The sequence below is a fragment of the Balaenoptera musculus genome, chromosome 10 (genome assembly GCF_009873245.2).
Source record: "Balaenoptera musculus isolate JJ_BM4_2016_0621 chromosome 10, mBalMus1.pri.v3, whole genome shotgun sequence".
NCBI classification, from domain to species: Eukaryota; Metazoa; Chordata; class Mammalia; order Artiodactyla; family Balaenopteridae; genus Balaenoptera; species Balaenoptera musculus.
The window spans coordinates 75,171,088-75,243,176 of NC_045794.1; the positions used below are offsets into that span (position 1 = coordinate 75,171,088).

The window sequence follows — 72,089 nt, forward strand, 5'->3', positions numbered from 1 at the left end:
CATTTAAAATGTCACTTCTAGAGAACTGGACTGGGTTGAAAGGGTGGGGCAGGAAATCACTGGTTTTTTTATTGGAAGCTTTTCTTCGCTATTTGATTTTTTTACTAAGCTCATGTATCATTTAGTTATAAATAACTTAAATTGAAAATATTAAACTGATTATATAGCACTGTTTTCAAACTTTATCAGTTTACATCACTGAAAAGATATGCAAAATATGAATGAATTATTAAGGATAGGCTGTAATGCCATAATAACAAATAACCACAAATTCCAACGGCTTAATGCCCCCCCCCAAGTTACTTTCACTCAAATGCTATCTGTCCCTATAGCAGTTAGCAGAGCAACTCTGTCCCATATAATCCACCACAGAGCTACAGAGAGAGCTGACAGAGTGGCAGACAAGACTCACTACCACGGGAACCTGGAGCATGTGTACATTTCTCTCCCTCGCAACAGTGGAATGGAAAAGAGGATTGCACCTCAGCAATGAAATCCTTTGACCTGGAAGTGATACCTATCACTTCCACTCATTGCCCAGTGGCCAGAACTTATCATATGGCTTCTCTTCTTTCTTTCAAGGAGACGGGAAAGTTTAATCCTTCAGTGTGCCAAGAAAGAGAAGAATATAGTGTGGGTGAACACTGGATTTCTCCAATACAATAAAGAAATATGCATTTAAAGATTTTGATAGGTTCAATATTATAATTAGTGTTTTGGAGCCTCTACAAACCATTAGATTATGAGTGAAAAAAGCCTAACACACTTTCAAGTCCTTTTTCTACCTCTAGGTGTTTCTTCTAAAATTTTATGATAAAAATTTTCAAGCAACAGTACTGAAAGAATTTTACAGTGAGCACCTATATTCTAAGCCTCTAGACTTTATCATTATCACTTTGCTATATTTCCTTTACCACGTATTTCTTCCAGATATATTACTGTCTAAAACTTCTTTAGCATAACTTTGCTTAAGAACTTCAAACAATAATAATACCAATAATACTAATGATAATAATATTTATTGAATAATCAACAAGGACCTACTGTATAGCATAGGGAACTATACTCAATATTTTCTAGTAACCTATAAGGGAAGAGAATCTGAAGAATATATATATGTACATATATATATACACACACACATATATATACACATATGTGTGTGTGTGTGTGTGTGTGTGTGTATATATATATAACTGAATTGCTGTGCTGTACACCTGAAACTAACATGATATTGTAAACAACTATACTTCAATTAAAAAGATATTTACCAAGCACCTACTATAGTCTAGGCATCTTAAATACACTATTTCTTATCCTCAGAGGACTATCATGTAAAGTACATATTATTCTCTGCCTACTTTAATTAAAGAACCAATGATCAAAGAGTTTGAGTAACTTGCTCACGTTCCCTTAGCAGATCTAGGATTCAAATCATTTGTATCTGACTCTACATCCTTAATGCTCTTACTACTGTATCTCACCAGCCTTGATTTTAATACATCAGAAACTACTGTCACCTAAATCACTTTCTGTCTCTTTCCTCCTAAACAAACAGTGTATAAAAGCTGTGTGTTTGATCTAAATTTGCTAATCTTGTATAGAAAATATGTTTGCTCCATCTCTCTTTCCATCTCTCTGAAGTCAATGTTTCTACTTCTCAACCTGGATAGTCTATGTTCCCACTAACCAACAGCTTTGTTATGTCACTTTCAATGCAGGCTGGAGGCCAGCAAATGGAATATATGGCAGGGCTCTTGCCCTGTTGGAAACAAACCCTGGCACCATTATATACGCTATAGATAACTTTTCCTGTGAGCGTTGCAAAAGACACTCCCGCTAGTCATTGTACTGTTCTGATCTTTTTTCCAGGATTATTTTAACTTGTCTTAAGAAATCTTTAAGAACTGACAACGAGTCTCTTTTTTACACTTGAATTGTGTTTACTCAGCTGAATGTCACAAAGAAAGTGATATTTTTCCAAAGGTAGAACAATAAATTCAAAATTCAAGATAATAGTCCTGTGATTTTACAAATTACGTGTTATATTTACTTAACAATTTTGAATTCTACAATATGCTTATACTATATCATTTTCCTTCTTTTCCCAGTACAGAAATATTCTGAGCAAAGTATTCCTGAGATCTGTCTCAGATGCATAAAGAACAAAAATTTCCTAGAGTTTTTTGGTAAATATGACATTTTGTTGTTTTGCTAAATTATAAATTGCCTTCAATACATGCAATGCTTCAGATACTGGGCAAAATATAATTTCATAGTACACAAACTTTTAAACTGGTATTTTAATAATCAATTACTGTAAGTATATATGTAATATCTTAGAAGAATTTTGTTACTTTTTTTCAACCATAATGGCATATTTTATCATGAGAGGTGGTATAACATAGTGATTGAAAGCAGGAGCTCTGAAGCCAGACTACCTGGGTTTAAATCCTGTATCTGCCATTCGGCAGCTCCATGACACTGAACAAAGATACTTAAAACTATTTGTATTGTTTGAAAGTTTTCTCATTTTGTGCTGACTCTTCTCTGATTCCAGGATGCTTAAATAAACTGGAAGCACTTGCATCCAAGATTCTTACAAAATTCAAAGTTCCTTGGTCTCTTTGACCCCAGTGACATTCACTTCCTCATTTTAGTGGTTCCTTTCCATAGCCACACCGAGAATCTCATGTCTTAGCATTGGGACTCAAGACATTTTAAGGTATAGTCTCCCAAGCTCAGATCACTCATTTTCTTCCAGGTCTTGTATTCTGTAATTCCCCTCAAACCTGTACTTCAGTCTTATTTCTTCCAATTTTCCTGTCCCCTCCTGATTTCATCTCTTTCACTATCCAACTTCAGTCTCATGGTTCACTGGCCCCATTCCTTAACCCTCAACTCCATTTCATTTTTTACCCTCCCAATGCACTAAAACTTAAAACCTATAACTTGGATCAGTTCAATCATTTTTCTCAGTTCCTTATTTGTAAAATGGTCTGATTTGGATAAAATGTGTGCAATTTTGTGTACTGGAGTCCCTACTAATAATAAAATTTCTACCTATCAGTTATTGGGTACTTCTTATGTGTCAGGTGACGAGAACTGCACATCTGTTCTCTCTCTTATCTCCATAGCAAAAGTGTAAGATCGTAGAGATTGTTCTCTGTTTTGCAGATGAGGATCCAATGCTTAGAAATGTTAAGACATTTTCCAAAGATCAAATAGTTAGTAAATGGCACAGGCAGAATTTGAAACTCAATCTTTTTCCTCTAAAGCACAAGTTCCTAACCACTGTGCCATGTAATTACCAATATATATGGCTTCAAATATACTACTTTTTAAAATGCATTCTATTGTCCTTTTATTACCTTTCTCTTCTTGCCTTCTTTTGGACTCAGTAAATACTCTTTGTCATTCTATTTTTCTGTATATTAGTTTGACAGTTATACATTCTTTACCTATATATTGTAGTTAAATTTATTTAAAAAATTATTCCTTATATATTATATACAATCCTAACTTTAACCGATAAGCTTTATACTCCTCCTTGCCAATGCATGGTTCCTAGAACATTTTAAGTTTTAAGTATCTACATATATTCATCTCTCATCTATCTATCTATCAGTATACACACACACACACATTTGCATTCAACCATTTGGGAGAATTCATCGGATTCTTTGACACCAGTTTTGTCAAAGATGTCATCTGGGAATTTTCTTCCACCATGCCAGTTGTTCTGTCTAGTTTTTGTTTTTTTTTTTAAAGGGAAATCAAATAAAAAATTGTGTTATAAAGTTCTTACTACCAAAAGTCCATCTTTATTTTTTTAAACATTATTGTTTACAAATACATTTCTCATTACCATTGGACACTGCCTTTTCTCTTTCTTTTTTTTGCCTATATGTTCGTGATATTTACACGCAGAGATCATGGATAATGTTGTTTTGTTTTGTTCTGTGTTTTAGTTAGGGCCATCAATGAGGGATTGAGAATTTATTATGATCCCATAATTTTTAAAATGGCTTGGGTTCATCTCCTATTTTTCTTTTTTTTTTCCCTTAAATTTATTTATTTATTTATTTATTTATTTATGGCTGTGTTGGGTCTTCGTTTCTGTGCGAGGGCTTTCTCCAGTTGCGGCGAGCAGGGGGCGCTCTTCATCGCTGTGCGCGGGCCTCTCACTGTCGCGGCCTCTCTTGTTGCGGAGCACAGGCTCCAGACGCGCAGGCTCAGTAGCTGTGGCTCACGGGCCGAACTGCTCCGCGGCATGTGGGATCTTCCCAGACCAGGGCTCGACCCCGCGTCCCCTGCATCGGCAGGCAGATTCTCAACCACTGCGCCACCAGGGAAGCCCCTCCTATTCTTCTTGATTTTCTTAATAGTCACAATGTATATACATCAAGAAAGAGAACAGCAGGTTATTCATAAATTTTAGGGACATTCTAGTAACTTTGTGCATATATTAAAAAAATTAAAAATAAAGGAATTGATTTTAGAAAGCTCATTCTATTCCTCCTAGCTTCATTTGTCAATGCTTAGAGTTATGTGTGCATTCTCCTAATCCATCCTCTGTCCCTGACTCAGTCTTACCTCATGGGAGCATGAATATTTAAATGCAGAATTCTTCCAAAATTATTGGAAATATCAATAAAATTTAGAAAATTTCACCTCCATGTTTATATATCTATTCAGGCCTCTCATAGACCTCATTCAACAACTTACATGACATCTCCTCTTGGCTAAATAAAAATAATTTCAAACTAACCACGTCTAAAATCAGACTCATGATCTTCTCTTCTAAATGTGTTCTCCTTAGGAAATGTACTGCCATCTATTCAATTATGCATGCCAGAAAACGTCTCACCTCCTTGCTCTCTTCCCATCTGTCCAATCAGCCATCACATCCTAATAATTTTACCTCCTGATTTTCTCACAGTGTCCACTTCTCTCTACTTCTACCACCACGATCAGTGAACTTACGCTTTAAGATACCATTTTTTTCTAATTTGTGTTAAAATCCAAACTGCTCTCCTCACGTCTAGTCTTAGTTTCCCCCAAACTGTTTCACTCACTGAGCCAAGAAGAAACTTTTGTGTATGTGCATAAATATATTGTATATATCTATCTAGTACATTATCTATTTATATTGTATATATATGCACCCAATGATAATAAGAAACACTTATTTATCACTTACCATGTGTTATGCACTCTTCAAGGCACTTCACATATTCTGACTCATTTAATTCTCACCATAAGGTAGGTATTATTATTTGTCCTCATTTTATAGATTAGGAGAAACTGAGACACAGAAAATTTAAAGATTCCGCCCAGGATCACAGAACAGTGAAGCTGGCATTTGAACTCAGCAACTTTAGCTTCAGTATTAATATTCTTTACCACTACGTGATATTACCTCAATGAATGTAATCTCTTATGACTTAAAACTCTTCAGTGACTTACAGATTGTTCTTAGGACTATAGACTCTTTAAACGTGGCGTGGAATATTCTTCCCTTTCAGTCTGTGTGGTTAAATACTTCTCATGCTTTATGTGTTTCCTTAACCATTATTTCTTTAGGGAATCCTCCTTTCAAATTCCTTTGCACCATGCAGCTCTCTGTTAATATAACTTATCACAGATGAAATTTTATGTATTTTTCTGATTATGTAGCTAATTTGTGTCTCATCCACTGTAGTATAAATCGTGCACACTGTTATATTCCCTGTGTGTAGTATAGTCTAGTACAGCGGTCCCCAACCTTTCTTGCACCAAGGACCGGTTTCGTGGAAGACAACTTTTCCATGGACCAGGTGGTGAGGGGGGGTGGTTCAGGCGGTAATGTGAGCGATGGTGAGCAGAGAATGAAGCTTCGCTCGCTCACCCGCCGCTCACCTCATGCTGTGCGGTCCAGTTCCTAACAGGCCAAGGACCAGTTGGGGACCCCTGGTCTATTATATATATGACACTCAATATATATTTTATGAAATAAAGAAAAAAGACAGGAAGGAAAGAAAGAAAGAAAAAAAGGAAGGCTGAAAATTCTTAGAGTTGAAAAGGTCTAAAAAGAACATTTTACAATTTTGCTTTCAGATCAGGAATTCTTTTCACATCCTTTCTCTCATTTTTTTTAATTGAAGTTTAGTTGATTTACAATATTGTGTTAGTTTCAGGTGTACAACATAGTGATTCAGTATTTTTGCAGATTATATTCCATTATAGGTTATTACAAGATAATGGGTATAATTCCCTGTGCTATATCCTTTCTCTTGAATCGTCTCTCTGAACACTTTCAGTGGTAGGTAACTGTACCTTAGGAAAAGCTGCTTCCATCGCTGGGTGACTCTGATCAAATATCAGAAAATTCTTCCTTAGCTAGCTATGAAATATGGCTCCTTATAAATTTCACTCATATGTTCTACTTGCTTTCATTTTGGAGCTTCCTGGAATACGTGTCATCCCCCTTTTCATAGAGCAAGTTTTCAAATATTTAAGTTATTATGTTTCTCTTAACATATTCTTTTCCCCCAGCCTAATGATATCTGATTACCTGTATTTTTATGACATAATTTTATATGACATTATTTTCATAATTTCTTTATGTGCTTTGAAGTATTTTAAACTTATTCTTTTTCTTAATGTCTTGCCTTCAGCCAGCATTAAAAAACTGTTCCATATATGTTCACTGTTCTTTCCTCGCACCCCCAAATAAATTTTGGTATGAAAATACATAGGCAGTCCTGCACATTATATTTTCTTCTTGGGAATTCACATAACAAAATAACATATTAGTTTTCTGAGAAGCCTTGGATTAAAGTAACATGTTGGGCTTTCATTAACGTGGTGATTCACAAATGTATATGATCCTTTTTCCAAGGAAATATATTTATAGAATTTTCCAGAATAATGTCTGGAAAAATATATGTAAATAGATGTATTAATCTATATGGAATATTTATTGTTAATAACATATACCTAACAAAATCAGGAATATAAGAAAACTGTACTTTGTTACTTAACAAAATCCTATTTTGTTTTGTTTTTGACTCATGAGAAACAGGTATATTATGTCAAGTGATTAGAATATAAATTTTTTCTTGTGTTCACTGGATAAAAGAGGAAAACGGGTAGGAGAAAATATATTTTAATGTATTCATGCTAGAAAAATGGAACTAATTGTTACTATAACACTTTTTATTAAAAATATATTCTTAATAAGACTTGTGAATAAGCCTCCTGAAATAAATATTTTACTTCTGTTTTGTTAGAAAGCATTCACTCTTTTTATTTAAGGAATCCAATAAGCACTGGCAAATACAAGGACTGAACAATTTGCAATTCAAGTGGATTTCAAGTGTTAAAACACTAAGATTCTGTCAGAAATGTGTCACAATAAATGTAGAACTTTAATTGCTAAAGTACACTGTACTATATCTAAGAACAGCAGGTATAAGAAATAGTAATGAACTAAAAATGACTATTGCTCTGTTATTTGATATTAAATGACTAGAATTTTCTTGTTATAAAGTATTCGATGCATTTCATACCCATTCTTGAGCTAAATACCAAACTTATACTTACAAATGTTACTTAACAATCTGAATTTAATTATTTCTTTATAATTATGATAAAGAAATATCTCATGTTTTCATTTTCTCTAGAAATTCCTACCTCTTGTTAGATGTTGTGTTTATACTGTGAATATAATATCTGCATAAGCAATTTTGAACACTTGCAAACAAATATATCCTTCCTATTGAATCACAATGTATTTGTATTATTTGGTATTAATAAGCTGTGAGAGAGACAAAAAGGAACTATCTTTGAGTTGATAAACTATCTTAACTCTGTGTCTATTAATTAAAGAAAAGCAGGCTGTGCTACATATCATGGAGAAAAGCAACTTTGAATAGAAAAAAAGTAAGCCACACAAATAAAAATGGTGGCCATAAGCCATTAAACAAGTGGTTTTTATCTTAAACCTATGAATGGTAACCAAATTTCAGGTCAGAAATATGAACTCATCAAATCAATTTTAGACTGTTGAAGACATGTTTAAATAATGACAGCCTGAAGGAGCCTGAAGCAGATCATTAAATCCATTGGGACTGGTGGTTTGATTTCATTTCCATCCAGACGGAGGTAGCGAAGATGAGGTCCATAACTGAAGGAATCATGTTCCGCAGGCAATGTGATAGGAGTGGTAGGACATATTACAGAGACATTCACATCTACGGAGACAAAGAAAGCGTGAATAAATGAACTGAAATACAAGAGACTAAGGATGGGAAGACCAAGAGCTATTATCACAGTCCTACGGAGGGTCTAGGAAAGTGGCAGAGAGACAAACCTTTTTTGTGTAAGCTGGAAGTTATGCATATCTGTTTTACAGAAGTAACACCTGAAAAAATGTGCAATGTACACAGAGTCATCTCAGTCCATATTTTGCTACGCTTAATACAGAGCACTAGAAAGGACATATTGTTAAAAGTTGTGATGGAAACAAAGGTGTATATCACTTGTCTTCTTCCTTTAGCAAGCCAGATAAGGCATGATTTGATTACTGTAGAATGAGAAAGGTAGTATTTGGGCATTAGAGGTGGAAACAATGGTTCAGAGCTGGTACTGAAAGAACGGGTAGGTGCATGGTGGAATGGAGTAGATGGATGCAAAGGAAGAAAGCCGGTCTATTATTAGAGAAGGTGCTTGAAAGTTACCTTAAAATAATGCAAACACTCAAACTAGCAGTACATGATGATAAGTTTTTTTTTAAGTGCAATTAATATAACTTTATATATGTGATATTTGCAGAGAACAACCTTGAATCTCCATACTTAAGTGTATTTAATTGGAAAGGAAACATTTGCCAAGAACTGAATTACAAAATTTCAAACCAGGAACTATCCCGTCAGCCTTTTCATATGGTTAAGATGTGAGAAATCGTGCACCTGCCTTGGATCAGAGCCCTTGGCATCAATGTCTATACTGAAGTTTAGGAGCATTCAGGAGAGAAAGCCTCTTAAACCAGCGAAATTCTGACAAGTGTGCATAATAGCTGATCTCAACCATGAATTCATGTACTCCTTTTAAATCCTATTTTGAAACTGTTTTGAGGAAGAGATCTTCCCTTAGAAGATAAGACCCAACTAACTTTGGCAATGACCTTCCTTTTGTGTCCTGTTGGTGCACACTGATTTGTTCTGAAGGATTTTATGCTTACAGCACGGGTGCTTTGCTCTGATCTTATGCCATTTTGTGAATTCAACTTGCTAAAAATAATGACTCTGTATAGCAGATTTGTGTTCATCAAGGTATTTTTTCTTACATATATTATAACTTTATCATGACACAACCTGTATTGGGCAACATTATTATTCTCCCCACCTGGGCATTGCTGAAATAGTGGTTCAGACGGGTAAGGCAATGTGCACCAGGTATTTCAGCAAGTAAGTGGCAGAGCGGAGTCCCAGCCTCGTCCCTTTCCTACTACACAGGGTCCCTTGCCTGCTGGAGAGATTATGTCCTTTCTGATGTGTTATCTCCTATCCTTATCACCCTCATGACCCATAACCCATGCATGTGTGAGTAAACAGAATGTAAAAACAAGCATTCTAAATTTAATTATATTTTCATAAAGTAATTACAATGTTTCTGAGAGTACCAAGAAGTAACTTGTTCAAATAGATAACATTTTTGTCAAATTTAAAGTCCCCTAAGGTGTTCAGAAGAAATAAATATTTCCATTATTTTGGATAAGAAAAGTTCACTGTCCTATAAATTCTGAGAACTCTTCATATAAGAGGTATGTTTCTTGGCAACCACTTCATTAACAACTAGACTAGATTATGAGGTAAGAAGAACTAAGTACTTTAGCAGTTATTATAATGCATTGTGATATAATGGTGAGCCAAGAACTCTTGCCAGGGCAATTCTTCTTTTCCATTTCTTTTCTTGGAATATAGAAAAGACCATGCTTGATATCTACATTAAGCAGCAAGTAAATCAATTTCTCTTTGTTGACATTGTTGCTGTGAAAACGATTTTTACCTCTATTGATAGAAATTTGTCTTAAGTCTCATATTCTAGGCATCGAAGAAAAATGTGCTATGATAATAGTGTTGGAGTGGGGGAAAAAACACCTAATATGGGAAACCTTAGGTTCAGGTCCTGGCTATTATACTTATCCTTTGTCCTTGGAAAAATAGCCTCACTTAGTTGAGCCTCAGTTTTTCTTTCTTCAGAAATTCCTAATAACAGCACACAAGGTTCTTTTGATGATTAATTTGGGGTTCTTAAAGTGTGGTCCCTGGACCAAAAGCATCAATACTACCTGAGAACTGCATGGTTAGACCCCACCCCATACCTATTAGGTCGCAAACCCAGAGGCTGGAGCCCAGCAGCCTGTGTCTTATAAGCCCTCCAGGTGATTCTGATGCACATTAAGGTATGAGAATGATTGGAAAATAGAAATATATGAGTAGACTTTGAAAAAAAAACCCTCTAAAATAAAAGTGGAGGAAGAAGAGAGTCCTCTTCTTTGTGTAACTTTGTAAAACTATGTAAGTACCTAGCATAGGTGCCCAACCATGTGTTGAATTTTGCTACCTCACTCCTGAACACTCTCATTCTCAAGTTCCCACTTCAGGGGAATTCCCAACTCACAAATAGGGCTCTATGTGGAATCCCTTTAAATTAACTTCCTACATCAAATGTCTATGGGACTTTTGTTGTCAGGTAAGGAATGCACCTGTAGAAGCACAGAACTTTCATCAGGAAAAAATTACATTTATTTAGGTTGATATTGGCTGCTGTACTACTTGGTTCAGTGCACAGATTCAGCTATTAACATTTTTTTTTTTCCTGTTGCATCTTTTCCTTTAACTACAAGATTAAACAATGCGTCTCATCACCATGGAAAAAAATCACTGCTGTGGGAGCAGATTGCTCATGGATTTTATGCTCAAGTTTGCTGTTAGAAAATATATATATATTGAAAAACTGAAGAATACCCAGTGCAAAATAGTCTATTCTTATAGGTTGGTTGTTTATGTAATTATTTGCTTAATGAAAAGTTTAGTGAGTAATAAGCAGGCAGCACAACCTTCTGACAATTATCTGTGTCATTTTCCTGCAAACCATCCAATTGATTCTCATTTTAGGAATGTATTTTATAAGGTTGTTCAGAAGCCTCTTCGAGATTAGCTTCCTAAAGGGCTTGTGCTAGGGTGGAGCATGCGTGGATACTTGCCAGGCTGGTATCACCCCCTGTAGTTGGACCAAGATATTGTCTACTTCTACACCTGAGTCAGCCTGGTCTCAGGCATAATTGTGAAGATGCTAAGTTTGCCTTTAACGTCTCCAGCCCCTTCTTTCTATAACCACTTCTTCCCTTCATGGCACCTCTGCCTCCAAGACACTTTGCACTCATCTCTCACACGGGGAAGGGGAAGGGTAAGCTGGGACGAAGTGAGAGAGTGGCATTGACATATATACACTACCAAATGTAAAATAGATAACTAGTGGGAAGCAGCTGCATGGCACAGGGAGATCAGCTCGGTGCTTTGCGACCACCTAGAGGAGTGGGATAAAGAGGGTGGGAGGGAGACGCAAGAGGGAGGGGATATGGGGATATACGTATGCATATAGCTGATTCACTTTGTTATACAGCAGAAACTAACACAACACTGTAAAGCAATTATACTCCAATAAGGATGTTAAAAAAAAAAAAAGCTATTTTCAGGAAAGGAGTGTGTATTCTACCTTGTTGACTGCCATTAGTCCTAAGGAGTTGCCAACTTCCAGGGACATTTGTTTCAATTTCAATTGAGCAAAGCCTTAAAGTACAACATTTCCCATGTATGGTCCCCAGAACATCAATCTCAGCATCCCTAGGAAACTTGCTAGAAATGAAAAGTCTCAGGTCCCACCAGACCTACTCAATCAGAAACTCTGTGATGGGGCCACCCATCTGTGTACTCTAACGTTTGAGAAACCCACTGATCTAAAGCAGAAATTCTAACTAGGGTGATTGTAGGCATCAGCTGTCCTGTAGGTTTTAGGACAGAGGTCCCTTCCTGATACCTCCTAAATCATATTCCTTCTATTACTATTCATGAGGTTGCTTGTGGCTGGTACACTTTCTTCAATAAGTCTGCCCACTGAGGCAGAAATATCATCAGAATCTGCTCAGAGTAAAAGAAGATAGAGACATTTAGTTTCTCCAACAGGTAATAGCCCTCTGTAGATTACTAAAATCCACTTTTCAATTTGCAATTTGAACATTTGAACTTCTTGGTTCATTGACACTGTCTGTGAATAGACAAAACTTGAAAATACACTACAAAAAATCTAAGGGCACGAGAGCTGGAGAGAAAACGAACATTATTGATATTCTTAAAGAAGATTATAGGATAAATTTAATAACCATGAATATCTTAGTCAAAGACACACCCTGATGGTTACTTACTTTTAATTTTGTTATGATCGAGGTGAAGGTGCTGCAGATGAGCACTGATTTTGGGGACCTTTGTGAGTTGATTGTGAGACAGTTGAAGATCTAGAATTGATGATACATTAAAACCACTAGAAGGGAGGCCAGCATCTGATAATTTGTTGTGGTTGAGTCTCAGGAAGGCCACTTTAGGAATCACATTAAAATAATTTTCTGGTATTCCTTCAATGGAATTGTTGTCTAAAAACAGCTGCATAGTATTGGCTGGTAATCTTGGTGGCATATTCCTCAGGGAGTTCTTAGCCATATTTAGCTGCATGAGGTTCTTGAGTCCTTTAAAGGTGTCTCTTTGAAAGGCATTGTCTAATAGTTTATTGTGCTGCAGGTCAAGAAGGGTCAGGTTCTCCAGATTGCTAAAGGTCCCTTGAGGAATTCTGGACACCTTGTTTCTAGCTAATTGTAATTGTTCTAAACTTCTTGGCAATGGAGAAGGTACCTCCTCTAGCTCATTATCTTCCAGAAATAAGAAAAGCAGCTTCTTCAGTTGGCTCAGGGCTCCTTTTTCAATTCCATAGTTGGTTATTTTGTTCTTGTTTAGATTTATCCATCTCAGCTGGGTGGCATTCTCGAATGGCTTCTCAGGAATGGTTTCTATCAGGTTGTTTTCAAGATAAAGATACCAGATCCTTGATGGTACAGCAGGGATTTCTTTGAGACCCCGGTTTTCACAGTACAAAGCGGTAGGGAAACTGGGGGGACAGAAACATTCCCTGGGACAACGGAAGTCATGCACCATCCAGTCTTCTGGATCACTTGCCTCATAAACCTGTCTCACACTTCGAGTCCATACAGTATCTGTTATGAATAACACCCAGATGATGAAACAGATTGTGGTTGCCATTTTAGTACCTAGAGTAAGGGATGCAATTGTTAGATGTTTAAAGATCTTGACCTTTAGATAACTGCATGCACCAAAATGATCGATAAACATTGCTTCTTCAAGGGGGGGGGGGTGGGGAGGTAAAGACATGGCAGCATTTTATACATATTTATCAACGAATACCCATCTATTTAGTGGGCACTATCTGCAAAGCATTTTTGCAAACACTGAAACTGACTCACCAACTTGTAACTTTCTGGTTTTAACCCAATCACAATGAAAACCAAGACAGAAAAAGCAAATTTTAGGAACTCTTAAGTGCTTTTCCATTTCAAGCTATTTAATGCAAGGAAGTTAACTGAAATCCAGAGTTGAACACACGAGTACAAAAAAAGTGACCTTTTAATAATTCAGATTTAGAGTCTATGTTGTTCCTAAGAAGTTGGCATATGCTTTCACTTTTACTCCTAAATGAGCAGAACATCTGGATGAGATTTCCCAGGCTCTTTGGCCCTTCAACCAAAGAAATAGAGAGATCAAAGAACATTTTAGCAATTTTTTGTGAAGGAAAATTTTAGGATTTGAAGAAAAATTTGTGATTAATCTCTTGCTCTGTTGCTCAACTTCTCAGGTAAGTTTTATTTTGGGGGTTTAGGGAAAGACTTCTAAAATTTTAAGTAGAGGATCAAGTTGTTTAGCCAAGAAATTTGGATTATGAAACTCTCTCTCTATAGATACAGCTATAGATGTTGATACAGATATATATCACACTTACATAAGTAAGCGGTGTTACTATGGTTGATAAGAAACAAAACAAAACAAAGAACATACTCAGGATACAGGTGGACCTCCATATTTTCAGTATGGATGCTAACAGAGCAAAGGTTAACACTTACTGATATGTGATACATTTAAAAGACATTAATCCTCCCCGTTGAGTTTCAACAAGGTTATGGGAACAAAGAACTATCCTAACAGGAAAATAATATATATCTATATAACAATAATGTTCTTATCAATGTACATTTAGTGCAAACAAACACTTGGTAATAAAGACTAAATAAATTTCACTGATTCCTTAGGAAGAGATAAAATCAGCATCATTTAGAAATGCTGATCTTTCGATTTTGCCACTAAATCGAGGGAAATGACAAGTGCAGGGCAGCTTCCACAAGCTGTCAAATTTGTTGCAATTGCAGAACACTGCTCTGGTCATCTTCCAACAGAGACACATTAAAACATTATTTTTTTTTCAGAAAAGGGATTTGCTGTAGTTGTTGAAGCTGTAACCCTGCCTCTGATGAATCATAACTTTGAATTCTTAACTTTAAGAGTTTTGAAAAGCGTAAAATAGTTTACCTTGCTGTCCAGGAATGTATCGCTGAGTCCTGTGTCTGGATCTGAAGTTTGCTAAAATCAGTTAAGAAAAAAAAAAAAAAAAAAAAAAAACTTTGACTAGAAGAATTTGTTTTTATTTTATGTTGTCTAGCCTCCTACGAGAAAAAATAAAACCTCCTCTGACCAGTCACCATGAACACCTTTGATCTATTGTTTCCACTTTGACAGAGCTTCAGAACACCGCTTACCTCAGTTTTCTTGGATCTTCCTCGTCCCTTTCTATTGGTCACTGCTCATTCATAGTAATGGACTGACCGAGGCTGCACTGTCGTGTTTTTGTGAATCCTCCCTAATATATATGCATCCATGGCTCCAGCTTTAACCCCTCCAACAACCACAGCACCTCAGTACCTAGGTAGCCCAGCACAGGAAATTCTGACTTTAATCTCAAGAACCTATAACAAAATTCAGTGCAACTTTCACTCTGAGTTCACAGTCCCAAAGATATTGTAATGCACTGATCTGGAGACCTGATCTAACAGCAAGAAACTAAAAGCAGTTTTGATTTCAACTACAACAAAAAGATTTTAAAGCATTTTTCTCTAGATGACCTTTTTTAAAAATTGGATACAAAGACATAAAGACCAATGTTTTCTGTTCATATGGAAATATTTTATTCATTTTTTTGTATAAAACAGATGCTGGGATTCTATTTAGATATATTGTTTTTGGTCAAGGGGAAAAAGATAAAAAATGTATTTGAAAAATTTAAAAGTGAAATCAGGAAAGCTCTACCTGATGTTGGCACTAAATATGGTGTATAGAAATAACTTTTATAGAAATAATTTTTGTCTCTCTATTTCATATTGGGAGCTTTATTCCAAATAATTATTAAAATGAGATTTTTCTTTCCTGCATTATAACAGATGTTTTGCATTTAGGCCATTATAGGACATTCTGCTGCCCTGTTTTGTTTTTCTTTAACATACAAGTTTAGGATAATATGTCTTCCAGTTCTTGTATTTGAGGGAAAAAAATGGTATGCCTCTTAAGGAAAGACAAAAAGTTTTGAAAATCTCATTTTCAGATATTACCCTGCTGATTGATTGTAATCATTTTGTTTTTCAAAATCTATCTTATTCTGGGAAAAGGGAGTTGTATTGATATGACTCATTCAACACTGCCTACATAAATATTATCAAAGATAGAACACAGTGAAGAGGGGAGAGCACTGGACTCAAAAAACTTTTTCTGAACCACCTACTTCCTTTCTCCTAAACACAGTTTTGTCGTCTACAACATACTGCTGGACTACCTCGCAAGGTTGGCCCTAATTTGTTGTAAATGATTAGGAAATGTTAGCCTTTCTGTAGCATTAGCCCTACGCTCTCAACTGAAAAATACCTTTAATTTTCAGGGCCTTGATAGCTTAAGATCAAATTCAGACATGATCTCTTAGTAGCCCAACAGGTACACTCCTATCATATTTTAAGAAAAAAATCAAGTGTTAATTTGCTTTTGTCACAACAATGATCTCCTCTCTCTACTCCATTTTTCCTTTTCTCTTTCTTCTTTTTCTAAACCCTCAGTATAAAACAACAGATGATCTCTGAATCTGCATGACCCCCTTTAGCTACTCTCTTATTTCTTAATTTTCTTTTTTAGCCAAACTTATTTTAGTCATTTCTTAATTCTATTACACAAATTTTGCTACGTGTCCAGTGTAGGAAAATTAGTTGTACATTGGCTGCCTCCAATTTCTGTTTCTTATTCACCATTCCACCCATGATTCACCCATCAAAATAAGGTTTCTAATCCCTCCGCTTCCCTCACATTGCTCTAACAACAACAACAACAAAAAAGCAATAACCTTCATATTTACTAATCTATTGAAGTCTTTTAGTGTTTCACCTACTTGACTTGTGACTTTTGGCAATGCAGACCCACCCCTTTAATAAAATGTGTCTTGGACTACATTCTTTCCTAGTTTTTCCTCCCCTTTCCTTGTGACTTCTCTCTATCTATGTTCTGAAGCTCTCTGTTTCCTCTAACAGTTTTTTAAAAAGCTTTTCTAGCATTTAAGTCTCTTTGAGATTCTAAGATCTCAAAGATTTTTAAACGATTCCAAGGTTTTAACCATTCCCTTTATTATGATGACTCCTGGGGCTCTTTCCTCAATCTAGCCTCCAGAAGAAAACCTGCACTCCAATGTGTGTATCCACTTGCTTTCTAGACGTCTCCTGCTGCAGGTCTCACAGCCATATATCTAAAATGAAATTCACTATCTCCCTTTAACTGCTCTTGTCACTTTATACTTTTGAGTGACACTATCATCTTATTCAGTCTCCTAAACCAGAAATCTGGAAATCATTCTCAACTCTTCCTTCTCATTTTGTGAGCATATGATAGCAATCACATTTTAAGGACCCTGGGAGACATGATATAAATAAAAATGATCATCTACAATGTTTGCCAGGTTTGGTATCATTGTTTCCAGACTAAAATATAGGATGTCTTCCACTGTTAGTATAATCTCTGTTTGTCTATGTCTTAATTTTTCCCATAACAATTCAATCTACCCTTCTTTGATTACGGATTCCTGAAGGATGGGGATTTAACTCTTCATTAGGACTGTTTAAGAGGAGGTTCAATAAATTAAATTAAGACAATGGTGCGAACCTCTGAGTCATGCTAGTTGTTATAAGAATTAATGGAAGACTCTGCCCAGTCTTATCTGACTCTGCTAAGAGGGAAAAATGAAGCCTAATGTGTAACGATGTGGCTTTGAAATTGTCCTTCTAATGACAGACTAATATTTTAGAAGTCCCTGGGGCTTTGGACGTGGTAGGTATCCAATAACCATTTACCAAATGAGCAAATGAACAAATAAACACATAAGGCACATGTATCATTTTGATAATTATGATTTTTTTGATCAGCATAACTACTATGTGAATAGGAATATAGTGAAGAACCTTCAAAATATGGTAAAATAAATGTGAGTTAGAGTTTTCCTGTTGCATCTTACTAGCTGTTTGTGCAGGCACAGGTTATTTAACCATCATAAGCCTAAGTCTACCCATAATTCACCTGTTCTGACTACTATGAAGGGTTGTTTGAAAATCAAAGAAGATAATGAAGGTGAACATGTCAGAAGGCCCAGAAATTTCTTTCAGCAGAGAATGTGATAGTTGGTATCTTGGCCTCCCTGAGAGAAGTCCTAGAAACTTGAGATGGAGTTAAAGTCTTGTTGGCTTAACCTCTTTTCCTTCTGTTAGCACGTTTTGATGTTTCCTATTTGCTTATCTTCTTTCTACTTCTTAGTAAAAGGGAGGATGCTTTGCTAACCTGTCTTAGACTGGGGAATTTGTCTTGTTGCATTCCTAAAGATCGTTGACATTTAAAAAAAGAAGGCGATGCATAAAGGTATAAAAGACATGAAACTCTAGTAGGATTTCAAATTTGTTGGCATATGTATCTGATGATTCTATGTTAGCAATAGTTGGGCTGTTAGGTGCTCCCAGGACATATGTTTATGTCCAACTGACTATATGTTTACTAAGAGAAATAATTTTCTCTTCATAGATCAATTTTAGCCTGTTTAACTAAATTCTGTCAAAATATTTAAAAATATAAAAGGAATCCACTAAAATATATAGCTGACACACATGCATATACATGTGCATTTAAATTTTTTCAAAATAATACATTTAAAATATAGCAATGCCACATTTAAAAGGTCAAAATTACTACAAAACTGATAATGAACCAAGCAATCCCCCACCCCACACTTCGGTGTAAGTCCCGCTCCCAAGAGGCCATTGTTTTCAACTCTGTTGTGGATTTCTTTTAATATTTACTTCAATGTCCTTGCTTGTACTTTTTGTTTAACTTATCAATTTTAAACATCAACTATTTTCTTTTATTTTTTTATTTTTATTTTCTTATTGGAGTATAATTGCTTTACAATGTTGTGCTAGTTTCCGCTGTACAATGAAGTGCATCAGTTATATGTATACATATATCTCCTCCCTCTTGGACCTCCCTTCCACCTCCCCCATTAGATAAAGATTTAGCACATTTGCTCATTCCCACTCTTACCCCACCTGCAACCATTATTCCTTTCAATAACTCCTAATGTATGTATACCACAAACTTTGATTAAATATTTACTGCATGTTATTACATAATATAAATATTGTTTACTGCTGAAGAAAACAGTGCAAAATTATTTTAATTCCTTCATTGTATTGCACTTATTTGCCATATATATATATACACACATACATATATATGTGAAGTTCTCTATACATATATATCTATGTCACTAATATTTTCCAAAACAGAATAATTCCTCAAACAGAATTATAAAACCATTTTGGAAATATTTTGCACCCAGGGGGTAGGGTAACATAGTGTGCTGGTTAAAAGTCAGATCTGCTTGGGCTTGAATAAAGCTCTCTTATTTACTAGCTGTGAAAAATTGAACAATTATTTATCTTTGCCTTAGTCTTCTCATCTGTAAATTAAGGATAATAATAATATAAATAATCATAGTAATAATACCCCCTCATAGGATTGTTATGAAAATTAAATGGGTTAGTATTTTTAAAGCACCTAGAACATGGTAAAAGTGTTCATAAAAAAAAAAAACAGAAATATTAAGTTCACTTTTTTCTCCTGGGAGATATTTCTTCTGGAATTCCATATCCTCCTACTTCAATCTAGTTTGCTTGCTGTTGTAAACCAACCTAAGCAAATTTGGTAAATGACAATTTTTAAGTTCTTTATGGTACATTTCAGTTGACTCATAATTAATGAGGGCTATAGGAATCTTCCCCTACAACCTACAAAGAGGTGTTAAGTTTGATGAAAATAAGTTCAACTGTATGTTACATAACAGGCCTTTATTTTGCACCAAATATTTAAAAAATTCATGAAGTGAGTCTCCATTATAAGATTTCTTCAAATGTTAACTAAGCTTACCTAAGGTGTCAAAACTAATGCAAATTCAATATCTTATAATAACCTATAATGGAAAAGAATAGATATATGTATGTATAACTGAATCACTTCGCTGTACCTCTGAAACTAACACAACATAGTAAATCAACGATATGTCAAAGAAAAAAAACCAAACAACAAAATCAGCTGTCTCTGACAAAGTACTGTCTTTTAAAGTACATTTATGAATAATAGAATCCTTGGTCTCTGGTCCAGTGAGATTGTTGTGGTCCTAGACTTCCTTCACCCATCTCCTGGGTTAGATCCCTTGTTACTTTCTGAATCTTGTGTTCTGTTCTTTCTTGGTTAACTCCACAGCATTGGGGGAACACAGCTTCTGATCACTTCCTGTGCACATGAGTTACTTCTCTTTTTTTGTGTGTGTGTGAAGTCACGTTTATAAAAATGTGTTTACTCAGCCCATACGCTTAACTGATATTTCGACTAGATACAATTCTAATTTAAAATAATGGTCCTTCCAAATTTTGAAGATACTCAAGAAAGTGATTGTCTTGTTGCTTCTTGAGTTGAAATAGAAAAGGTTAATAAAATTATAATTTTCAGTTTTTAGAATGTGACCGTTTTTGCTCTCATTAAACTTTTGAGATTTTCCTTTCATCTTCAGTTTCTGAACTATTACAACAATATGTCTCGAGAGGGTGTATTTCACTCACTCACTGAGTACCCAGGGAGTCCTTTTAATCTGGAAATTCACGTCCATATGGTCCATCCATTTTTTTCTATTTTCTCTTTTTGAAAGTCTTAGATGGTGCACCTCCTTGTTACACTAAATCTTTGATCTCTTCTTTTCTATTTCCATTATCAAAAGATTTTTATGCTTTCCAACAGATTTCCTTAATTTTGTCTTCTTTAAAATTTCTATATCATACTTCATGTATTTACTTTGGAAACATTCTCTGGTTGTTCCCTTCCTAAAGCATTCTTTTCTTTATGTAATTACTACCTTCTCTTTTAATCTCTTCAAAACGAGACTAAAAACTACAAGGTTTCGACAGTATTGTGAGTTTTTTTCTGCTCCCTGCAAGAATTTTATTTCCCTTGATATCTTTTTTTTTCTTGGCTTGATTTGACCTATAGAGGTATTTCACATTGGAAACATTCCTCACATAGCTGATGGTGCTTTGCTGAATTTTGATACTTAAGAAGAAGCGCTAGTAATCTTATTAGAAGATCTATGAGAATCAATAGCACTTGTCAGCTAAGGATCAGGTATTCTGTCTCTCTTTTTTATATATATTACACACATACACACACATATTTGGAATAAATTGAAAAAGTCAACACTTATTCTTCTTAGTGTACTTTTTATAACTTTGATTTTTTTATTAAAACTGCTAACATGAATTTTTTTGGTTGTGACTAAATAGCAAATAACCTTCCATGCATAGTTTAGCCTTTGTATATGAAGCGTCCTGAGGCTATGCTGTCCAAAATTTATCTGAAACTAGTAGCACACCCTGTCACTTATAAGCTATTTATGTTTTGATTCAACTTTGATATTTATGACTCTCTGTGGTGCCGGTTCCTCCAAGACTCTACAAGAAGACTTTCAATACCTAATCAAAAAATAAAAATAAAAATATCTCTGTGATTCTTGGGTGAGCTGTGTTACCAACTACCCAGAACCAATATTCTCTAGGATTGTTCTCCTCCAGCTTCTCAAGCTCTCTCCATTTCTACAATGTTCCACCTTAGCACTACTGGCTTTCAGAGGATACTAAGATAACAGGAAGTGAGCAACTTGAAAGCCAATTAGTTTAAAGCTCACCTCCAAAGCACTTCAGAAGAGGTCTCTTACAAGAAGGCATTTCATCAGAATAGTGAGAATTAGACTCATAATGTCTCCAGTATGTTGAAGAGATCCATTGAGTCAAATAAGTATTCTTGTTCTCCTTGGCTTCTTATCAAACTGCCTTCCAGGGCGTCCCAATCCGTCCTATACTGTTGCAGCATTTCACTCTCAATTTGTTCCGATATATCGTATAATTTTGATTATAATTTATATAACTATAATTGTATTTATACTCTTCTTAGTCAGCTGGTCATAGAGAAAGCCCCCATGAGCCCCCGTGTACTTGATGAATCAGCACTGCCGAGCAATTGAGATTAGGCTAGATAGATCAGGTAATACTAGGTTTATGAGTAGTTAACGTCAAATTGTTGTTTAGCTTCCCCTTGGGTCCAGTTTCTTAAAAGGACAGTAGTTATTTGCTAAATATAAGCATATCCTTGCTTTGGAAAGCTAGGGTTTTAATTCTCTTACTAAGGCTTACCACACACTACATATAGCAACCTGACCTACTATGAACCCTTTAAACATCATTCAATCTGATGAGTGATAAGTAGCAGGATCACTGTGACCTCAGCTGTCTGGAGAGCCTTCTCTGGCCATGGGACAAACTCAAATCTTACAGCTTCTCAGCACCAGACTCACATGCAGTAATATGTGGCCTCCAAAATTCAAAGAGACTATTCATGTTCCTAGTGGTCATAGAGACATGGTTCAGCAAACTGTCTTCACTTTAGAGAGCTAGCCCAACTTTCCTTAGACCTCTTAACCTTTAAAATAAATCAGTAACTTGACAGCCCTATAGTCTTCCATTGTATTTGGCTCCAATGTGCTGGCATTCAAGTGTCTAATTAATGTATCTAGCTAATAAAGTTTACCCTCTAGGTTGTATCACATGATGTTCTGTGAGATGGTACTTCTGCAGACTATAATGTGGTGCAAAGCCAAGCAGTTAACACAATCCAGAAACAGTATGGCAAAATTATATTACTGTTCCTGCCTGGTGAAATAAAACAGACTGCTTCTAGTAATTTTGTTTATTGGAATAGAGGAGAAAGACATTATTCAGATCAGTTGCTTTATACAAAGTACTAAGAGCTATAATGATTTGGACCCCATATGGAACAGCAGTTGCAACAGAAGTTGCCATCTAATTAAACTTCGGAAAATCCGTTTTTATCTTCTCAAACTATCCTTCCACTACTAAACACAAATGAGAATCCGCTGAGGATCATTAGCACTGCACTTTTAAGTCACTAAAGATGGCACTAATATTTCTGATTTTTATTGAAGCATTATTGCTATTAATTTAATATTTTTGTAGGAGTAGAAAGCTCTGCAATTTTCAACTTGGTATTTCCAATCAAAATGTTCCTTTTTCATGGGTTACAGAGCTGATGTAAGAATCCATCATATTTTGAAGTCATCTATTCCAGCTGTACAAGAACTTGGGTAATAAATATGGGAAGGATAAAGGTAGCTTCTCCACTTGTCATTTTAACATCAAAATACCCTCACTAGTGGACTGCAGAAGTGTCCTGTGTCCCCAGGAATTAGTTGTGTTTCAAAACCATGTTTTCTTTCACAGGGCACAGTTAATTTGGTAACGAACTCTTGTTCTTTTAGGCAAAGACTAGGTTAAAAAAAAAAAAAATAGTAGCACACACTTGAGATATCATTGCAAAGTACTTATTTAAGACAAGATGCCCTCTCTTTCATTCTGGTGGCTCGAGGTCCGTGATTTACCTAAGTTTTAAAAATTCAGTGGAGGGCAGAAATTCTGTATCTTATGTCATAATGACACACCCAAGACTCTGATGAGCAGTTCTGGAGGGTTATTAATTTCACAAATCAAATAGCTCTACAGAGGACTTCACACCTCTTTCATTCCCAGAAATCTAATTCTCAACTGGCTGTTAAGTTCTTCTTGGATCAGACTATTCTGACTTTGTACTGATACTGATATCTATTAATGGAAAATGTATCTGTTTTACTCATTGGTAGTTAAATGACACTACATTATCTCTTCCACTCCAGATTTGCCCTTCCTCACTGAAATCAGGGAATCAATTTTCATTGCTATGCCTTCCACCAACAATTCATGGACATCACTAAAGTCTTTTTAAAGATACTGGAATTCCCATCTCCAATATATGTCTCAATTGGTGAAGATGGTTGGGTGGATTATACATGATAAAAACCCATTTTATCATATAGTATAAGAATTCCATTTTGTGAAAATTTTTATTTTGTGCTTCTATACTATGCCGAGGAATCAACTTCATTTAATGTATGCTTCCATTGAGTTCCATTTTGCGGTATTTCAGCAAACTAACAGACTCCCAGCTCCTTAAACTATGTTAATGGATCCACAGTCTCTGAAAGTACACTTATATAACTAATTCAGCTTGATCTAATGTTATCATTCTCTCTCCTTGGTTGAGTACCCTCAGACTCCATCCATCTTTTCTAATATTTAGCCAATATAAGTTAGGCAATTCCTGTAGTTCATTTATAACAGTATTTCCATCTCTAGATTTTACTTTCTCATTGATACCCTGTTGCTCCTTCTTATTATAGGTGGGAATCATTGAAGGTTAAGGGGAATGGGGCATGAAAAGAATAAATTCCCTCCTAAAGTTAATGCCTTGAGTTGAGGAACTAGTTGTATCTCCAAAAAGGAATTGCTTTACAAATCAAGGAGTGTGGGGCTCTTTCAGCAAACAAAGGAGGTTCGGTGGGGCTGGGAATCGTGACCACTCCTTCTCATCTGTATCTTATTGTCTAATCCCTATGCCAATTCTTGGGTGGCCCTCTGTTTCCAGATCAGTGTCTAACTTTGTTGGACTTATGAACAAATTGGACTTACTAATGTGCTCTTGGAAGGGAACTCGTTTGTACGTAGGGGACTCACTGTATGGTTTTTCAAAGCCTTACCCTCAGGAAATGTGTCATTCCCGGTAACTATACAGGGGCCATGTCCCATTTTTGTGGATCACTGTCATCCAGACTCTTACCTCTGAATAATTTCAGGGTTCTGACTGCCTTTTACCTAAGCTATGCAGATAACCAATGTGAATTCCCCCATATTTCCCAACAATCTGATGTCAATAATGGATTTCTCGTATTGATATCTTTTTCTACTAGACTCCTTGGCTATAAATACCAGAGAATAATTCCGGGTGTTTCAACAAAAAGAGGGTTTCTTTGAAAGTGATAGGTGGAATCACATAAATGAGAAGAGGCTGGAAGAGTGAACTTGGAAAACAGGCAGAAGATAAGGAAGCTTTTAAAAACTAGATAGAAATCATCTGGCCAGGAAGCACTGCCATTACTGCTGATTATCACTGGAACCAGAGGGTCTTACCAACAGCCTTCACTGGGGGCCACCGCAGATGAATTCTAAGCCAAGAACACGCCTCTCCTTGGCTAAGCCTGACATAAGCTCCATCCTGGCTTTATGAGGCTGGGAAGAAGAGAGATACTGAGGGTCTACTGAGCCCCACTAAGATTACAATGAAGGGCAGTTTTCTACATATAAGAAAAAGGTCTGGAGCTGGGACAGATGAAAAAGTGACAGACCTTTACTCAGGAATATGTAATTGCCTGATTAAAAGCATGAACTGGACACTTTTCAGCACAGAAGCCTTCATGGTTGTCCCTTGCTTACTCCAGGACTCTGTCTTGATGGGTTCCCCCACCCTGCATCCACAAGCCCTCTGCTGTAGCCTTACCCAGATTTTTGCAGTTTTCTGAATTTACTGTTACATCTTCACTCCAAGCCTTGCTCATGATGCTTGCTCAACAAAAATCCCCTTACCACCCATCCGCCTGTAGAACACAACACTCAAACACAGCATCTCTTCCTCAACGAGGGCATTCAATACTACTCTCCTTTAGAAATAAGTACATGCTCCTGTTAGAACCTACTTACCCAATGTAGACTCAATTCCAGCTAACAATTTGTGATTGTTTCTCTGTCTTCTAGGCTACAAGTTTCTTGATGACAGGCAATTCTTTTTTGTTTGTTTGTTTTTTGGGCCTTGGAACCCGATTGAAATTCCCGACAGATATTTATTGCAAAAACATTTCTCTTTATATAACAATTTAATCAGGCTGAGGTGTGACAAGCAGGAAGGCAGCCATTAAGCAAGGCTGTCAATGCGGCAGAATAGTCTCCTCCTGCTGATGGGTGTGGCGTAGTCATGGCCGTTCATTAGAAATTAAAGCGGAACTGAAATCCATTTACTGCCTGGTGGCGTGCAGCGCTGTTGTTACAGCTTAACCCAGCGTCTCCCGTATGCTGTGAGGCCGGCATATGTCAAGCAGCCTCCAGCTGTAATTCCGAGAAGGATCACTTTCATATGCTTGCCCCATGGCCCTGGACAGTTGAGCTCAGATACACTTGATTTTCCTGGAGCCACAGGTTGGAGGCAGCAGGAAGAAGGAGTGGAGAGGTGACAGGGAGAAGGGCAGGCAATTCTTTTTCTGCCTTTTTTCCCCTATTGACTAACAGCATTGTGCTGCTATATCATAGGGGCTCAACGGATGCTTTTATGATGAGGAAGATAAATTAAATTTGGTCAATAGTTCCCATAGCCCTTTTAGTCCAATTTTAACTCCCTAACAAAATAATTTTAAGCTACCTGTCCCCTTGAATTTTAAGCATTTAATTCTTAACTCTTCTCTCCATTGTGAGACTTGGTTATAAAATATTTAATATTATTAATAATTAGCATATTTATCATTTATCTCAATAGGAATTTTCAGTTCTACTGATTGTAACTACTCTCTGGGATTGAATATTCCAATTAATTTCTTCCCTATGGATAGGTTTTTCCTTTTTTTTCTTTCTTTTTACTAAATACTTTAGGCATTTAGTAAAACTTTTAGGGCAAAAATCACCTATGAATATGGATTTTTTGTATTTTCCTCAAATTTTAAAATATGTTAGAGAAAAATAGGTTTAAATAAAAACATTGCTGTAGTAGTTTCCTCACTGGAAGGTAAATTATTTTTTTAAAGGATAGCTAAAGATAGTATGTAATTAAACGCTAAACACTGACTTCAACTATACACAAGAATTCAGTGAGAATTGGATTATAATGGTTAAGAAAGTCTCCAGAGTCAGGAACCTAACTAGCTGTGACTTTGGGTCACTCACTCAGCCCTTCCCATTAGTAAAATAGAGGCAATGATAACATTACCTCCTTGGCTGTTTTGAAAATTAGGTATAAATCAATATATAAAACAGAACATTGGCAATCATCAAAGTTTAGCTGTTAACATAACTGCTATTTTAAGGAATAAGAGCGTCAGAACGCTAAAGGGAAAGGTCTAACTGGAATTGTAGTGAAAAGCTGGTTCAAGAAATGTCTCTCGGGGCACTTCCCTGGTGGTCCAGTGGGTAAGACTCCGCCCTCCCAATGCAGGGGGCCCAGGTTCGATCCCTGGTCGGGGAGCTAGATCCGGCGTGCATGCTGCAACTAAGAGTTCACATGCCGCAACTAAGAGCTTGCGTGCCGCAACTAAAGATCCTGCAGGTGGCAACTAAGACCTGGTGCAGCCAAATAAATAAGTATAAAAAAAGAAAAAGAAGTGTCTTTTTTTAAAGAAAGAAATGTGCCTCAAACACATCTTAATGAATCAGGAAACTGGCATTCTGTTTGTTTATTTAGCCAGACTTCAAGTGTGGCTTTAATTGTCCATATAGGCCTCTCTTGTGTTTTGTTAATATTTTGCAGTTTTTACCATTCGCTTTTCTTGTGCCCCTCCTTATGAACAATACTTTTAATCTAATATACACCTTTTGGTTTGTATTTGTTCCTTTAAAATATGTACCTTTATATTAACGTATTTTTAATTTATATAATTGTTATTGCTTATATCTCACTGTTTCTTACTTTTTTAAACCAGCAAGTTCTTTTTATGATTCAACCTTACAATGTGTACATCTTGTCCACGACCTGTAACTGAAAGCCTGACTTTTTCTTTAGCAGATCTTTTCAAAACAGCTAGGATGTTGTATAACAATGTTCTTTTCGTGTTCTTGTTGGAATAATTATTCATGTTCCTGGCTAGAAACCACAGCCATATTTCATATTCATAATTTTGGATAAGATGCCTTCTTTTTCTACTAAAAGGATGACATTCCTAATTGAGGCATAAAAAAAAATTAAGAAACTCTAAAGAAAAAAATGTTTGGTGCTATTGTTTGACTACCATAGCTAAACTACTGAAGAAGTGTAATACAAACCTACTTTTCTTGAATAAAACCAAATAAAATGCCTTTGTTATTCTATGCTTCGTGCCAGTGTACAGTAATGGAAATTCCAGAAACCACTGTGAATTTCATTTATCGAATCTGAAGAAATAAACTGCACTGGTGGTAATACAGCCAACCTTTCTTCACTCTCTATCTGCTAAGTTAGGGAAGCAGAAATAAAGTGATTGCAGTTGTGCTGTGAAAACCTCAAACAAATGCCTTTTGTTCTTTGTCCAGTTTTTTTAAAAGATACCTTCTAGTAGTCTGAAGGAAAATTTATCAACTCATTAACTATTTTTGCATTAAAAAATCTCATCACTAATTTTGTACCTCTCAGGACCATACTATTTTTTACAATTTTGTATCCAGTGTAATTTCATTTTTTTCCTGGTGAAAATACAAACAAAGTAGCATTTGAATGAACAAAAGAGAAAACAGGAAAAAGAAGCTGTGTGATTCAAGGTCAATAACAAAAAGAATTTTCATTTATTTAAATTTTATTACCAATTACCTATCAGTGTTCAGTGCTTCAGAAATTTCAAAGAGGATAAAGATTTTGAAATGGTCATTGTCTTTGGTCACTTACTTTGCTTGTAATTAATTTAGAATTTGATGGCAGTAACTGATGGCCATAACATGAGCTGTTTTTTGTGTGTAAAGAAAAACAATGTGAAAGATATAAATAGAAAGTTAAAATTGGGGAAAGTTTTTGATTATGTGGCTACTGGATCAAGTTTTTAAGCCAAGAAATGTCACAATATTTCAGATTTAGATCATATCAAATCAAATTTACAATCATTTACCTTGCTAAATGCTATAAAAGGTGCAAACAATATAGAAGAGATAGTCTACCCCACAGTTCATAAGAACTGAGATGTCAAACTATTTCCCCATCCATTTACCAGTTATTCAGTCTCCCAAAGACTAATTTGTTATAACAAACCCACTCAAAGTCTCTATGCCATAATTTGTGTTTAAGGATATTATGAAATAATCATATGCAATAAGTACAAAATGTGTGCTAGGGTATTAGAGGAGCCTGGAATAAATCCTTTCTGAGACAGTTCTTACGTTTTATAACGGAAATGTCACACAATCAGAACTTTTCTGCAAATCCAATTCAAATAGCTGTGTTTCCTCATATTTGGCTTTTCTACTATGAAGATTCTAGGGAATGCTACCTACCATATCATTTTAACTGTGTCTATTGATTCTGAAGACCTTATTTCTAGAATCCTTAATATTTCAGTCTCTCTGTGCATGTGAGAGAGAGTGTATGTGTGAGATTGCTGTTAGTAAAGATGGGTTTACCTTACCAAACCAGTAAGGAAAGACCAATATCAAATTAAAATTTTATAAAAACTTACACTTTCTAATTCTGCCTGGGGAAACATGATCAGCTGGGCCACCTGAGCTATCACAGGGTCAAATGACTGTCTGAAGCCCTTTGGAATTGTCTTTGCACGGTCTGCACACATAAATCAGACTTAACACCTCAGCAAGAGGACCGATAGACATTGGATTTTCAAAATATCCTTTTCCTTGCCTCCTCAAACTACAAAATAGTTTCTCCACATTTACCTGAAAGTTCGTAGTGAGCTTAAGCATTTTGTTTATAAAGAGATATGTATCCAATAAAATAAATTTTCAAAAAAGTAAAAATTTACACATTATAAATCAACCATACTTTAATACTTTTTTAAAAAGAGATCTGTACCCAAAATGACACGATTGTTATTATTCTCACATTTGTATATTTTCCATTATAATCAAAGTTATTCTTACATCTGCTTGGAATTTAGCTAAAGAGAATTGTTAGAGAAAAAGAAAAATCCAAGGGGAAAATTGAACAAGCATACACATTTTATAGAAAAGAATTCTTGTAAAGTAAAGCAAAGTTATTGGAACCTAAAGTGACTTGGCTGGGAGTACTTGCCACTAAGCATTTTTCCCCTCAGGTAAAATATTGCAGATTGTATTTGAAATATTATAAATCTAAAAAGAACTGGCCCCATAATCCACTATACATTCACAAATTTCTCCCAAGCCAAACATATTCATTTCAAATAACATTTTCAGCCAAAGGACAATAAATATTTTCACTGTTAAATTCATTTTCAATTGCTCAAAAAGCCTCCAAGCTGTTGGCTTCATAAGTTGACAACTCACTCCCTATAATCATTTCTAGGATTTTATCTCAAATCCATAAACTTTATACAAGAATATGTGATTTTTTTTTTTGGCTTTTTAAGTCCTTTAATGGCCACCTAATTGCATTGCTTTTAACTTATTCAATCTATGAATATTAGGGAAAGTACCTCAAAGTAGTTTTAAATACACATCTTACCCTTCTCTAAATTCTTAGAAGAACAATGATCTAAATTCAGATATTAAAAATAATGCCTTCCAGGGGTGGAGACATGGATGTAGAGAACAAACGTATGGACACCAAGGGGGGAAAGCAGGGAGTGGGGGTGTGGGTGTGTGGTGGTGGTGGGATGAACTGGGAGATTGGGATTGACATATATACACTGATATGTATAGAACAGATAACCTGCTATATAAAAAATAAATAAAATTCAAAAAAAATAATCATGTCTTCTATAAATTATCCAAATAGATAAAAAGAAGCACATTTTTAAATGAAGATTCCTTCTAGAAACTTTCAATATTCTTTCCATACCCTTACCTAAGGGATTCTTAAAATTTAGAATCATCCAGAGAGCTTGTCCAATTTTCACGTTCCAAAGCTTTAGTATCAGAGTCTCTGACTTAGTAGATTTGAGATGGAGCCCAGGAATCTGTACTTTTATCATGACTTCATGGTGGTACTGATTCAGATTGTTCAAACAAAACACTCTGAAAATTTTTGCTGTCTATTTTTTATTAAATTGTGATTACTGATCTCAACCATTTTATTTTCGCTTGTGCTTCCTGGAAGACCAGGTCCTACAGCAGAAGTATTCAAAGCTGGGGAATTTTCTTTAGCTACATTATAATCGGTTATTAAAGCGTTACTTAAGCTTGAGGTAGAGAGAACAGCATAGAATTTCACTCTGGCACTTCTGAAATATAGTCTTGTTGTTCTTTAAAATTTAGAACTTTCCATAGCTTATGAGAAGGGAGAGAAAAATAGAGAAACCTTGAAAGCACACTCTGCCAGTTGGCCATTATGCCAATGTGGAGACTGTAATGAAAAACCTGCCTGGTTTTCTTTCCATTTTCACCAGATGGAATCTATCATAACAATCCATTTTAAAAGCCACTCAGGCTGGGAAGAGTGTGCTGTAGACAAACTGTCAGCTCTAGCACTGACAAGATCCCTATTTCTAGGCACTGAATCTATCTCTTGGGAAACTTATAAACATCTTTGCAAAAGATATTAATTAGTCTTTAGCATTAATTCGTTTTGCTGGCTTCTTTGTTATCATGAGCTTATTCCCTGGCTGTAGAGAAAGGAAACTTTCTCTCTTTTCCCACTGGTCCAGCACAAGAGCTGCTTTGGCGCATTTAGCAGACATCAATTACAGGTGGGAAGCCACCTTGTGTCTGTCCCCCAAGCCAAGAACACTTTTTGGTGAAAGTGTTACCCTAGCAATCATTTGAATAAATGGAGATAAACACCTCTTCCATAGAACTCATCTTCCAGACAGGTGGAGAAGAGGTGTGTAAACAAGCTTAACACAAGGTATAAAAGGGTATGCGGCATGAGACAGTGGGGACTGTCATAGAGCTCACCTGAAGAAAAGAAAGAAAGAAAGAAAGAAATAGAGGTGTGGGGAGAGGGACAGACAGGGAGGAAGTTCAGGGAAAGAGACTGTGATTTGATTTCATGATGGGAGGCAATAATGACTTTACAGAAAAAGTGGCATTTAAATCCCCCCTAAAGTGTTTGGACATGGAGGTGGGAAAGTATGATGTATTAGGAGTATTGAGTGGTCAGACTAGGTCTTTAAAGGAGTGTTAGAATTATTGCTGATGACACCTCCCCAGATACTACATTCAGTCAATCAGTATTTAGCCAGGGATGTTCTCTAGGGCATGAAATATGGGTTGAAGGGAGCTAGAGAGAATGAAAACAGTTTGCATTGAGCACCTGAGAACTTCTCTTTCTCCTTTAACATTTCGAGTACGTGATGATAAGGACTTAAACTTCTTAGCCGTGATAGGTTTTTTCATGAGATTATGCTCAAAGTTCATCCTTGTCAATAATGTTGATTTTTATTGAAAATGCGTAATCTTCACAATATCTGAGAACAACTAGACCTGCATCACGTTTTACAACTTAAGTAGATGATTTCATATACTTTTATTTCTATCAGATTTCTTTAAGTGATATTTTGTCCCCTCTAGGAGGATTCTGCAAGGATTCGTTCCTCAGAGACTAGGGGGAGAGCTGGGGGAGAGAACGGAGAGGTGGTGCAAAGAAATCAAAGATTTCAGTTCAGAAGGAGTAAACTAATAAAAAGAAATGCGCTTTAGATAAGAAAGAACTTGTAAGAAACTATGGGCCCTTGGTAACACCTGAATGTATTTCTCATATTTCTCTTACCTAATCAAGACACTAGATCACAAATTTTTCTTTACTCTCTATCGAAAACATAAAGAGCAAGGCCGGTTAATCTCTGAAAAAGAAGGTTTTTAAAAGAGATTTTGCAGGTGTTCCATTTTTCTCCTGTAATCAGTAAAATTGATTTAAATGTCACAATTTGCTGATCCTATTGTGGTTCCTGTCGGAAAGGAAAAAAAGCATTACAGAGGATCTCCCAAAACAAAGGAAAAAAGTTTTGTGTCATCTTCTAGAATTTGTGCATATTTATTTTATACTAAAAATGAACTTATTTATTTCTTTGAATGGAATGTCCTAGCACTTTTTTAAAAATAATGTGAGAAAACCTGATGGATTACATGTGGAATAAGGAATCTGGTCTTCATCAAGTTGTTTCTGTTTATTGTATTTTCTGAGCATTTGTCTTTTCTTTTAACTTTTCAATTTCCCGTATCCAAGGAGAAAAAGATGTTGAATGATGGCCAAGACCAAGGACTCATCATGTCTCCATCCTGTCCTGCATTCCACTCTTCTTCTCCACCCCAGGCATCTGGAGAATAAATGCACAGAAGTCAAGGCCATACAGATGCAAATTTCTTCGACATGATTTTTTACTCCCAATGTTACTCCGTAACACTGTTGGCCCAAATGGAAAACACTCTTTTTCTAGATGAGGGTCAGACGTCAGAGGCCAACGACACTGGAGACCCCAAGCCCACAACTAAATCTTATTTTTCTATTCTATATTATTAGATAGGTGAGAATGGTGAGCCGTATGTATAAGTCTGGTAGGGAAAATTTTATACTGTGTCATCCTACAAATCTGTCAACTAGCAAACAGGCAAACTAACAAGCAATTTGGCCTTGTGGAAAAAAGAGAGAGAAAGACAGAGAAAGAAAGAGAGAGAGAAAGGAGAGAAGGGAAGAGAAGAGAAGGGAGAAGAGTTTATTATTAGGAGACTCAATGTCCTGAGTGAGAGAGATAAACGATACCCCAACACTTTAGTCCCATAAATGTCTATGCATTCAACAAATATTTACTAAGTGACTTATATGTGCCAGGAGCTAATGCTCCAGTAGGCCCTGGAGAGAGAGCATTGGAAGTAAAAGACTAAAATATCTGCCTCCATGGAACTTATATTCTATTAGGGGTAAAACAATTAATAAGAGAATGTAAATAAATAAAATATACATATTAGGTGGTGACAAGTGTGGAGGAATGGGATAGGATGTGTGAAGAGATTTCAAAAATTAGTTAAGGGAATTTGAGCAAGGTGACATTTTATAAGGATCTGAAGGAAGCAAACCATTCTGAATCAATGTAGGTTCTTTGAGTTACTACCAAAAGCAACTCTGGCTAGTTTAAACATAGAGGCAGATTCATTAGAAAGATACCAGGCTTATTTGCATAAGTAAGGAAGAGAAAACAAATAAGTAAATATGTAACAAACAAAGAAACAAAAAACAGAGCAAACAAATAAATACTTTATAGTTTTAGAAGGAAACTAACAAAGAGCTACCCACAGGCTTCTGCCCCAGGAGTTGATGGATTTCATCTTTAGCTACCTTGCGATGACCACATTCTTTTCTGTGTCTCCTTTGGAGTTTTTATATTCTTAAGGGAAAGAACATTACTGACTCATCTCAGGTTGTAGTAAAAGCAGAATGACCATAGAAGGCAGAGGAAGCTTATTACAGGGGTGGGAAAGTTCTGCAGAGGTGAGGTCATGGAAAAGGGTAAGTAGTATGGAGTAGGCCTTTGAATTAATGAAAGAGAGGAACAAATTTGTATCTACCTACAAAACTGAGTAACCTGTTTCTTCTTAAGAGTATAAGAATCGAGAAGAGCCCATGGGTTATTTTCTGCCTGGGGTGTCCTTCTTAGTGTCTCTGAGCAGCCTCCAGGTAGGATAAGGCTACTGGAGATTGAGTGGACAGTCTGGAAACCATAAGCTGTGGAGAGACAGCAAAAGAGGCAACAACCCAGGATGAGCCAAAGCCCAGCTTCACCTCCTTTGTAGGATGGCACATGTCTAGCCCTGCTCCCTGCAATTGCCTGGGTAACCTGTGTCATCAAGGGGACCAACAGGAAGAATACTGAGATAGTCAAGACACATGGTGATCCCAAAGTCTTGCTCTGTGACCTTGAATCAGTTAAAACTCATAGACTCTTACAGCTCAGAAGACTGTGGGCTCATTTATTCCAGTCTTCTTGATTTATGTATGAAGATAACAAAGATCAAAGAAGTAATCACTCAGCCAGATACTTAGTGGCATAACCATGACTATAACCCAGGCCTCTCTATTCCCACTGAGTGTTCTTTCTGCTCTATAAAACCACCTACTTGGCCAGGAAACTTTGCTTCATTTTCTTCTTTTCAAAAATGGGTGTGAATGCCTACAGAATAGTTCATAGTCTTTAGGATGAGACAGATCTCGGTTTAAACCTCAGCTGCAAATCTCACCATCAGTATGAAATTTGGCTAGTTAATATAAATTCCCCGAGCCTCAAATTCCTGGTGTGTAAAATAAGGGCAAGATTTACCTCATGGAACTCTTTTGATTTTTAAAGGAGATAATTATATTAGGGTTTTGAATAAAACTGTTAATGATTTTTAAAAATAGCCTATTTGGGTTGTTTGTACAAACTGAATCGTTTATCAGTGTTGTTTGTTTGTTGCCACAGCTTACATACTTACATTATATTGTCTTTGGTGGAGAAGAAGAAGGAGGAGGGGGAGGGGGAGGAGAGAGGAGAAGGAGGGGGAAGGGATGGAGAAGGGGGAGGGGGAGGGGGAGGAAGGAGAAAGGAGAGGAAGAAGAAGGAGAAGAAAAAGAAGAAAGAAGAAGAGGAGGAGGAAGAGGGAGAGGAGACAGCATAACAGCTTACATTCCAAGTGAATAATCAAACCTTCCAGTTTTGTCCTCACTCTAAACTCAACATGGAAAAGGTACAAGTGAGAGAGAATTCTTTTATCATAAGCTAAATATTCTCATCTTCTCAAGGAGGGAGATCTTGGACTCATGCTATTGGAATTTGTGTATCTAATACTTCAGCTCAGCAGGTGCTAGATGGGTTTACTTGAGAAACAAAGGAAGCATTTTACTTCTACAGTAAAAGAATTATTTGGAACCTGGCTGACTGCTGCCTGATACTTCATCTCTGAAGTGAGAATTAGATACACTTTAGAAAAAAAAGTACATAAATGAAAGTCTTCTGTAGTACTGAGTGTGGTGACATCTATCATGGTTACAAATAGCCCTGAAGTGTGTCTCCAGTTACTTTTTTCAAGGTCTAAGTGAAATCTAATTCCACTTGTTTCTTGTCTGAGGAAGGATAAAGAAAGGCTAGAGATAAGGCAAACTTAGAATGGTTGCCCTGTTTGAAATTGAGAATATTTAAAAATATACCTATTGCAAAAAGATAAGCTAAAATTGCTCTAGAGTTACTTTCTGGCATTCATTAGGCTTACCTTCATTTTTTTTTTTTTTTTTTTACAGTATTACCTTTTCAGCTGTTGCTAAAATAGTGGAATGAGGTAAATAGAAGGAAAGTACAACCCTGGAATAGCTAAAACTATGCTAGCAGTAGTCGAGGAAACTCCAACCTTAGCAATAGCCTAAACAGCAATGAAAATGGTGGTGAACTGGGAGTTAGAAGTAGTTCTCAAGATTATAATAGTCAAGAAACTCTCCCCCAAGGGCTTTTCAAAATACATATCTGGAAAATAATTTAAGTGGGTACATCAACTTCTGAGAGTGTGGTGATTTATTTGCATTGTTGGCAGTGTTTCCTGATAAAATCTGGATGTCTATTTACCAGGCAATGTCTCTTATTGAAATGATCTAAATTGTGATATCTAAGTCATGATTAAAAAGTTTAGCAAATGGCATTAGATTTCGCATTCTTTTAATTTTAAAATAATCCTTTAATAAGCAAGTCTTTGTTAAGAATTTGGACAAAGCCATTTTCAAGGCTAAGACATTTGAACACCTCTTTATACATCCTAATAGCCATGAAGTCATAGTACTTGTAATTTCCATCTTAGACAAATAAAGGTTATTGTTTTCTTAGAACAATAAAATTTTAATAATAAACCTAGAATTAAGATGATTGTACTCAGGACTAAAGGCCATTTAAAAAAATTGAAATGGAACCTTCCTCCCAGAATTTTTCTGGGAAAATGCCAAGGAATAGAAATGAGAAGGCAGATGGAATTTTTTTTTTTTGCCAGTGAGTTGACAAATCGGAAAAGTGATTGCAAAATCTTGGAAAGCTTTAGTCTTTCTAACTAAAGAGAAGAAAAGCCATGCTCCTATCAACAAAATGCTCAGGTCCCATAAAAATGGCCCCGATTTTTAGACTATATATTTGTCTGGGGAATAGAAATACTCAAAGGAATGTCAATCCTTGGCCAGTGTTAACTGGCCAAGTGTAATTAGCAGAACAAATGATCTCTCCAGTCCTCTCCCTCATCTTTTAACAGCAATATTTAAAACTGAATTGATGTAGAATGGGAATCTGCATAACACCTAAGGGAGAATAGAATACCAGACAATCTCTGAATAGGTTATTTCGAGCCAAGGAAATCTACTAGTCTATGAGGCACTTTAGAATGAAAGTTTCTTTGGGTATTACCTAGCCCAAATCTTTCAGTGATGTATGGGCCCTTGAAGCAAAGCAACTTAACTCTGGAAACCTGACAGGAACAGTGCTTGAAGTGGTTAAAAATACAGGCTTTGGCCCCTGTCTTTAAAGAGACCTCCAGATATGGTTATTCTGAGGTACTGGGGGTTAGTACTTCAACATATGACTATTTGGGGGGCTTAAATTCAACCCATAACAGGAAGTAAGAGAGGGAGCAGAAAGATTAGTTAGAAACATTGCAGTTGTTCAGGCCGGATCAACTGAAGCTTGCACTAGGATGGTAGAAGTGGAGATGGGGAGAAATGGATAAATTTGATGTACATTTTGGTGGCCTATTCATTAGAAATTGCTGATAAACTGGATGTGAGGTACAAGAGTAAGAGAAGAAGCAAGGATGCTCTCTAGTTTGCTGTCTTGAGAAATCTCTGGATATCATTTATTATCCTGGAAAGTTACCTTACCTCTCTTTTCCTCAGTTTCTTCATTGTGATTTTATGATATATCAAATGCATAGGAATGCTGAGAGGATAAATTCTAAGATATAAAATACATATGAAGTACTGAAATACATACTATTAGATATTATTTTCTCTTGATTTTGATGTATTTTTGAAATTCATTTTGTAATAACATAATGATACCCATGGGTAAAGCATCCAGTCCAAGAAGTAGTGTTATCTGTCACTTCCGTGAGCCTATTACCTTCGTGCCTATGCTACCCTTCTAATGGCCACTCCCACCATGAAAACCATTGTCCTGAATTTTGTGTTTATCATTTTTTGGTTTTGCTTTCATAATTATAATTGTTTCATATATATTTATACATAAATAGTATATTGTCTTATTTTACTTAATATTGAACTTTATAAAAAATATATTACAGTCTTCTCAGATTTGCTTTTCACTCAATGTTCTATTACCAAGATTCATTCATGTTATTGTGTTTAGCCATAGTTGATTATTTTTACCACTGTATAATATTCCATTTGATACTACATTAATTTTTTTATTGATGCACATTTGGGTTTTGCTACTCTTTTGCTATTTTTTAAAGGACCATTATGGATATTCTATACACATCTCTCTTTGCACATATGCAAAGTTTGTGTTGGGTTTGTCTTGCTACTGAAAGTGTGAGCTGACTGGCAGTGCGGGCATCACCTGGGACCTTGCTAAAAACATGGAATCTTGGCACATTCTTGAAAATTTGCAATTTACCAAGATCTCTATTGTATGTATATGCACATTGAGGTTTGAGAAACACTGTAGAAAAGGAATTGCTGGGTTACAGGATAAATGAATTTTCAACTTTACAAGATGATGCCAAATTGTTTGCCTAAGTAGTTGTACCAATTTACATTCACATCATTAATAAATAAGAAAAGTTATGTCCCCTCCAATGCTTTAAATTGTCATACTTAATTTTTGACAATCGAAGAGGCAAAAATTATGTCTTTTTGTGGTTTTAATTTACATTTCCCTAATTTCTAATGACTTGAACATCCTTTCTTTTTTGGAGGTGGGGAAACTAAAGGGTCAGTGTTTTCTGTCAAATCTCTATTCAGGATTTTTCCCATTTTAAAATAAGAATGTCTGCCTTTTTCTCATTGATTTAGTGAGGTTCTTTACATATTATTGTTATTAATCCTCTACAGGTTATATATGTTGCAATTATCTTCTCTTAGTTTCTGTCTTTTCATTCACTCCCTTTTACAGTATTTCTTGATAAACAGAAAGTCTTAATAATAATATAATCCAATTCAAAAATCTCTTCCTTAATGATTTGTCTTAAGAAATCACTCCTGACTTCACATCAGAAATATATTCATCTGTCTTTTCTTCTAAGCATTTTAAAGTTTGTGCTTGACATTTAAGTTTTTAATCTATTTGGAACTGATTTTTGAGTGTGAGATGAAGAATCCAAGTTCATCATTTTTCCTTGTGGATTACCGATTTTTCCAGTTATTTTTGTTGACTTGTTCCTACTCTCCCTAGTGATATGCAACATTGTCTCTCATATATCAAATTTCCATACAAATGGGAATATGGTTATACATTTTGTAGTCTATCCTATTGGTCAATTTTTCTGTGCTTTGCCAACACAATACTATTTTAGTTATAACTTTATATAGTCTTGTAGTTGGACAAGTCTTCCATCATTTATTTTCAGGTGTGTCTTGCCTATTCTTTTTTTTTTAACATCTTTAATGGAGTATAATTGCTTTACATTGTTGTGCTAACTTTTGCTGTATAACAAAGTGAATAAGCTATACGTATACTTATATCCCCATATCCCCTCCCTCTTGCATCTCCCTTCCACCCTCCCTATCCCACCCCTCTAGGTGGTCACAAAGCACCGAGATGATATCCCTGTGCTATACGGCTGCTTCCCACAAGCTATCTATTTTACATTTGGTAGTGTATATATGTCATTGCCACTCTCTCACTTCATCCCAGCTTACCCTTCCCCCTCCCCGTGTCCTTAAGTCCATCCTCTATGTCTGTGTCTTTATTCCTGTCCTGACCCTAGGTTCATCAGAACCATTTTTTTTTTTTTTAGATTCCATATATATGTGTTAGCATACAGTATTTGTTTGTCTCTTTCTGACTTACTTCACTCTGTATGACAGACTCTAGGTCCATCCACCTCACTACAAATAACCCAATCTTGTTTTTTTATGGCTGAGTAATATTCCATTGTATATATGTGCCCCATCTTCTTTATCCATTTATCTGTCGATGGACACTTAGGTTGCTTCCATGTCCTGGCTATTGTAAATAGTGCTGCAATGAACATTGTGGTACATGACTCTTTTTGAATTATGGTTTTCTCGGGGTATATGCCCAGTAGTGGGATTGCTGGGTCATATGGTAGTTCTATTTTTAGTTTTTTAAGGAACCTCCATACAGTTCTCCATAGTGGCTGCATCAATTTACATTCCCACCAACAGTGCAGGAGGGTTCCCTTTTCTCCACACCCTCTCCAGGTTTTATTGTTTGTAGATTTTTTTTTTTTAATTTATTTTTGGCTGTGTTGGGTCTTCGTTTCTGTGCAAGTGCTTTCTCTAGTTGCGGCAAGTGGGGGCCACTCTTCATCGCGGTGCGTGGGCCTTTCACTGTCGTGGCCTCTCTTGTTACGGGGCACAGGCTCCAGCTGCGCAGGCTCAGTAGTCGTGGCTCATGGGCCCAGTTGCTCCACGGGATGTGGGATCCTCCCAGACCAGGGCTCAAACACTTGTCCCCTGCATTGGCAGGCAGATTCTCAGCCACTGTGCCACCAGGGAAGCCCTTGTTTGTAGATTTTTTGATGATGGCCATTTTGACCAGTGTGATGTGATACCTCATTGTGGTTTTGATTTGCATTTCTCTTATGATTAGTGATGTTGAGCATCCTTTCATGTGTTGGTTGGCAATCTGTATATCTTCTTTGTACAAATGTCCATTTAGGTCTTCCACCCATTTTTGGATTGGGTTGGTTGTTTTTTTTGCTATTGAGCTGCATGAGCTGCTTATATATTTTGGAGATTAATCCTTTGTCCGTTGCTTCATTTGCAAATATTTTCTCCCATTCTAAGGGTTGTCTTTTCATCTTGTTTATGGTTTCCTTTGCTGTGCAAAAGCTTTTAAGTTTCATTAAGTCCCATTTGTTTATTTTTGTTTTTATTTCCACTTCTCTAGGAGGTGGGTCTTTAGGATCTTGCTGTGATTTATGTCATAGAGTGTTCTGCCTCTGTTTTCCTCTAAGAGTTTTATAGTGTCTGGCCTTACATTTAGATCTTTAATCCATTTTGAGTTTATTTTTGTGTATGATGTTAGGGAGTGTTCTAATTTCATTCTTTTACATGTAGCTGTCCAGTTTTCCCAGCACCACTTATTGAAGAGGCTGTCTTTTCTCCACTGTATATTCTTGCCTCCTTTTTGAAACATAAGGTGACCATATGTGTGTGGGTTTATCTCTGGGCTTTCTAACCTGTTCCATTGATCTATATTTCTGTTTTTGTGTCAGTACCATACTGTCTTGATTACTGTAGTTTTGTAGTATAGTCTGAAGTTAGGGAGCCTGATTCTTCCAGCTCCATTTTTCTTTCTCAAGATTGCTTTGGCTATTTGGGGTCTTCTGTGTTTCCATACAAATTGTGAAATTTTTTGTTCTAGTTCTGTGAAAAATGCCATTGGTAGCTTGATGGGGATTGCATTGAATCTGTAGATTGCTTTGGGTAGTATAGTCATTTTCACAATGTTGATTCTTCCAATCCAAGAACATGGTATATCTCTCCATCTGTTTGTATCATCTTTAATTTCTTTCATCAGTGTCTTATAATTTTCTGCATACATGTCTTTTATCTCTCCTTAGGTAGGTTTATTCCTAGGTATTTTATTCTTTTTGTTGCAGTGGTAAATGGGAGTGTTTCCTTAATTTCTCTTTCAGATTTTTCATTATTCGCGTATAGGAATGCAAGAGATTTCTGTGCATTAATTTTGTATCCTGCTACTTCACCAAATTCATTGATTAGCTCTAGTAGTTTTCTGGTAGCATCTTTAGGATTCTCTATGTATAGTATAATGTCATCTGCAAACAGTGACAATTTTACTTCTTCTTTTCCAATTTGGATTCCATTTATTTCTTTTTCTTCCCTGACTGCTGTGGCTAAAAATTCCAAAACTATGCTGAATAATAGTGGTGAGAGTGGGAAACCTTGTCTTGTTCCTGATCATAGTGGAAATAGTTTCAGTTTTTCACCATTGAAAACGATGTTGCTTGTGGGTTTGTCATTTATGGCCTGTATTATGTTGAGATAGGTTCCCTCTATGCCTACTTTCTGGAGACTTTTTGTCATAAGTGGATGTTGAATTTTGTCAAAAGCTTTTTCTGCATTTATTGAGGTGATCATATGGTTTTATTCTTCAATTTGTTAATATGGTGTATCACATTGATTGATTGATGTATAATGAAGAATTCTTGCATTCCTGGGATAAACCCCACTTGATCATGGTGTATGATCCTTTTAATGTGCTATTGGATTCTGTTTGCTAGTATTTTGTTGAGTATTTTTGCATCTATGTCCGTCAGTGATATTGGCCTGTAGTTTTCCTTTTTTGTGACGTCTTTGTCTGGTTTTGGTATCAGGGTGATGGTGGCCTCGTAGAATGAGTTTGGGAGTGTTCCTCCTTCTGCTATATTTTGGAAGAGTTTGAGAAGGATAGGTGTTAGATCTGTGAATGTTTGATAGAATTCGCCTGTGAAGCCATGTGGTCCTGGGCTTTTGTTGGTTGGAACATTTTTAATCACAGTTTCAATTTCGGTGCTGTGATTGGTCTGTCTGTATTTTCCATTTCTTCCTGGTTCACTCTTGGAAGGTTCTACTTCTCTAAGAACTTGTCCATTTCTTCCAGGTTGTCCATTTTATTGACATATAATTGCTTGTAGTAATCTCTCAGGATCCTTTGTATTTCTGTAGTGTCAGTTGTTACTTCTTTTTCATTTCTAATTCTATTGATTTGAGTCTTCTCCCTTTTTTTCTTGATGAGTCTCGCTAATGGTTTATCAATTTTGTTTAGCTTCTCAAAGAACCAGCTTTAGGTTTATTGATCTTTGCTATTGTTTCCTTTATTTCTTTTTCATTTATTTCTGATCTGATCTTTATGATTTCTTTCCTTCTGCTAACTTTGGGGTTTCTTTGTTCTTCTTTCTCTAATCGCTTTAGGTGTAAGGTTAGATTGCTTATTTGAGATTTTTCTTGTTTCTTGAGGTAGGATTGTATTGCTATAAACTTCCCTCTTAGAACTGCTTTTGCTGCATATGATAGGTTTGGGGTCATCGTGTTTTCATTGTCATTTTTTTCCAGATATTTTTTGATTTCCTTTTTGATTTCTTTAATGATCTCTTTTTTATTTAGTAGCATTTTGTTTAGCCTCCATGTGTTTGTATTTTTTACAGTTTTTTTCCTGTAATTTATATTTAGTCTCATAACTTTGTGGTCAGAGAAGATACCTGATATGATTTCAATTTTCTTAAATTTACCAATTATCACAAATTTACTTGATTTGTGGCCCAAGATATGATCTATCCTGGAGAATGTTCTGTGAGCACTTGAGAAGAAAGTGTATTCTGTTGTTTTTGGATTGAATGTCCTATAAATATCATTTAAGTCCATCTTGTTTAATGTATCATTTAAAGCTTGTGTTTCCTTATTTATTTTCATTTTGGATGATCTGTCCATTGGTGAAAGTGGGGTGTTAAAGTCCCCTACTATGATTGTGTTACTGTTGATTTCCCCTTTTATGGCTGTTAGCATTTGCCTTTTGTATTGAGCTGCTCTTATGTTGGGTGCATAAGTATTTACAATTGTTATATCTTCTTCTTGGATTGATCCCTTGATCATTATGTAGCGTCCTTCTTTGTCTCTTGTAATAGTCTTTATTTTAAAGTCTATTTTGTCTGATATGAGAATTGCTCTCCAGCTTTCTTTTGATTTCCATTTGCATGGAATATCCTTTTGCATCCCCTCACTTTCAGTCTGTATGTGTCCCTAGGTGTGATGTGGGTCTCTTTAGACAGCATATATATGGGTATTGTTTTTGTATCCATTCAGCCACACTATGTCTTTTGGTTGGAGCATTTAATCCATTTACATTTAAGGTAATTGTCGATATGTATGTTCCTATTACCATTTACTTAACTGTTTTGGGTTTGTTTTTGTAGGTCTTTTCCTCTTGTGTTTCCTGCCTAGAGAAGTTCATTTAGCATTTGTTGTAAAGCTGGTTTGGTGGTGCTGAATTCTCTTAGCTTTTGCTTGTCTGTTAAGGTTTTAATTTCTCCATCACATCTGAATTAGACCCTTGCTGGATAGAGTAATCTTGGTTGTAGGTTTCTCCTTTTCATCACTTTAAATATGTCCTGCCACTCCCTTCTGGCTTGCAGATTTTCTGCAGAAAGATCAGCTGTTAATCTTATGAGGATTCCCTTGTATGTTATTTGTTGCTTTTCCCTTGCTACTTTCAACATTTTTTCTTTGTATTTAATTTTTGGTAGTTTGATTAATATGTGTCCTGGAGTGTTTCTCCTTGTATTTATCCTGTATGGGACTCTCTGTGCTTCCTGGACTTGATTGACTATTTCCTTTCCCATATTAGGTAATTTTTCAACTATAATCTCTTCAAATAGTTTCTCAGTCCCCTTCTTTTTCTCTTTTTCTTCTGGGGCCCCTATAATTCGAATGTTGGTGAGTTTAGTGTTGTCCAAGAGGTCTCTGAGACTGTCCTCAATTCTTTTCATTTTTTCTTTATTCTGCTCTGCGGTAGTTATTTCCACTATTTTATCTTCCAGGTCACTTATCCATTCTTCTGCCTCAGTTATTTTGCTATTGATTCCTCCTAGAGAATTTTAAATTTCATTTATTGTGTTGTTCATCATTGTCTGCTCTTTAGTTCTTCTACATCCTTATTAAACGTTTCCTGTATTTTCTCCATTCTATTTCTAAGATTTTGGATCATCTTTACTATCATTACTCTGAATTCTTTTTCAGGTAGACTGTCTATTTCCTCTTCAATTGTTTGGTCTGGTGGGTTTTTACCTTGCTCCTTCATCTGCTGCATATTTCTCTGTCTTCTCATTTTGCCTAACTTTCTGTGTTTGGGGTCTCCTTTTCACAGGCTGCAGGTTCGTATTTCCCATTGTTTTTGGTGTCTGCCCCCAGTGAGTGAGGTTGGTTCAGTGGGTTGTCTAGGCTTCCTGGTGGAGGGGACTGGTGCTTGTGTTCTTGTGGGTGAGGCTGGATCTTGTCTTTCTGGTGAGCAGGACCATGTCCAGTGGTGTGTTTTGGGGTGTCTGTGAACTTATTATGATTTTAATCAGCCTCTCTGCTAATGGATGTTGTTGTGTTCCTGTCTTGTTAGTTGTTTGGTATGGCATGTCCAGTACTGTAGCTTGCTGGTCATTGAGTGGAGCTCGGTCTTAGCACTGAGACGGAGATCTCTGGGAGAGCTCTCACTGGTTGATATTACATGGGGCACGGAGGTCTCTGGTGGTCCAATGTCCTAAACTAGGCTCTTCTACCTCAGAGGCTCAGGCCTGACAGCTGGCCGCAGCACCATGACCCTGTCAGCCACACGGCTTTTGGGAAGTCTGAGGTCTTCTGCCAGTGTTCAGTAAGTGTTCTGTAGGAGTTGTTCCATATGTTGATGTATTTGTGGGGAGGATGGTGGTCTCCACTTCTCACTCGTCTGACATCTTGAAGGTCCTTCCTTGCCTATTCTTGATTCATTGCTTTCCCACATAAATTTTAGAATCAGTTGTGAAGTTCACACACACACACAAAACTACACTGGAAGTCCATTTTCTTCTTCCATCTATCAATTTTCCTCTAGTGTCTCCCCTGACAAACCTCTACAGGCAGAGCCATCTAGGAACTAGTTTGCAGAGTCCCATATCCAGCATTACAGAATATAAAGAAATGGCACTGGATCTGACATTCAATAAGCAAATAAATCGTACTTTCTCTTACTATTTCTAACGTATCCATAGGCTCTTTCATGTTTTCTAAGCAGTCATATAATCTGCTAAAATTTAGAGTTTTATAATCTTCCAATTCTTAATGCATTCCATTCTTTTTCTATTATGCTGGCAAGTTCTGCCAAGAAACTGTTGAATAGAAGTAGTGATAGTGAATATCTTTTCTTTATCCCGTATTTTAAAGTAAATCATCCTTATTCAAATTGAATATTTATTACATTAATTTTCAATTCAGTAACATGATTAAAGGCTATAAATTATTCTTAAATTACTAATATCACAGATTCAAACTCATTCTGATATACAATATTTTCACTATTATTTGTATTATATTTTTAGGTCTTTATTCAGATTTCTTCTTTTTGACCCATAAGTGCTTTAGAATTGTTTTCTTAGTTTCCAGGTAAATGTGAATTATCTTCTTCATGGTCAACTTCTGATATATTTTGTGAATTGAGAATGGGACCTGTAGTCTACCTATTCTTTGAAACTTGTTAAAACAAATTTGGCTTTGTGGCCAAATATGAAATCAATTTTTATAAATGCTCTATTTGAACTTGAAAAAGGTATTAATTCTCTAATTGTTGGTTATAGAATGTCATATATGTCCATTAAATCAAGGTTGGAAGTTCTAATCTTCTATATCCTTGCTGATTTTTAAATTTTCTTGAATGTTAATAATTAAAGGAGTGTTCAAATCTACCACAGTGCTATTAAAGTTTTTCTCTACCCTTCTTTAGTTATATTAATTTTCTATGTTTATTTTGATACTATTCATTAGTTGCAAATATATTTTAAATTATTATATATTTTTATATTACATTAAACTTTAGGTTGTGACGTTGTGAACCTTCATTGCTAATGACACATTTTGTCTTCAAGTGTATTTTGTCTGATATGAACAATTTTCACAAATATATGTTATCAGTTATTTACTGTAACTGCTTGAATATATTATGCCATTATCTTCTGGCTTCCATTTTTCTCTTTTTTTGTGGAGAAATCTGCTATAATTCTAACTGATGTTCCTTTGTAAGTAGTTTTTCCTTTCTAGGTAAATGGATTTATATTTTTTGTTAGCTCTGAAAAATTCCCTGTATTATCTTTTAAAATATTTTCTCTCTGCATTTTCTCAATTCTTTCTTTACAGGTCTTCTTTTAGACCTATATTAAAAATAATTATTCTAGCTTCCTTAATTCTAAAACTCACATTGTTTGTTTTCTCTTTATCTCCTTTTGTAGCATTCTATAAACTTTTCCACTTATATATCTTAAAGGTCATTAATTCTCTCTCTAACTGTATTCAATCTGTTCTTTATTCATGGAATCTGTTTTTATCAAGTATATCTTTTATTGCTAAAAATCCTTTTTTTTTCAATGATTATATATTGCATTTCTAAAATGCATGTTTCTACTTTCTGTTTCTATGATTTTGACTACTTTAGATATTTCCTATGAGTACTGCATATACCCTTTTGTGTCTGACTTATTTTACTTAGCATAATATCCTCAAGGTTCATCCATGTTGTAGCATGTGACAGAATAATCTTCCTTTTTAAGGCTGCAAAATAATCCATTGTATGTATACACCACATTTTCATAAACTATTCATCTATTGATGAACATTTGGGTTGCTTCCACCTTTTGGCTATTGTGAACAGTGCTGCAATGAATGTGGGTGTGCAAATATCTCTTCAAAATCCTGCTTTGAGTTCTTCTGGATATATACCCCGAGGTAGGATTACTGGATCACATGGTAATCTTATCTTCAATTGTATGAGGAGCCTCCATCCTTTTTTCCATAGTGGCTGCACCAGTTTACATTTCCATGGACGTTGCACAAGGGTTCCAACTTCGCAGCATCTTCAATGACTTTTTTTTTCTCTTCTTTTGAAAGTGACCATCCTGATGGATATAAAGTAGTATATCATTATGGTTTTGGTTTTCTATTTCTCTAATGATTAGTGATGCTGAGCATCTTTTAATGTGCTTATTGGTTATTTGTATGTCTTCATTGGAGAAATGTCTATTCTTCTGACCATTTTTAATCAGGTTATTTGGAGTTTTGTTGTCATTATTGTTGAGTTGTAGAAGTTCCTTTTGTATTCTGTGTATTAACCCCTTATCAGATATATGATTTACAATTATTTTCTTCCATTCCATAGATTGCCTTTTCACTCTGTTGACTGTTTCTTTAGACATGCAAAAGCTTTTAATTAAATGTAGTCCCATTGTCTATTTTTAAATCTTGTTACCTGCTTTTTTTTCACAATCAAAAATCATTGCCAAATCTAACTGCCTTGAAGTTTTTTCCCTATGATTTTTCCAGGAGTTTAACAGTTTTAGATTTTATATTTAATCTTTAATCCATTTTCAGTTAAATCTTATATGTGGTGTAAGGTAAGAGTACAACTTCATTATTTAGCATGTGGATATTCAGTTTTTTTCAGCACGTTTTGTTGAAGAGACTGTTTTTTTCCCTATTGTGCCATCTTGGGCACCCTTGTCAAAAACTATTTAGCCACTTGTACAAGGGTTTATTTCTGGGCTCTCTATTCTATTCCATTGGGCTGTATATCTATTTTTATGGCAGTACCATATAGTTTTAATTACTGTTGCTTTGTAGTATATTTTAAAATCAGGGAATGTGAGGCCTAAAACTTTGTTCCCCTTCAAAATTGCTTTCATGAGTTGGGTCCCTTGAGGAGTCCATACAAAACTTTCATATATGGTGATTAGTAAAGGCCACTCTAAGCAGATGTCTTTTTTGACAGCGATCAGAGCTAAGTAAGGAAATAAACTGTGTCTATAGCTGTATCACAGATAGAGACAAATGCAAGAAACCTGGACTAAGAATAAATTCGGCATGTTCAATGAACAGGGAGACCAGTGTGTTTGGAGAGGAGTGGGCAAGAAGAGTGATAAGACAACCAGACCTTGAAGGTCATGATAAGGGCTTCAGATTTTAAGTGTGATGAGAAAATATTTCAGCTATCTAAGCTGGGGTAGAACATAATCTGATTAATATTTTTTCAAGACTCATCCTGACTGGTTTGAGAGTAAACTGTAAGATTCCACTCTTGAGTACACTTTGACATGCATTAGGAGGTTATTGTCTTAGTTCAAAAGAGAGATGACAGTGGACTGGACCAGTCTTGGCAAACAGTCAGATTTGTGATATATTTTGAAGATCAAGCCAGAAATTACGTTGACAAATTCACTATGAAGAAATAGATTGATATTCCTATATCCATTATCCCAAGTTTTGAGATAGAGAATGTTCTGTTAAAAATAGACTTTATAGAGAGAACTGGATGAACTCCATGAATTAAAATAAACTGAAATATTTTGCATAAAGTTAAAGAGACCAAAATAGAAGCAATTGTACTGGAGCTTGCCAGAAAAGGGCTGGGTCAAGACTGACCTCCATGACTTATCCCCTTGTCACTGCAGTGTGATTCCAGTAACTCTATCCAACAATCATATCTTCAGAACTTACCACCAGGCACTGTGTTTTGTCAGGGTGGGAAGAGGGAATTTACAGACACACATATAAACATATCTAAGCTCCTTTTAATTCCATGGGCATCTACCAAGTCAGAACATGTACTCTGACAGTAGAAATCTGGTCTCCAATGAGGTTTACAGCACTTAAAATATGTCTGACCTTACATCTTGGCTTTTCTCCCCTGTTAAGTAGGAATGTACCATATAGGTATTATTTGAGCTAAAATAATATATAAAAAGCATTCCCTAAGGTATCTAATACATAATAAAATTTAAATAAATATTATTATTACAATTAAGTCTCTTCCGCAGAAAGGCTTTCCTTATCACCCAATCAAAAATCACCACTTCCTCCCCTCCCTCTTATCCCTTCAGGTAGTTTATTTCTTCATAGCATGTATCACTACCTAACGTCAAGTCACAGAGTAAGAATTTATTTTCTTTATTGTTTGAATTCCTTATGAACGTCAACCTTGTTAGGGGAGTAATTTGTTGGTCTTGTTCACTACTGAATTCCTGACACTGACGCCATTCCTGGAGTATAGTGGAAGCTCAATAAATATTTATTGAATGAATTAACGGAAAAGTTACAGATAGAGGCACAATAGAGGGAGCTGTTAATTCTAGCTCAGAACTTTGATAAAGAATTTTTATTTTTATGATACAGGATTTTCCTATTATGATAAAGGATATTAATTCTGAGGAGGTTAAGAGGGATTTATGGCAAAAGGACAGAGTAGCTTAAGGTGAGTTTGAAAGAGTTTGTGTCAGTGTTTCCAAGTAGAAGGAGCATAAAGAGATCCCAGGAAGAAAAGACAGAGTTTTCATAGACACCAGAGCAAAACCAGCTGCAAAATGGTAAATATGGTTGCAGCATCAAGTGATTTAACATGGTGCCAGTGGGACCTGGCAAGCCTGGTAAGAGATGAGGCTGTAAAGGTAACCAAGGACCAGATCAAACAGGACATTTGATATCCCAGGTGACTAGTATGCTGTCTTGTGGAGCCTGAGTCTCATCCTGAAAATGATGGTGCATCATTGAGTCATTTTAAGCAAGGAAATAATGAAGGACCCAGTTTATATATTAGAAAAACTCACTCTGGTAACATTGTGGATGATGAAGTTAAGCAAAACATGAGAATCTTTAGAAATCTAGATGAAAATTGAGCAAATTATAAAATAAAGCAGTGGTAGTGGGAATAGAGAGAGGTTTATTTGAGACATAATTCATAGATAAGGTGGCTAAAGCTCTTGAATATTTTTAAAACATAGAATGTATTCTCTTTTATAGAACAGCAGTTACACTTTAAGGGGACAAGACAAACATATAGGTGATACTCTTTAGGTCAATCAAAACGTGAAAGAGGAGTTACTACACAGTAGAAGTGCAAACCAGGGGTTAACAAAGTGAGCTAAAAATGCATGAGACCTCACTCTTCTTATGTTGTCTAAATTTCTACTTTTCCCTAAATGTGTTGTAGTTCAATTTTTTATATCTTATTAGGGAACAAAATCTACTGAATGCATGAGTGAATGAATAAAAATACCTAGCTAGATATTTTAAAAATTCATTTCTGTTTATTTCATATACTTATAGCATGTCTACTTTAAATTTTATAACATTGTTATTTTATATACACCTTTAGTTCCTGGTAGTAAAGTTGCTTTAGAGTTCACTTTAACTCAAATGAGCATTTTCTTTTACTTGAGAGTAAAATGTTAAACAAGCTGCAAAATCCAACCAAAGAAAAATCTAAGGTCATCGTTATGATAAAATTACTGCTATAGAAAAAACCAGAACCCAGAACTTAAAAAATCACAAGGAAAAAAATTCACAGTCCTTTGTAAAACCAACCTTTTAAATTCTCCAGTATTTCTGAAAACAGCTATTACCGGTTGGAGAACTTTTAACTAAGAAATCAACATTCCTCTGGCTCATTTAGTGGTCTGTCTTCCATCTGTAGTTTTGTACTTATTAGGGCATGATAATTCCTCACAAACCTCAAAACCCAAGGACATCATAGTTCTCCTTCACCATAAAAGCATAACTTAGCCTTGATTTTCAAATGGAGATGTTGAAGGACTTTCTCATTTTCCATTCCCCCTGCTCCCCACCTCCCTGCGCCAAATCAGGGTCGATAGTTAAGTCTCCAGTGAATCCATCTTAGTAAAAACTAATAATCCACATGCATCATTGCTTTAATCCATTCATGGGGTTGTTTATCCAGAAGGAGACAAAATCAGAATCATTGTTAGTGAGATAGCCAAGAGAAGTTCTTGCTTTAAATTCACCCTGTTTTGACCATTTCCCCTAGGTACCTTCTTGAACATTTAATCAAAGTAAATCCTAAGCCGTCTCCCTTGATGGAGTACCTTTTCTTGGAGAGAAAAGAGCATAGACAGGCAAGAAGTATCTGTGAAGCAACTCTTGAGTTAGTTGGGTGGCAGAAGTGGTACATGTTATCTTCATGAAGTTAGCTTAAATAAATTAGAATACGGGAAAAATAATATTTTTTCTCATGTATATGTACTGCAAATGACATGCTTCTTTCTATTCTGCTTCCCTAAAGAAAAGGACGTTTCTGCTTTTTAACTGTTTGGGATTTCAATGGCTGGATCACACTAAGTTGGAGTTTTTAAAAATGTGTATTGCTGACCACCAGTATAAGAATCACTTATTCTTACATTCTTTAAAAATGTGGAATCCTATGTTGCATAACGTATCGGGTCTGTATATCTGGGGCACTGTGTTTGGTAATCTGCATTTACAAAATCATTTCAACATGCTGATTATACACTTGAAATGTTGGAAAACATTACCATAACTGGGGTGGGAGTGGGAGGAATGAGAGAAGAGCAGATAAGGAATCTTCAATATCCTTTCCTCCCTAAGGCTGTCACAATGAGTGAAAGAGCAAACAGTATCTTCTCTTCTCCAGCTCTGCCCTGGAGAGATGGGGTCTGGCCGCTAGAAAGAGGAACTGTCCCCAAACAGTATCTAACTAGTGTCTTCCTCAGATGCTTCTGCAAGAAGTGCGACTTTGTGCTTAATTTGGTCCTTGTCAACCAAACATTAACTACAAGGGAAATTGCTGTTTTCAGAATTACATAATATACATGTCACACATCAGCCAGTCAGTGCTGTCTTAACTGATAATGGTCCTTTGATGATAGGCCATTTTACCACAAGATAGAGTTCACTAAAAATGTTCTGTTAAAACATATTATACTTGAGAGAGATGATGTCTTTCTTTTAGACACATTTGAGACTATATATATGCTTATACAGGGATGAGTATAGTTGACTGAACAACATTTGGCTCCAAACATATGCTTTATTGTTAACTAGGTAGGTAGAAGTTATAAATTATATGCCTTACTATTTTCCATTGTATAGAATCCTGGATATACTTTTTCTGTATTATAAATTCTAACGTTATGTTACAAATATAGTGGCTTCAATATAAAGTGATATTTTAAATCTCATTTTCTGAAACTTTTATATACATTCAACATTTTCTGTCCTGGGAGTTATCTGCCATTTTTGCTTACAACCAACTAGTGACTGCTGAGATCTTACAGCTGCTTTTTATTTGATATAATATCATTGCGTATAAATCTGTAAAACCAACAGGAATGGAAATAATGACAAATATCCAAGGAAGTTGTGAGATTTAAATACTGTAATATTGTGATTTATAAGAAATATATATTTGGTCATTCAGATGATCAAAATATACTTCTTATATATATATTTGGTCTTTGTCTAAGGTTTCTCGCTCACAACTCCTAAAGCCTTTGAAACTTCCTGAATAAGAGCAATAAGGTGTCTTTTGTTATGTTAATGAGGTGATTTTGGGAAGCTCTTAGGTAACCTAAGGATTGGGGGGGCTTGTTGCCAAGAGATCCAACCCGTGATTACAGTGTCTGAACTTTCAGTTGCTCCCCCTCACCTCCTGGGAGGGCAGAGGTGCTGGAGATTGAGTTCAATTGCCAATGGCCAATGACTGTTTAATCAGTCATGGCTATGAAATGAAGCCTCCATAAATACCCAAAGGACAAGATTCAGAGAGCTTTCTGATCGGTGAACCCGTGGAGATTTGGGGAGGGTGGCGTGCTTGGAGAGGGCACGGAAGCTCAGCACCCTTTCCCCATACCTTGCCTTGCATCTCTTCTATCTGGCTGTTCCTGAGTTGTATCATTTTATTTCATTTATTTATTCTTTTGGGAGTGTTGCATTGAGACTTAGTTGCGGCAAGCAGGATCTTTCATTGTGACACATGGGCTTCTCTCTAGTTGTGGCGTGCAGGTATTTTTTCTCTTCTCTAGCTGTGGCACACAGGCTCCAGGGCACGTGGGCTCTGTAGTTTGCAGCACGCAGGCTCTCTAATTGAGGCGCGTGGGCTCAGCAGTTGTGGCGCGCGGGCTTAGTTGCACAGCCGCATGTGGGAATCTTAGTTCCCCGACCAGGGATCAAACCCGTGTCCCCTGCATTGCAAGGTGGATTCTTCACCACGGGACCACCAAGGAAGTCCCCCCCGAGTTGTAGCATTTTATAATAAATGAATAATCTAGTGAGTAAAGAGTTTTCCTGTTCTGTGAGCTGCTCCAGCAAATTCCTCAAGTCCAGGACAGGGTCTTGGGAACCTCTGATGTGTAGCTTGTTGGTCAGAAGTGGAGGTAACAATCTGGGCTTTCAACTGGCATCTGAAGTGGGGAGGGAGGGCAGTCTTGTAGGACTGAACCCTTAACCTGTACAATCCGACACTATCTCCAGGCACATACCGTCAGAACTGAGTTGAACTGTAGGACACAATTGGGATCTGCACACTTTTAAGTACATGTTGTAAGATGTGTTTTAAAACTCTTTACAGGTGGATGCTAGAAGCAGATAATTTAGTTAATGAAAAATTCTATTTAACATAAGTAAAATATTTCAGGCTAGAGATTTTTTAAAAATTCTAATCTATTATTTTATCTATTTTTTATAGGAGAGATATGAATTTCACAAGAAGTCAAACACAGTGACCCCATTTGCTATGTTTTATTTTGCTATTAGCTTGTTAAACATAACATGCAAATAATCAAAAAGAAACATACATATGACTTAGAGTGAAAAATAATTCTAGAAAAGAAAAGTTTCATTAGGTAAGTATATATTCCTAACACTAAAAATACTGCTTTAATTGTATGTGGTTTCATGAATTTTGTCTAATTTGCAAGATCATTTGTCTCAAAATTTACCATCTATTTTTCAGCTAAACAAATTTGAACACTGAAATTTGAACATTGAGATAATTTGCTTCAAGACAGTAAACATCCATATGCATGTAATCCATGCTTTTTGGCACATTAAGTTAAGGTTTAGAAATTATAAAACTTGGCTGACTTCCACGAAACCAGTAAAAAGCTTTTCACATCATTTGACAGGAGATAGGAAAAAAAACACTAAATTTACAAATAAAGCATTAATTTTATTGTCTATGTGTGTGTGTGTGTGTGTCTGTACTTGTGATGAAACAGGCCTGCCTTTCATCTTTTCTTTTAAAAAAGTAGTAAAATGTTTACAAAACATTTTCCCTCAGAATTTGAAATTTATGGAAGTAATAAACAGCAACAAAAAATGAATACTATAAAAACTGACACACAAATAAACATAACCATAAACTGCTGTTCCAGGATATATTTCAGTATAATTGGAATTAGTAGATATCAATTAACGGTGATCTCATTTGCTACACGTAGACATTCATACATATCAGGTGGCAGACTGGTTTGGGTGATGCGATTGCCATCCAAACGCAAATGTTTGATCTTGGAGTAGGATAATGGTCCCAGGATCTTACAGAAGCTCTTTACTTCAAACTCTGGAAAATTAAAGAATGAAACACTTCAATCTTTTTTTTTTTTTTTAGTACATGGGCTTGAAACCATCATTTTTAAAAACTTTCAAATCTATAATAATATCCAATAAAACTTTTCCCCACTTACTTGATGTATCTTTGAATTTGGAACTACTAAAGGAATATTTCAGACTACCAAATAGCCCAGCAATATTTAGTAAAGAATACTTATGGTAGGTCAGAAGATTTAATGAAATGTTTCAAGGAAGAGAACTTATTTAAGTTCTTGATTTAGAAATACTTGCTTATAGAAGGACACTCAGTGTGTCATATTGTCTAAGCTTTAGTTTGAAATATTAAGTCTAGCCTGAGGAAACCTAAGATTGGTGCTGTTATATGAGCAGTCTCACCAGTGTAAGTATTCTGGATTTTTGCCTCTTAAAATAAAAGGGGTTAAATAGATGAACTCTAAACAGTTTTCCAACAACCGCACTTCATGACAAAGATTCAAAACTCCAAAGCAAAAACCAAATCATGGAATGTCCACCATCTCAGCTCATGCCCTTTTCTTCTGTGGTCAAAAAGCTGCCACAAATGAACAACTGATTTAATTTTTAATGGACACTAAGAAGTTTACTGGATAGCATGGTCTGTGTATGTATATAGAAACTGCCTATGGTTGCCCAAGTCTATTTCAGATCAACGTTATCTGGTCCTGTATCGTATTATTTTCTTTCATTCTTCAACTCTAGCTAACAAAGACTTCAGTGGAAGCCCAAACACACTGCAGTCCTTTCCTCTAAGATGTTGTCTTAAATAACTTATCTGTCAAATTCCAGGGTTCTTGGTTATGGTATCTGCTTCTGAAGCATGGAACAATGGAAAAAACATGGGTTTCGGTCTATATTAGTTTTTTACCTCTGTCGTTTACCATCTGAGACATTTATCAGATCTTCTTTTTAGATATATCTATCACACTGTGTGCCATGAAGATTACATTAATTAAGGTATGTAAAGCACTTCACACAGTGCTAGCACATACTATGTACTAAATAATTATTGGTGTCCTTTTAATTTTTTCTGTTTTCTAAATTGCTTTACACTAGGAAGATCTGTGACTAGCTTAATGCTTAAAGTTGCAAGTTTGAAATATGACAAATTGTTTTTGGCTGGGTATTTCCTAATATTAGAAAAACATTAAGAGGCTCTTTTTATCTTAAGAGAAAGTGGGCAATTGGTATGCATAATTATTATGCGGAAAGATAAACTAAGTTGAAGACACACATGCAAAGTCACACGGCAAGAATTCCTGAAATATGTAAACCTAAATGTCGAGGATAAGGAAGGGAGAAAGGTAAATACTCACTTTCAAATGACTATATGTGCTGGGCATTGGGATTTCAGTCTCAGCTAGGCACTGAGCAGCTGCTGGCATTTCTCCCATAGTCCACCTGTCCCACCTCCTGCATTGGCTCTTCCTTTTTTACTCATACAATGAAAACTGTTTTTTCCACCTTCAAATGCCCCTGCATCTGTATCTCTCCACTTTCTTGTCTCAGAGTAGGAGGTAGTCTTGCTCCTGCAGCTAACCTCCACCCACCAAATCTAATGGATTTCTTCAGCCCTCAAACGTCTTAAATCCCATTAGCATTTTGGCCTGTCTGAGTATCCTTCCTCCTGACCACAAATGTTTATAATGTGGGACCATCTATTGCCACATAGTGAATTTTCCCCTGGAAACAGCTGTAAGGGTTTAGCTCTGATAGCTTGACTGTGTATTATAAGACAAACAAGCTTTGCAGACACAAGAAAGAACACATGGCATTGCAGAGTCGGCAGTCATGGTCTCCTTCATGAGAACACCCCAACCCTACTAGGAGTTACATGAAACTATTGCGGAATTACAGAATTACTATTGCAGAATTATATTAATAAGGCACACTGAAAATTTTTTTTCTGATAAGAGTGTCAATATCCTTACCCAGTATGACAAGGGAACCAACTTTTATAATATAAAGATGTTCAATTTCAATAGATTATTTTGCACATAAAATCATTTACTATGTGAATCAGTGTTTCCCACCTGAGTTTTCATTTTAAAAACTTCATCTGTGAATTATAGGTTTTTTCTTCTTCCAACTTCAATTAAAGAATGAGGTAGGGATTGGTGAATGTCAGTTTCCCATCTGAATCTTTATAGCTTAAATTGAAAAATGTCCCAGGAGACCAGAAGAGTACATAAGCAGCTCAAGTGGAATAGGTCAAACTCCCACCCAGCAGAAATGAAAAATAAACTATGGAAGTAAGAGAAAGGAAGGAGAAACTGTGGGAAAATCAAATGAGGTGAAGGGTTGTGTATAAGAAAAGGGGCTTTGTAATTCTAGTAAAAAATATTCCAAACCCTTTTCATATTCCTCCTTAAACTTTCTCACAGTCCTCATAAGAACACCATGAAGACCATACACACCAACCATAACAGGGATAACAGAGATAGATGATGGTCATGATAGCAGAGTAATATGTTGAGTCTCAAGTAAAGATGTCAGAGGAGACCATGAGTGTACACGGGCTGCTCTGGGGACAAGCAGGAGAGCGATGTAAAAGCCTCTGCTGGTTGTGGACTTGTTGATTTCTCCCTCAGCTACATCTTGTCAAGAAATAAATGTAGACACAAATCGAAGTCATGAAGGAGGCAAATAATAAACAGATAAAAATCAAGAGATAACACAGCAGGATTAATTAGCCCAGAGTATTAAATTTGAAGAAATGAGTGCTTAAATTCTATGACCTTAATGGTTTCTTATCTGGACACTCCAAAGCAAAACCAGATATTGGATAAATAACTCAGCTAGAATTCTATATTCTAGAGAAATATTTTGTTGGCATTTTCATTTTTTTAAACTGGAGCCAGATGCAGTATTTGTGTCGCACAACTTAGGCATTTAAAACCTCGAGGAAACATCAATCAATCATAGGCATAGTTTTCTACTTACTTTCAAGTTCATTGACCTCCAGGTAATAGTTTTCAAGGTTTTCATTGACAGTCGGTATGTTTTTAAGTTTATTATAGGAGAGGTCCAGCTCCAGCAAGGATGATACATTAAAAGAATTTCCAGGTATTCCACTATCAGCAAGTTCATTATGAGACAAACGCAGATACTGCAATCCATTAAAACGCTTGAAATACTCATCAGGGATGTCGCTGATCTTATTGTTGTCTAAGTAGAGAGTTAGAAGAGATACTGGGAGACCAGAAGGCATTTTGGTCATCTGATTGAAGCTCAAGTCAAGGTATTCAAGTGACTTAAGACCTTTAAAAGCAGCTGAAACAGCATCTTCTTTCAGCTGATTGTGTTGAAGGTGGATAAATGTCAGGTTAACCAGTCCGTCAAAGGAGCCAAGCTTCGAGATCTTGTTGTTAGTGAGCTGCAGGTCCACCAGAGATCTGGGAAGTGGGCCCACAGATTCTGTCAGATTGTTGTAATTTATATGCAGCTTCTTCAGTTGTTTCAGTTTAGAGAAAACTTTTCCTTTTATCTTGGAATTTTCTAGAAGGTTATGATCTAGAATGAGCCACTGCAGATCAGTTACGTTTTCAAAGGCCTTATCATCAATATGGTCAATCTGGTTATTCCTAAGGTAAAGGTACTTGATTCCAAGAGGCACCATTGGCACACTTTTCAATTTCAGTTCATCGCAGTACATGGCCGTTGGGTAGCTTTCGGGGCAGTTACATTCTGGTGCACAGTTTGGTGATGATCTCCCATAAATCGATAGGGGAAAATCATAATCCTCATAGTAGCTGCCGCTGGCACAGCCAATTAATGCCAAGAGGAGAGGAAACATACCTAGATTCATTTTGGCAAATGCTTTGAATCCTAAATAAAGTGGAAACATGTATTATTATAAAATAGTATCCTTTCAGGAAAAGTATACTAAGAAGAAAGAAAATGCATTAGCAAATGTGAATTTTATTATTTTATAGTGCTTTTTTTTTTTTCTACTGCACTAATGATGCCTTGTTAATTTGCATTTGAGGAGTAGGTTAAGGATATACGTTTACAACGGGTGGGGAAGTGAACAGATTCCAGGGCAGATTGCATTCACATGCGCCCCCTTCTGGGCGAGCCAGGCGTAACTGTCCCAGTCAACCTCTCTAGGTCCTTCCTTAATTAAATATCTTCCTGCAAGAGGTTTCTGGGAGATGCCCATTAACCACCATGTTAGAACACTGCTTCAGAATACCTTCAAAACCAGAAGGAACGAAAATGAGAAGACAATTGTAAATTGTACCCTCTACCCCACCATTCAACATCATTGAAATGTCTCGTTAAGTAGATCCTTACTGAGAACGTGGGCAATCTGTGATGTTGTCTGGAGGAAAGCTGTTCTTCTGTGTGTGTGGAGGGGGCGTGGTGGCAGTCGTGGCACGTTCCTTTAAAAATGTCTTTATGGTTGTTGATTCTGAGGAAGGGGAACAGAAGTCTTGGTGGGGGTGTGTGCATATTATTTCACCTTTTGTTTAACATTCTATGTTTTTAAGCACATTACAAAACTGTGTTTGAAAATTAATATTTAGTATATTAGTTTTAGTAAAATTAATGTTTATTAATCAAGGAAATGTCACAAACTCTAAACATTTTTTAAACCTAGAAAGAGGTCTAACTGGTAGAGAATGATATTCTTTTCAAAGATTTGAATGAATGTTTTTCTTTCTCTCAATCACTCACAATTTGTCTACATTCTTCATGTCAAAATTTAAGAAGGCAGGGTTTGCTTATCTGGATTTTAGTGCTCTCACTGAATGGAAGTGGGAGAGATGTGGAACTGAGGAAAGTCTGTATTAAACAGTGGCATTAAGAGCCATGTAGGAAAGGATAAATTTGAGAATATAAATTAAAAACAATTTGTAACAGTGATCTTCTCATATGAACCTCTTTCTAAGGTGAGGTTCAAAGAAGTACATTTCAATCACTTGGGGAAGCACCGGGTCAGCAATTTAGGTAAAGGGAAATAGGATATAAGAGTTGGGCTTTTGTAGAATGAGGAGTTACAGCTGAGCAATTGGTAACTCTGGGAGGGAAATTGTTAATGTGAAGCAGTATCCACATTCCAATGGATACCATAAAATAAAATCTCTTCCTGTGAGAAACATGGTACAAGCTTTTGGATCTAGGTAGTTTGGGATAAGCAGGATTTTCTACTATCAGGAATTTTAAACATCTTTGCTTTGCTGTAACTTGGAATTATAAAGCACTTTATTTTAGCAGATGAAACACTCAGAAACGTTAGAATCACTCTTATAACTGACATAATGTAGCCAGATTCTTTGTAAATTATTCTCTAAGATTATGATGGAGTCATTTAATTTAGTTGACAGGACTTGGCCATGAGATCTATTACATAGTGCTAATGTAATTATAGGATTCTTTACGAGTTACAGTTATGTTAATGTTGTAAAGATTTTTCTTACTTCATTAATAAGCTTCCACCTTAGTTTAATTCAGTATACACTAAACTAGACATGGGAACTATAGTGCGAATAGTAATGGAAAATGCTTCCATATTTTTTGGCAGAGTCAAAACAAGGGCTCTGAATTCAAAGAGAATCTGTAACCGTATAATGACTCCATTATGAAGCAAAACCATGCTTTACTGTCCCCCAGTTTTTTCAAATACCTGTGGCTATGAAGAAAATGCTTTTTTTTCAAAAAGTAAATCATATTTACCAGAATTTCTTTAAAACATGTTCCTGTTTCTTAAGACATACATCCACAATCCAAATCTTTAAAGTTAACAAAATAGAAATAAATAATCCTTTAGCTCACATTTTATAACAGCATAAAATGTTTATGGCAAATTATAACAAATTATAACAACATAACTTGTTGCAAAATATTTTGATGACTGATTGAAATGGCCCTTCTTTGCTCCAAAATTAGGTTCTAACAATACTAACATATTTAACTAATTAGCATGAAATAGCAAACATTTTAAATGCCATACTTTTTCACTGTGTCTAATTTTCTCATTCCAACCTTGAAACTTTTTATAACTTCCTTAGCTAAGTAAGGCATTATAGACTGTATAAAATGTATCTCAAATCCATAAATCATGGAAAGTATATTAAGCAAAATGTGAAAGTAAATGCTCAAAACTGTGGATTTGCTGTTGAATAGCAATTGGCAAAGTTGCTCTGGAATTTTTTCTGTTCCTGTTAACAATAAACACCGTCCCAAACAGTCAGCATCCCCAGTGCTATAGTTAAAACAGCACTTACCTTACTGTCTCGACACTGCTTTCGTTAATTCTTAAAGCAGATGCTCTGCTTGGTGGACAAGAATCCACCAATATATGCTGTAAACTCTGTCAGGACGGAACTGGCTGCCAGATTCTTAGTGATACAAGAGCTGAGTGGGGGAAACCCAGCCCAGTCACGCCAGTCTCTGAATGGAGTTATGTCATTGTGGGGATCTTGTGGTGTGGCATGCAGACATTCTGTTCTCTAACGAGGTGCAGGTGGACTTGGGGAGCAAGGACAGCCCAGCTCACTCCCTATGGAATAAGAGAGAGATACATGCTGCACCAGCCCCAATACCATAGCTTTTAATCCCAAATTGAGTACTGCTGCAAATGAGGCATCTCCAGTGAGAACATTTCTCTGACAAAGCCCTTTACTTCTAGAGCTGTGACAACAATTAAATGCAATTCTCTCAGCTAACTATCATGTTCATCTAAAGGTCTCATAAGTCAACAGAGTAAACCATTTCAGGAAAATGCAAATGAGCAGACTCAGAAGAGTTGAATCCTTTTTGCTCATTACTCGTGAAATCTATACTGATTTACTTGGACTAACTTAATTTTTAGCCAAGGGGGAAGCTTACATTAGTTTCTAAAATATTTAAATGCTTCATTTATACTCTGATACAAGTGATAAGCAACAACATTTCCAGTTTACTTATGTTAAACAGACTCGTTTTATGCTCTTCAGGTCTGGAATCAATCAGTAATATTCTGCCTGTTTCTTATTTTGTGGATTTAATTTAGGAATTCATCCAAAACCTTACTTGGGGAGAGTATTCTATGGCTTATGGCCAAAAAACATAAAAGAACATGAAAGAAATAAATGTATCCTAAAAATATCACAAAGTAATTATTTTTCACTCTGTCTTTGCATGCTAGCAATATTTTTTCAAAACTAAAAATTACGCTAAGTTGTAATCTCCTAAAGGCCTGGTTTGGTATATCTTTCCTTATCATTTCCTGATGCATGCTTCTAGAAAATGAGAGATCTACTCAATATCTTGTCTATTTCATTTTGTGATTGTATCAGCTTTATTTATATGATTTTTTCTCTCCAAAATTTTCATTTCCTCATGTTTATAAGGACTCTTAGAATCAGATACTTTAAGTTGCCACACTGTAAGATTTTTCCATTTTAAAATAACTTAAATATGTCACTTTTTAGCTATGAGACCTGTTGAAAGTTATTTAATCTCCATGGCCACTGATGCATTTGTCCAAAAAATTAATATTAGTGTAAATGTCTCATTTTTGTCAGAGAACTGTTAAAAAAACAAAAGATAATCTTATTAAAAGTAATTCATAGAATGGTAAGGTGATTCATAGCATAACATTTTAAGAAAATTTTAGAAAGACCTCAGTTTTACAATAGAGGACATGAATAAACTTAGAAGAAATCAAGAAAAAAAAGACAAATAGACCAATCACATATAATTAGTGGCTCATTGTAAGAGACAGCTAAAACAATTCTAAGCATTAACCTTGTGTGTCAAATTCTATAATCTGAGATTTTGTGTGAAAAATTCCAGCTATATATTCCAAGGATTTTTCTTTATGAGCAATAATTGTGTTGTGGTATCTGTAATAAAGTTTAAATGCATTAAGTGGGATTTAGCTCATTGTGAAACTGATATTGTCCACATATACCTTTTTCTATAAAATTAGTTCTGTGAGACCAATAATTGGGTAATGTTGCACATTTTAAAGCATATTGCTTGGGCCCACTAGAAAGAAATGAAATTAATATTTATGGTGTATCTATTTTATTCTGTGCTTTATTCTCAGAATTTTCACATATTTCTGTTTAAATTTCATGCTTTACAGTTCATATGAGTATTATTTTCACATTTTCAAAGAAGTAAAAATGGAGACTCAGAAAGTCTAAATAATTTACTAAAAGTCACCTAACAAGTAAATGGAAGAACAAAGTCATGAGCATCTTCACCCATTGGGAAGAGGGTGGACGGGACGGAGCTGACACAAGGTAGTTAATCAGTTTAAAATATTTTCTAGGCAATATTATTAGCCGTTTAGAAAAGGCTTAAATATTAACCAGGCAATAGTTTTTAAATGGCAAAAAAGTTAGCTAAGCAATCATTTCTTTCTTTGTATACCACGTGCTCACATCCCCACACATGCCCATGTGCACAGGTTAGAGCTTCTGGGTGAGGTTGGAGCTTTCCATCCTGGTGAATGGAAATCAGGTCCTTTGCGGTAATGGATGTTGGAGAGTTCATCAGAATCCATGTTAAAATGATTAAGTTGCCCCCTCAGCCCATCAACTGGATTCCCTCTGTTACTTGAGACCAGCGAGGATGATGAGGAACATTATGACTGTTTCACCCACCTGGTTCTGAATCCAACCTTGGACTTCTCAAAGCCCCCAGGCTCACTGCAACTTGACTGTTCCCTCTGTCATAAGCATTCTGAAAAGTAGGACAGAAAAGTAGTAGTCGGAAAGTAGTAAACAGTCCAGACTTTGTGGAAAGATAGATATAGATTAGAAACTTTCTCAAGCAACCTATCAGGAGTGAAAATGAAAAAAGTATGTAATCTTGATAGCTTTAGTGTCTTCGTCTTTAAAATGGCTGTGATGATTTCTGTAGGAAAACATATGAGCATCAAAGGACACATGTATAAAGCCATTGGTGTAGGACTTGGCTTAAAATAAATGATTAATACATTTAAATGCATAATATTTTATAGCTATTATTAGTTATTATTCATAGAGTCATAGAACTACAGACTTGGGATGAATCTCAGAGATCATCTAATGATGGGTTCTCTGAAACCAATTCCCCAAGTTATGCTGCTGGTCTTTTTTTCTCATGTGAAGAGCTAAAGATAATGTGGTAAGAGTGCTCCATCCAAATGAACTGCAATATTGTTTTCCCTTTGTGGCGGTTGGATGGCATGCCATGTTCCCCAGAGCTCTGTGTATGCAGTGAGATATAACTGTGCATCTATGAAAGTGAAGTCATCCCAGAGCATAGAATCGGATGAACTATAATGACAATTCCCTGCTAATAGAGGAGAAAGTTCTATTTTTATCATTCTATACATTGAGGTTTCAAACTCAGCTTTCTTCTTATTTTACGTGACATAAAATTTGTGTGTTTTGGCATATTTAGAAAATGCAGAGGAAAATAAGAAAATAAGAATTTTAGCCATTTGGAGAATACTTAGAGGGGAAAAATAAAAATATATATTCTAGCCCAGAGATAACTGTCTTTTGGTGCTTCTCTTAAGGTGTGACTATGTACACACACAAACCAACAGACATAGGTTTTCACAAAAATATTACAACATTACGCTTATAGTTTTATAATCTTTTTCACATAACAGTAAGTTGTGGATACTTTTCTATATATATTATTAAATATTATTCTCTAGTGTCATTTTAATTAACTGCATTAAATTCTATTATATAGAGGTACCATAATGTAGTTGTTATTTTTTAATATTACAATGAACACTTGCTTTCTCTTATAATTTGCAAAACACTGTCACATGCAATGGAATTTTATTCTTCACATTGGTTGTACCTAATCTGTCTGTTCTGCTTATCTCAATAGACACATTTTAAATGAAAATGCCATTTTAGTAGGTGGCTTATGTTTTCAAATTAGACAATAAAGGAGTGGATTTGAAGTTTATTTTCTCCCCTAACATCAATCTTTTTACCATTCTTAATTTTAGCATTTCTTATGAGCCATAGAACTATCTTTCATCTGCAGAGTCCTTACATATGGATGCATATATATATATGTATTTCTTTTTACATTTTTTATCATGTAATGTCTGAAACATTTATATTAACATATTTCCATACAAATAACCCAAAGAAAGTTTAATATTAGTTGTTTTGTTTGTTTGTTTTTTTATATTGCAGGTTCTTATTAGTCATCAATTTTATACACATCAGTGTATACATGTCAATCCCAATCGCCCAATTCAGCACAACACCATCCCCACCCCACCGCGGTTTTCCCCCCTTGGTGTCCATAGGTTTGTTCTCTACATCTGTGTCTCAACTTCTGCCCTGCAAACCGGCTCATCTGTACCATTTTCCTAGGTTCCACATACATGCGTTAATATATGATATTTGTTTTTCTCTTTCTGACTTACTTCACTCTGTATGACAGTCTCTAGATCCATCCGCGTCCCAACAAATGACTCAATTTCGTTCCTTTTTATGGCTGAATAATATTCCATTGTATATATGTACCACATCTTCTTTATCCATTTGTCTGTCGATGGGCATTTAGGTTGCTTCCATGACCTGGCTACTGTAAATAGTGCTGCAATGAACATTGGGGTGCATGTGTCTTTTTGAATTATGGTTTTCTCTGGGTATATGCCCAGTAGTGGGATTGATGGATCATATGGTAATTCTATATTTAGTTTTTTAAGGAACCTCCATACTGTTCTCCATAGTGGCTGTATCAATTTACATTCCTACCAACAGTGCAAGAGGGTTCCCTTTTCTCCACACCCTCTCCAGCATTTGTTGTTTGTAGATTTTCTGATGATGCCCATTCTAACTGGTGTGAGGTGATACTTCATTGTAGTTTTGATTTGCATTTCTCTAATAATTAGTGATGTTGAGCAGCTTTTCATGTGCCTCTTGGCCATCTGTATGTCTTCTTTGGAGAAATGCCTATTTAGGTCTTCTGCCCATTTTTGGATTGGGTTGTTTGTTTCTTTAATATTGAGCTCCATGAACTGTTTATATATTTTGGAGATTAATCCTTTGTCCATTGATTCATTTGCAAATATTTTCTCCCATTCTGAGGGTTATCTTTTTGTCTTGTTTATGGTTTCCTTTGCTGTGCAAAAGCTTTGAAGTTTCATTAGGTCCCATTTGTTTATTTTTGTTTTTATCTCCATTACTCTAGGAGGTGGATCAAAAAAGATCTTGCTGTGATTTATGTCAAAGAGTGTTCTTCCTATGTTTTCCTCTAAGAGTTTTATAGTGTCCACTCTTACATTTAGGTGTCGAATCCATTTTGAGTTTATTTTTGTGTATGGTGTTAGGGAGTGTTCTAATTTCATTTTTTTACATGTATCTGTCCAGTTTTCCCATCGCCACTTATTGAAGAGACTGTCTTTTCTCCATTGTATATCTTTGCCTCCTTTGTCATAGATTAGTTGACCATATGTGTGTGGGTTTATCTCTGAGCTTTCTATCTTGTTCCATTGATCTATGTTTCTGTTTTTGTGCCAGTACCATATTTTCTTGATTACTGTAGCTTTGTAGTAGAGTCTGAAGTCAGGGAGCCTGATTCCTCCAGCTCCGTTTTTTTCCCTCAAGACGGTTTTGGCTATTCGGGGTCTTTTGTGTCTCCATACGAATTTTAAGATGATTTGTTCTAGTTCCGTAAAAAATGCCATTGGTAATTTGATAGGGATTGCATTGAACCTGTAGATTGCTTTGGGTAGTATAGTCATTTTCACAATATTGATTCATCCAATCCAGGAACATGATATATCTCTCCATCTGTTGGTATCATCTTTAATTTCTTTCATCAGTGTCTTATAGTTTTCTGCATACAGGTCTTTTGTCTCCCTAGGTAGGTTTATTCCTAGGTATTTTATTCTTTTTGCTGCAATGGTAAACGGGAGTGTTTCCATAATTTCTCTTTCAGATTTTTCATCATTAGTGTATAGGAATGCAAGAGATTTCTTTGCATTAATTTTGTATCCTGCAACTTTACCAAATTCATTGATTAGCTCTAGTAGTTTTCTGGTGGCATCTTTAGGATTCTCTATGTATAGTATCATGTCATCTGCAAACAGTGACAGTTTTACTTCTTCTTTTCCAATTTGTATTCCTTTTATTTCTTTTTCTTCTCTGATTGCCGTGGCTAGGACTTCCAAAACTATGTTGAATAATAGTGGTGAGAGTGGACATCCTTGTCTCATTCCTGATCTTAGAGGAAATGTTTTCAGTTTTTCACCACTGAGAATGATGTTTGCTGTGGGTTTGTCATATATGGCCTTTATTATGTTCAGGTAGGTTCCCTCTATGCCCACATTCTCAAGAGTTTTTATCATAAATGGGTGTTGAATTTTGTCAAAAGCTTTTTCTGCATCTATTGAGATGATCACATGGTTTTATTCTTCAATTTGTTAATATGGTGTATCACATTGATTGATTTGCATATATTGAAGAATCCTTGCATCCCTGGGATAAATCCCACTTGATCATGGTGTATGATCCTTTTAATGTGTTGTTCGATTCTGTTTGCTAGTATTTTGTTGAGGATTTTGGCATCTATGTTCATCAGTGATATTGACCTTTAGCTTTCTTTTTTTGTGACATCTCTGTCTGGTTTTGGTATCAGGGTGATGGTGGCCTCATAGAATGAGTTTGGGATTGTTCCTCCCTCTGCTGTACTTTGGAAGAGTTTGAGAAGGCTAGTTGTTAGCCCTCCTCTAAATGTCTGATAGAATTCACCTGTGAAGCCATCTGGTCCTGGACTTGTGTTTGTTGGAAGATTTTTAATCGCAGTTTCAATGTCATTACTTGTGATCGGTCTGTTCATATTTTCTGTTTCTTTGTGGTTCAGTCTTGGGAGGTTATACCTTTCTCAGAATTTGTCCATTTTTTCCAGGTTGTCCATTTTATTGGCATAGAGTTTTTTGTAGTAATCTCCTAGGATGCTTTGTATTTCTGCGGTGTCTTTTGTAACTTCTCCTTTTTCATTTCTAATTTTATTGATTTGAGTCCTCTCCTTCTTTTTCTTGATGAGTCTGGTTAATGGTTTATCAATTTTGTTTATCTTCTCAAAGAACCAGCTTTTAGTTTTATTGATCTTTGCTATTGTTTTCTTTGTTTCTATTTCATTTATTTCTGCTCTGATCTTTATGATTTCTTTCCTTCTGCTAACTTTGGGTTTTGTTTGTTCTTCTTTCTCTAGTTTCTTTAGGTGTAAGTTGAGATTGTTTATTGAGATTTTTCTTGTTTCTTGATGTAGGCTTGTATAGCTAAAAAATTCCCTCTTAGAACTGCCTTTGCTGCATCCCATAGGTTTTGGATTGTCGTGTTTTCATTGTCATTTGTCTCTAGGTATTTTTTGATTTCCTCTTTGATTTCTTCAGTGATCTCTTGGTTATTTAGTAATGTATTGTTTAGCCTCCATGTGTTTGTGTTTTTTATGTTTTTTTCCATGTAATTCATTTCTAATCTCATAGCGTTGTGGTCAGAAAAGATGCTTGATATGATTTCAATTTTCCTAAATTTACTGAGGCTTGATTTGTGACCCAAGATGTGATCTATCCTGGAGAATGTTCCGTGCACACTTGAGAAGAAAGTGTAATCTGCTGTTTTTGGACGGAATGTCCTATAAATATCAATTAAATCTATCTGGTCTATTGTGTCATTTAAAGCTTTTGTTTCCTTATTTATTTTCATTTTGGATGATCTGTCCATTGGTGTAAGTGAGGTGTTAAAATCCCCCACTATTATTCTGTTACTGTCAATTTCCTCTTTTATAGCTGTTAGCAGTTGCCTTACGTATTGAGGTGCTCCTATGTTGGGTGCATATATATTTATAATTGTTATATCTTCTTCTTGGATTGATCCCTTGATCATTATATAGTGTCCTTCCTTGTCTCTTGTAACATTCTTTATTTCAAAATCTATTTTATCTGATATGAGTATAGCTACTCCAGCTTTCTTTTGATTTCCATTTGCATGGAATATCTTTTTCCATCCCCTCACTTTCAGTCTGTATGTGTCCCTAGGTCTGAAGTGGGTCTCTTGTAGACAGCATATATATGGGTCTTGTTTTTGTATCCATTCAGCAAGCCTGTGTGTTTTGGTTGGGGCATTTAATCCATTCACGTTTAAGGTAATTATCGATATGTATGTTCCTATGACCATTTTCTTAATTGTTTTGGGTTTCTTTTTGTAGGTCCTTTTCTTCTCTTGTGTTTCCCACTTAGAGAAGTTTCTTTAGCATTTGTTGTAGAGCTGGTTTGGTGGTGCTGAATTCTCTTAGCTTTTGCTTGTCTGTAAAGCTTTTGATTTCTCCATCGAATCTGAATGAGATCCTTGCTGGGTAGAGTAATCTTGGTTGTAGGTTCTTCCCTTTCATCACTTTAAGTATATCATGCCACTCCCTTCTGGCTTGTAGAGTTTCTGCTGAGAAATCAGCTGTTAACCTTATGGGAGTTCCCTTGTATGTTATTTGTTGTTTTTCTCTTGCTGCTTTCAATAATTTTTCTTTGCCTTTAATTTTTGCCAATTTGATTACTATGTATCTCGGCGTGTTTCTCCTTGGGTTTATCCTGTATGGGACTCGATGTGCTTCCTGGACTTGAGTGGCTCTTTCCTTTCCCATGTTAGGGAAGTTTTTGACTATAATCTCTTCAAATATTTTCTCTGGTCCTTTCTCTCTCTCTTCTCCTTCTGGGACCTCTATAACGTGAACGTTGTTGCATTTAATGTTGTCCCAGAGGTCTCTTAGGCTGTCTTCATTTCTTTTCATTCTTTTTTCTTTATTCTGTTCCACAGCTGTGAATTCCATCATTTTGTCTTCCAGGTCACTTATCTGTTCTTCTGCCTCAGTTATTCTGCTATTGATTCCTTCTGGTGTAGTTTTCATTTCAGTTATTGTATTGTTCATCTCTGTTTGTTTGTTTTTTAATTCTTCTAGGTCTTTGTTAAACATTTCTTGCATCTTCTCGATCTTTGCCTCCATTCTTTTTCCGAGGTCCTGGATCATCTTCACTATCATTATTCTGAATTCTTTTTCTGGAAGGTTGCCTATCTCCACTTCATTTAGTTGTTTTTCTGGGGTTTTATCTTGTTCCTTCATCTGGTACATAGCCCTCTGCCTTTTCATCTTGTCTGTCTTTCTGTGAATGTGGTTTTTGTTCCACAGGCTGCAGGATTGTAGTTCTTCTTGCTTCTGCTGGCTGTATATTTTTAAACACATTCTATAATTGTTTCCATTTCTCTTGGCATCTTACATGAAAAAATATTTTTAGAATTATCAATAGTAGGGTTTATTATATTTTTGTATTAATTAGTTTGCACTGTAAAAGTAATATACATGAATGGTATAACATGCTGAAACATTTAACGGCATACCAGGATATAAGGGTAAATGTAAAATAACCTCTAACCCAACTAACTTTCCAATCTCACTCCACAGAAGTAATCGTTGTTTTAGATTTTGTTACTTCTGATATTTCAGACGTGTTCTATATACCCAACTGAATTTCATTTCTCTCTCTCTTTTTCTTTCTTTCTCTCTCTCTTTTGTCCTATATGCCTTGCACTTTTCACCTAGAATATTTATCTTATTTTATCTGATTAATATATATCTATTTCTACATCATGTTTTATATAGTTACGGAACACACTACTGTATAGGTGTAACAAACATTACTTATATTTTTGCTCAATGGTGAGTGTTTCAGTGGTTTCAATGTTTACTTTTTGTTGTTAGCACAGTTTAATTGTTATGACACACAGTGTTTTGTGGAGCAAATTTTGTGCACTAATGTAATATAGCTTTGGGAAAATTACAAAAGTGAAATTTCTGATGAAAAGTGTGTGCACATTTTAAGACTGCCATATAGTCTAATTATTGTTCTGATTATCACTCTCATCAATGGTATATGAGGATATATTTTCACCATTCATTCATGAAATTTGGATATAATCAAGCTTAAAATTTCTGTGATCTCATTGTTCAAGCTTTATTTACTAAATAATATTTGGTACTGGTAGTCTCCCATCTTTATTCCTTAAGATAACAATAATGAATTCATTATGTGTTAACATAAATAATATTTTAATTAAAAACCCCATAGTTTTCAAAATATACATAATGAGAAGAGAGGAATTATATTTTTGCAAATCTATTTAATAAACGGCTTAGTAGACAAGAACTGGATTCTTCCTTTCAATTTTTTTTTTTTTAATAAATTTATTTATTTATTTATTTTTGGCTGTGTTGGGTCTTCGTTTCTGTGCGAGGGCTTTCTCTAGTTGCGGCGAGCGGGGGGCCACTCTTCATCACGGTGCGCGGGCCTCTCACTGTCGCAACCTCTCTTTTTGTGGCCTCTCTTGTTGCGGAGCACAGGCTCCAGACGCGCAGGCTCAGTAGTTGTGGCTCACGGGCCCAATTGCTCTGCGGTATGTGGGATCTTCCCAGACCAGGGCTCGAACCCGTGTCCCCTGCATTGGCAGGCAGATTCTCAACCACTGCGCCACCAGGGAAGCCCAAGAACTGGATTCTTATAGCTGCTTCTTTGTTCAGTCTGTTGTGATATGTTGCTATGTTTGATACATATGAAGAAAATCTTGTCTCAGATATTAACTTGGGAAAATAAGTATGTTAATAGCTTTTTAAAGATAATTTCAAATACTCTTCTTTAATAAAACATCAAACCTCAAAAAGTCGTAATTTTAAAAAGGTTAGTTGTTACGTGAAACCTGAAATCATACCAAAGAACATTTTTTACACTGGTTTCTAAAATTAAAGGGATTAATCTCCAAAATTTACAAACAGCTCATGCAGCTCAAGATCAAAAAAACAAGTAACCCAATCAAAAAAATGGACAGAAGATCTAAATAGACATTTCTCTAAAGAAGACATACAGACGGCCAAGAGGCACATGAAAAGATACTCAACATTGCTAATTACTAGAGAAATGCAAATCGAAACTACAGTGAGATATCATCTCATGCCAGTCAGAATGGCCATCGTCCAAAAGTCTATGAACAATATATGCTGGAGAAGGTGTGGAGATAAGGGAAGCCTCCTACACTGTTGGTGGGAATGTGAACTGGTGCAGCCACTGTGAGAACAGTATGGAGGTTCCTTAAGAAACTAAAAATAGAGCTACCATATGATACAGCAATCCCACTCTGGGACATATATCTGGAGAGAAACATGGTTCGAAAGAATACATGCACCCCAATGTTCATTGCAATGCAGTTTACAATAGCCAAG

General features: G+C 35.8%; 2 protein-coding genes across 3 annotated transcripts; both read right to left on the minus strand.

The window, feature by feature from the left end:
• Nucleotides 1-7,265: 7,265 nt before the first annotated feature.
• On the minus strand, nt 7,266-25,666 carry KERA (keratocan). Its single transcript, XM_036864747.1, has 4 exons — nt 25,424-25,666; nt 14,697-14,747; nt 12,473-13,366; nt 7,266-8,237 (listed from the first exon to the last, which is right to left on the minus strand). The coding sequence occupies exons 3-4, from the start codon at nt 13,356-13,358 to the stop codon at nt 8,062-8,064; spliced, it is 1,062 nt and encodes a 353-aa protein (XP_036720642.1). The 5' UTR covers nt 13,359-13,366; nt 14,697-14,747; nt 25,424-25,666; the 3' UTR covers nt 7,266-8,061.
• Nucleotides 25,667-53,998: 28,332 nt separating this feature from the next.
• On the minus strand, nt 53,999-61,304 carry LUM (lumican). 2 transcript variants are annotated; one of them, XM_036867280.1, is made up of 4 exons: nt 61,094-61,300; nt 59,160-59,277; nt 57,807-58,691; nt 53,999-54,837 (listed from the first exon to the last, which is right to left on the minus strand). In XM_036867280.1, the coding sequence occupies exons 3-4, from the start codon at nt 58,669-58,671 to the stop codon at nt 54,683-54,685; spliced, it is 1,020 nt and encodes a 339-aa protein (XP_036723175.1). In that variant the 5' UTR covers nt 58,672-58,691; nt 59,160-59,277; nt 61,094-61,300; the 3' UTR covers nt 53,999-54,682. The 2 variants fall into 2 exon arrangements, with proteins under 2 accessions (XP_036723175.1, XP_036723173.1); XM_036867278.1 differs by lacking the exon at nt 59,160-59,277 and having other exon boundaries at nt 61,094-61,304.
• Nucleotides 61,305-72,089: the final 10,785 nt, after the last annotated feature.

What these genes read in the sequence shown, in the direction of transcription:
- KERA (XM_036864747.1), bottom strand. Translation starts at nt 13,358, where the DNA reads ATGGCAACCACAATCTGTTTCATCATCTGGGTGTTATTCATAACAGAT. An exon ending in CGATCATAACAAAATTAAAA is followed by an intron (nt 8,238 to 12,472) that starts GTAAGTAACCAT and finishes TTGTCTCCGTAG; the next exon opens with ATGTGAATGTCTCTGTAATA.
- LUM (XM_036867278.1), bottom strand. Translation starts at nt 58,671, where the DNA reads ATGAATCTAGGTATGTTTCCTCTCCTCTTGGCATTAATTGGCTGTGCC. An exon ending in GGAGGTCAATGAACTTGAAA is followed by an intron (nt 54,838 to 57,806) that starts GTAAGTAGAAAA and finishes TTAATTTTCCAG; the next exon opens with AGTTTGAAGTAAAGAGCTTC.